The sequence below is a fragment of the Macaca nemestrina genome, chromosome 12, assembly GCF_043159975.1.
Source record: "Macaca nemestrina isolate mMacNem1 chromosome 12, mMacNem.hap1, whole genome shotgun sequence".
NCBI classification, from domain to species: domain Eukaryota; kingdom Metazoa; phylum Chordata; class Mammalia; order Primates; family Cercopithecidae; genus Macaca; species Macaca nemestrina.
Window position 1 is genome coordinate 129157221 of NC_092136.1, and position 63453 is coordinate 129220673.

The 63453-nt window shown below is 45.9% G+C and overlaps 1 long non-coding RNA gene across 2 annotated transcripts; it reads right to left on the minus strand.

Moving 5' to 3' along the window:
* Positions 1–24698: 24698 nt before the first annotated feature.
* Positions 24699–43752, minus strand: LOC105476203 (uncharacterized). Of its 2 annotated transcripts, XR_983949.2 has the most exons (4): positions 36203–43752; positions 34423–34608; positions 34116–34209; positions 24699–30830 (listed from the first exon to the last, which is right to left on the minus strand). It is a non-coding gene; the product is annotated as an uncharacterized lncRNA (long non-coding RNA). The 2 variants fall into 2 exon arrangements; XR_011611180.1 differs by having other exon boundaries at positions 24699–34209.
* Between the last annotated feature and the right edge of the window lie 19701 nt (positions 43753–63453).

The following is a 63453-nucleotide window of genomic DNA, read 5'->3' on the forward strand; positions in this document are numbered from 1 at the left end:
AAACCATACGTAGAAAAACAGAATGCTGGAAAGGTAACCACATGAGTAATTATAAAAGCCAGTACTATCGTACTTTTGTAACTCCCTTTTATTTCTATATGATTTAAAAGTTAGGGTCACAAGACAGTAATTATAAATCTATGGTAATGGGCACACATGTACAAAGATATAACCTGTGACAATAACAATACAGAGGAGGAGGAATCGAGATGCATAAGAGCAGAATGTTTTCATACCGTTGGTATCATTCACTAGGGTCTGATAAGTGTAAGAAGTTAATTACAATCCCTATGATAATCACTAAGAAAATAACTAAAACCTATACCAAAAAAAGAGACTTAAAATGATACACTACCAAAAAAATCAACTAAATACAAAAATGGCAATAATGTAGGAATTGAGGAACAAAAAGCAAACAAGATATATGGCAAACAAATAGCTAAATGTCTGAAGTAAGTTCTTCCTTATCAGTAATTACTTTAAATGTCAAAGAATTAAAGATACAGATTAGCAGAATGAATTTTTTAAAAATAGTCCAACTATTTGCTGTCTATGAGAGACTCATTTTAGATCTAAGGATAGAAATAGGTTGAAAATGAGAGGATGAAAAAACATGTCTCGTGCAAATAGTAACCAAAAGAGATCTGAGATGGCTACACTAAACCCAGACAAAATGAACTTTACATCAAAAACTGTGACAAGAGACAAAGACAATATATACTGATAAAGGAGTTAATTTACCAAGAAAATTTAACAATTATAAACATGTATTCACTGAACAAACACTGAGAGAATTGAAAGGGGAAACATACAGCTCTACAAAAATAGTTGGAAATTTTAATGCCCCATGCCCCACTTTCAATAATGAATAGGACAACCAGACAGATCAATACAGAAAGTGAGGACTTAAAGCAAAACCACAAACTAATTAGATCTAACAGACTTAGACAACACACTCCATCCAACAACAGAAAGATACAGATTTTTCTCAAGTACACATGGAACATTCTCCAAGATAGATCACATTTAGCCACAAAAGAAGTACTGATGAATTTTAAAAGATTGAAATTATTCAAAATATTTTTTCTAATCACAGTGGAAGAAATTAGAAACCAATATTAGAAGGAACAAAGGTTCAAAGAAGAAATTGCAGGGTATAAAATAGCTTAAGACAAATGAAAACAAAAACACAACATACCAACACCTAGTGACTTCACTGGTGAATTCTACCAAACATTAACGAAGAGCTAGTACCAATTCTTCTCAGACTATTCCAAAAAGTTGAAGAGAAGGAAATACTTCCTATCTCGTTTTATGAGGCCAGTGTGTTGCCCTGATACCTAAGCCAAAGACACTAAAAGAAAACTACAGACCAATATCCTTTATAAATATTGATGTGGAAAACCTCAACAAAATACTAGCAAACAAAATTCAGCAGCGTATTAAAATGATTACACACCATGACCAAGGGGAATCTATTCCCAGAACTAAAGGATGGTTCAACATATGAAATTCAATTAATATGATACACTACAGTAACTGAATGAAGGAAAGAATCACATGATTTTCTTGAGTGATGCAAAAAAAGTATTTGACAAAACCCAACATCGTGTCATAATGAAAAACACTCAACAAACTAGGAATAGAAGAAAACTATCTCAATATAACAAAGGCCATATATGAAAACCCCATAGTTAACATAATACTCAATAGAGAAACACTGAAAACTTTTTTTCTAATAGCTGGAACAAGACAAGGATGCCTGCTGTCACCATTTCTATTCACCATAGTACTGGAAGTTCTAGGCAGAACAATCAGTCAAGAAAAAGAAATAAAAGACATCTAAGTTTGAAATGAAGAAGTCAAAATATCCCTTCTCACAAAAGACATGATCACATATGTACAAAATTCTAACTATTTTTTAAAAAGGACAAAACTGTTACAGCTAATAAGTGAATTTAGCAAAGTTGCCATATAAAAAATCAGCTTATAAAAATGTTTTATTTTTATATACTATAAACAATCTATAAATGAGATTAGGAAAACAATTCCAGTTACAATAGCATAAAAAAGAATAAAATACTCAGGAATAAACTTAACCAAGGAGATGAAAGACTTGTACACAAAACTACAAAAGATTACTGAACGATTAAAGGAGACATAAATAAATGGAAGACATCCCATGTTCATGGATTAGAAGACTTAATATTGTTACAATGTCAATAGTACCCAAACCAATCTATAGATTCAATCCAATCTCTGTCAAAATTCCAGTGATTTTTTTTGCAGAAATAGAAAACTCCATCTAAAATTAACATGTAATCTCAAGAGGCCTCAAGTAGCCAAAACAAATCTTGAGAAGTAAAAACAAATTTGGAGATCTCACACTTCCTGATTTCAAAGCTCAATACAAAGCTACAGCAATCAGAAGAGTATAAGACAGACACACAGACCAATGGAATAGAATAGAGAGCTCAGAAATAATCTTCACCTATATAGTCAAAGGATTTTTAACAAGAGCAGCAAGACCATTCAATGGGGAAAAGACCGTCTTTTCAAAAACTAGTGCTAGGAACTTTGGGAGACAGAAGCAGGCAGATCACTTGAAGTCAGGAGTTCAAGGCCAGTCTGGTCAACATGGTGAAACTCCGTCACTACTTAAAATACAAAAAATTAGCCGGGCGCAGTGGCACAAGTCTGTGATCCCAGTTACTGGGGAAGCTGAGGCAGGAGAATACCTTGAACCTGGGAGGCGGAGGTTGCAGTGAGCCAAGATTGTACCACTGCACTCCAGCCTGGGCAGCAGAGGGAGAATCTGTCTCAAAAACAATAGAGGGAACCTGTGGTGACCATTCCAGGTATTTTGCCTGGGACCAAACTGTCACTTCTTACCTAACTTCTCCTGACCACCCAGCCCTTATAAAGAGTAGCCCTAGGGAATATGTGACCTCATCTCCCTGTCCATAGCTGATTAGATCAGAGGTTGATGCCAGACACATAGCCTGGTCCTTAAGTAACTAAGCTGGACCAGGGAGAGCTCCGAAAAAATCTCTCATCAAAAATGCAGAAATTTTGGACAAATGATGGGTGGCATTTGGATGAGGGTCACCGAGAGTTTGGTCAGGACCACAACAAGTAAAACTGTAGGCAAATTCAAACGATGTGTGCTCAGCAACCACGAGGGTATGTGGATATTCAGAGAGGAAAATGCGGTGGGTGTGCAGAACGAGCGTGCTGGTTGCTTTGTTTTCTGTTGTGCTGTATCTCCTGGCCAGCTTATCTCAGCTTTACCTTGGACATGAATATAACAATGTGACAAGGCCATTAGGCTACAAGAAGGAGTACTGAAATTTTCAATGGGAAAGTCTCCATTGAGAGATCTGCCCCGCCTCTCCCCTTAATGGTGCTGGCTCCAGATTTACGAGACCTTTTGGTACTAGCACCTCTGAGTTATTGATTAAGTATCTTAATGCCATATCCCAAACTTTCAAAAGAACTTCATTGGTTCATTTCATCTTTCAAACCAAGCTACGTTACAGAGTTGCTGGATGGCAATGCTCCTATCAGCTATGCCCGTAGGTGACCCTATCAGCCATGACCGTAGGTGAGGTATGGTCCCTCCTCCCAGTGCTGGTACTGAATGGTGAATGGCAGGCATGTCTGGTATACAAAGTCCTGCATGAATGTATACTTATTTATGTATTCACTGGAACATTCATTTATGCAATAAACATTTATTGAGCACCTCCCCCATCCAAAACAAACAAACAAACAAACTAGTGCTGGGAAAACTGAGTATCCATGATGAAAAGAATCAAGTTGGATCTTTGTCTAACACCATATACAAAAATATTAACTCAAAATAGATCAAATATCTGAAATATAAGAGCTAAAACTATAAAACTCTTAGAAGAAAACATAGAAAAAAAAACTGTGACATATAATTTTGCAATAATTTCTTGGTTATAACACCAAAAGCACAGACAACAGAAGAAAAAATAGCAAAAGAGACTTCATCAAAATCAAAAACTCTTGTGCATCAAAGGACACTATTAAGAGAGTGAAAGGACAACCCACAGAAAACATTTGCAAATCATATCTGTGATAAGGGCTTAATATCCAGAATACATAAAAAACTTCTATAACTCAATAACAAAAAACCCACAAAATAGCTTTCAAAACTGGGCAAAGAACTGAAATAGACAATTCTCTAAAGAAAGTATATAAATGGCCAAAAAAAAAAAAAAAAAAGCACATGAGAACAAAAGATGTTCAACATCATTAGTCAATAGGATGGTTTAGGATGCAATTAAAACCATGAGTTACCACTGCACACCTACTAGGAGTGCTATAATTATTTTAAAAAGGAAAGTAACAAGCGTTACTACCCAAGGATGGGTAGGAATTGAAATTCTTGTGCACTGCTGTTAGGAATAATGATGCCACTGCTATGGAAAACACTATGGCAGTTCCCTAAAAAGTTAAACATAGGATTACCATATGACCTGGCCATTCCATTTTTAGAAGCATACTCAAAATAATTAAAAAACGGGGGCTCAAACAGATATTTGTATGCAATGTTCACAGCAGCATTATTCACAATAGCCAAAAGTTGAAAACAATGTAACTGTCTACCAACAGATGACTAGATAAACAAAAAATGTTGTATACGAACTACAGAGTATCATTCAGACACAAAAAAGAAGGGAGCTCTGGTACATGCTACAACCTGGATGAACACTGGACACATTACGCTAAGTGAAAGAAGCCAGACACAGCAGGACGAATATTGCAGATTTCACTGACATGAAGTATCTAGAATAGGGAAATTCATAGAGACAGAAAGCAGATTCGAGGAGACCAGGGAGTGCGGGAAGATTATTCCCTTGGGCTTGGTGCGCCCTGTGAGAAGGTGGGGAGCTTAATGCTTATGAGTACAGAGTTTCTGTTTGGGGTGATGAAAAATTGTGGAAGTAGGTAGTGGTGATGGTTGTACAACATTGTGATTGTAATTAGTGTCACTGAATTGTACACTTAAAAATTGTTAAAAGGGGCTGGGTGCGGTGGCTCAAGCCTGTAATCCCAGCACTTTGGGAGGCCGAGATGGGCGGATCACGAGGTCAGGAGATCGAGACCATCCTGGCTAACATGGTGAAACCCCATCTCTACTAAAAAAATACAAAAAAAAAAAACTAGCCAGGCTGTAGTCCCAGCTATGCAGGAGGCTGAGGCAGGAGAATGGCGTAAACCCGGGAGGCAGAGCTTGCAAATGAGCTGAGATCCGGCCACTGCACTCCAGCCTGGGTGGCAGAGCGAGACTCTGTCTCAAAAAAAAAAAAAAAAAAAAAAATTGTTAAAAGGACAAATTTAATGTTTTATGTATACTCCCTCTATAGCCATGGGGAATTGGTTCCAGGACCTCCAGTGGATACCAAAATCCACTGTGCTCACGGCCCTTCTATAAAATGCGGTAGTACTTGCATATAACCTATGCACATCCTCCCATATACTTTAAATCATCTCTAGATTACTCATAATACCTAACGCAATATAAATGCTATGTAAATAGTTGTTGTACTGTATTGTTTAGGGAATAATGACAAGGGAAAAGAGTCTGTACATGTTCAGTACAGACAGAATGTTTTCTAGAGATTTTTGATTCGTGGTTGGTTGAATCAATGCATACAGAATCCATCAATATGTAGGACTGGCTATATTTTGCCACAATAAAATATTTAAAATAAAATAAGTAAAGTGATGGACATCCACAGCAATGAAAAGGGAATTACTGATACACATAATGATTCAGGTGAATCTCGAAAACATAATATTAACTGAAAGAAGACAGATAGAGGACATTTAGAGAAAAGGGGGAAAATGATGCAGGAAAAGGACTCTTACCAGGCCCCGGGGGCTGAGAGAGAATTAAATGCCAAGGAGCACAAGGAAACCATTGGGGTGCAGCTTGCAATGTTCTTTTTTTTTTTTTTTTTTTTTTTGAGACGGAGTCTTGCTCTGTCACCCAGGCTGGAGTGGTGCAATCTCAGCTCACTGCAACCTCTGCCTCCCCTATGCAAGTGATTCTCCTGCCTCAGCCTCCTGAGGAGCTGGGATTACAGGTGCATGCCACCACACCCAGCTCATTTTGTCTTTTTAGTAGAGACAGGGTTTCACCATGTTGGTCAGGCTGATCTCAAACTCCTGACCTTGTTATCCGCCCACCTCAGCCTCCCAAAGTGCTGGGATTACAGGCATGAACCACCGTGCCCAGCTGGTGCTAGTGATGTTCTAAATTTTGTCTGTGCAATGGCTACATGACCATTTACATTTGTCAAAACTCATTGAGCTGAACACCTACAAAAGATGAATTTTACTCCATGTAAGTTATACATAAATGAACCTCATGTTTATAAAATGCTCCTTGCAGAAATGTTGGTGTATGTTGCTGGAAATGCACAAACCCAGAGCACAGTTCAGTCTCAGCGGTTAACCTGTTTCTGCAACTTGATGCTCTCCTCTGCAGCCTCAGCAGCCATGACCGGGGAGAGCTGTGAGTTGGAAAGCCGTGACTGGCTGCCGTTGGTTACATTTCCAACAATCTCTAGCGCTGGGTCATTTCCAGCTCTGGAAACCTGGCTAGTAGGGACCTGCAAGCCGGCAGGAGGAGATGGAGGAGGAGTGGTGGGATGGTTCCTTGGAGGGTAGAGGTGCACAAACCCAAGGCACAGATGGCCCGCCTGAGCTGTGAGGCAGAGCTGGGCAGGGGGCCGGGTGGGAAATGGAGAGCACCCCCCATTCTCCCTTTCATACTCCTCTACCCCTGCCAAGAAAAAGGAAGTCCTCCTGTCTCCTTTTTTCATTTTTGAAGTTAATTTATTTTTCAATGACAATAATTATGTATATATGGGGTACAATGTGATGTTTTGATTTAAGATATTGTAGAAAGAGCCCATCAAGCTAATTAACATATTCATCACCTCATCAACGTATCATTTGTTTGCGGTGAGGACGTTAAAGATCTATTCTTCTAGCAATTTTGAAATATATAGTACATTATTATCCACTATGGTCTCCGTGCAGTGCACTAGATCCTCCTTTCTGACAAGGCTGCATTGAGAGAGAATTTGGCAGCTGCTGCAGCATCAGGCATGGGAATCGCTGGCCCTCCGGCTGCAAGCTTGTCTCCCATGACCCTGGAGTAAAGCGGGTGCAGCTGTGGTAACAGGCAGGCCCTCCCCCAGCCTCTGCTCAGGGCTGCCACGGACACTGCACCCGAATCCTGCCTGCTGCCCAGCAAAGGACACGCCTGCCACATCCAGCTCTCCTCCCAGAGGCACCTGTCGCTTGCTCCCCTCTCCTTACCCCAGTCCCACCAGCCCAGCAGGGGAGAGGCCAGGACTCGCCTTGCCATGGGAAAGTGCTCCACTGCCGATCCCAGCCAGGAAAAAATTGCCTTGGGAAGAGTGTGCTCAGCTCCCTGTGGGAGTGGCAGGGAATGCCACCATCTCCCCCACAGCCACTTCCAGATGCACCTGGAGACCTGGGTTTGCCTCTGGGGCGAACTGGAAAATTGACAGCAAAGGAAATGAAAAATATCCAGGGAGCCAGAGACTTTCGGGGGTAAATGGAGAAACTGATGAGTTTGCGTGCCTTGCACTGCATGTGATGCCCAGGGTTGAGAACGGGCCTTTGAACTAGCCAAGCCAGCCAGCTGGTCTAACCTCCAAGGCAAGCGCAGCCCTAAGAGGCTACCTGATTGTCCCAAATGTCAACGCCAGTCTGAGCAGAACCAGCACTGGAACAGGTTCTCCTGAGACCCAGTGCTCTCAAAACCCACTGGTCATTCCCCTTCCCCACCCCGAGACCCAAAGCTGAAGAGTACTTATGGTGACCTCCAAGGCCCCACGTGATCTGCCTCCCCACCCCCAGAACCTATCCGATCTCCCCTTTTTCTCCCCTCACTGTCTGCACCCCAGCACACAGCTGGTCCGAGCCCCCCAGCCATGCTACGCGTTGGCCCTGACATCGGCATCACTAGTCCCCTCACCTGCTTCAGGTCTTGGCCAAGCCTCACCTCTCCAAGGTGGAGTCTCTGACCATCCTATTACTACCTCTGCAGCCTGCCCTGCCTCTTCGGCAGGCCGATCTCCGCTCCAGCTCCACTTTTCTTCTCTCTCGGGACTCCCACCTCCTAACACGCCCTTTATCTCTGTATTTATTATGCCTCCTGCTGATGGTCTGCCTCTACCACAAGAATGTCAGCTACACAAAGGGCAGAGACCCCATCTGTTTTGTTCACTGCTGTAACCCCCGTATTAAGAGGTGGCCCTAACTCAACCAATATTCACCCAATGAATGATGAGATGAGCTTCATTAAAGAGCACCTGTGCTATGTGTTTACTTGCCTTTCCAGATCGCCCCCAGAGGCTTAATATCAAATATACCAAATGATATACCTGCTTTTTAAATGTACCCCCACAAAAAAGGGAAGCCTAACATCTAAGCCCCTCCTCATGCCTTGAAGTCCCCATCCAGGACCTCGGGTGAATGACGAAGCACTGCATTCATTAAAGGGCCAAGACTTCACAGCGTTGGCACTGTGGGAATGGGAGTAATGCCTTTTTAGAGAATTAAGGTATCCTGGTGCCATGTGCTGGTGAGGCCCAGTGGCCCTGCCACAGAACATGTAGTACCTCCTCACTCACTCCTTTTGGAGATGGCATGGGTGGCTCAGTTGCATATTCAAGCAACCATTGTCAGGCCAGGATTTGTGATGTATCCCAGGATCCAGTTAAAAATTACTGTTGTTGCTGTTGTTGTTTTGGTCTTTGTATGGACAATATAGCAAGTCTGATAAGTTTCTCTGATTGGCAGCAAGCTGGCTGGGGGAGAGAGCTACAATTATTGAGCACTGCACCTTGGTTTTTATGTACATTACCCCTCACCATCCTCCCAACAGTCCTGCAGTGAAGATGTCACACCCATTTTAAATTTTAGAAAACTGACACACAGATAATGCAAGGGACTTGCCAGAGTCACACGGCTGGAGGGGATAAGGCCAAAGATTCAAGTCCATGCTCTTTCCAATACACCAGGCTCTTAATAAGCATTTATTACAAGAATGAATGATTCAACACAAGGACTGAAGCAGAGAATGGGTACCTTTTAAGGGAGAAGAGGGATAAAAGAGAGTTTATTGGCGGGGCGGGGGGCAGGCGGTGCGGTGGCTCACACCTGTAATCCCAGCACTTTGGGAGGCCAAGGCGGGTAGATCATGAGGTCAGGAGATTGAGACCATGCTGGCCAACACGGTGAAACCCCGTCTACTAAAAATACAAAAAAAAAAAATTAGGTGGGCATGGGGGTGCATGCCTGTAGTCCCAGCTACTCAGGAGGCTGAGGCAGGAGAATTGCTTGAACCCAGGAGGTGAAGGTTGCAGTGAGCCGAAATCACGCCACTGCACTACAGCCTGGCAACAGAGCGAGACTGTTGAAAGAAAGAGAAAAAGAAAGAGGAAGGAAGGATGGAAGGATGGAAGGATGGAAGGAAGGAAGGAAGGAAGGGAGGGAGGGAGGGAGGGAGGGGAGGGGAGGGGAGGGGAGGGGAGGGGAGGGGAGGGAAGGTTAAGTTCACAGTGTGAGTCTGGGTGCAGTGGTTCACGCCTGTAATCCCAGCACTTTGGGAGGCCAAGGCAGGTAGATCATGAGATCAGGAGATCAAGACCATCCTGGCTAACACGGTGACAGCTCGTCTCTACTAAAAATATAAAAAATTAGCCGGGTGTGGTGGCGGGTGCCTGTAGTCCCAGCTACTCAGGAGGCTGAGGCAGGAGAATTGGCGTGAACCCGGGAGGCAGAGCTGGCAGTGAGCTGAGATCGCACCACTGCACTCCAGCCTGGGCAATAGAGTGAGACTCTGTCTCCAAAAATAAAAAGTTCACAGCGTGGAGAGCAGGCCCACTTGGGACACAGAATGGGCACATGTCGAGAGCCCTGGGAGGGGGTGCTGGAAAGGGGCAGTGGAGAAAAGGAGAGGAAAGACACGGGGACAGCTGATCGGTCCCCTGGGCCATTCTGCTTGCCTCCTCACTAAGAATGGTAGCATCTCTCCTTGCTCCCACCTTTTTGTGGCTCTCAAAATGCTTTCACGTGCATTTTCTCACTACAGCCTCAGAACAATCTTTAGGAGTAGTGTTATCTTCCCCATTTCACAGATGAGAAAGCTGAGACTCAGGCCACGTAACTTGCCCAAGAACACATAGCCAATCAGTGGCAGGTCTGGGGCTCCATTTAAGTCTATGACCCCCTACTCTGGCTCAGTATTCTTACCCCCACCCCGAATAAAGAGAATCACGCAACCTTATTGTGATAACAAATAGCAACTGTAGTCAGAGGGAGAGAGGCCCAGGGAGGAACAATAATCTAATTAAAACGCTTGACATTGGAAACTCCTGGAGGGCAGGGCAGGGATCACGAGGGAGATTTTACAGCACCCAGCACAGCTGCCCACGCAGTGGAGCATCTCTGCTGAGCTACCACAGCAAGGCTGCAGTGCCTGGCCCGGAGCCTGGTCACGCTGACCTCCACGGCAGGAACTGAGAGCAGCATCTACTCCCAATCCTGCATAAGACGTCGTAGAAACACCCTACAACCCAGCCGGGGAGCCAGTCCCTGCCAGAAGCTGGCGTCACAGCTCAGAGAGGTGCCAAGCGAGCAGAAAACAGCCCCTGCTCTCCGTAGCTGAGAGAGACAGAGTCGGGCACCCTGGCCCGGTGGAGCACTGGCCGTCGCTCCCACAACAGCAACAGCACGAAGCGCCGAACACACACCCCACCGTTCACCATCCATGGCCAGGAGGCCGTTCAGACTGTGATTGCTGGTTGTCAACTCCAAGAACTAACAGAAGGGAAAACTCACACACACACCCAAGAATGCAGGCTCTGCCTGGCGTGCGGGAACTCTGCCCTCGTGCCTGGGGTTCCTTCCTCTGTGGGCTTCCCATCTTCAGAGCCTTGGTTCTCCCTTCCCGAGGGATTACTCGCCACTTCCCTAACACGGCTGGGCTGCCTGCCTTGCTGCCGTGGAGTCCAGTCATCAGGCAGATTCATTCACATCTAGGTGCCTGAGTGGTACTGGCCACCAGGTAATGGAGTGGCCATCAAACAGAGAAGTGGGCAACCTGGAATTGGGTGCCAGTCCTCGAGTCCCTCATCAGCCAAACGAAAATTATCTCGCGAGTGCCTACCCTCCAGAAGTGCCACGGGGAGATCACGAGGTGCGTAGCAGAAGCACGTCCTATACTGCAAAGCAGCAAAGAAACGCAGCCTCCATAGCTCTAGCGGTTTGTAAAGAGCGCCTTGCAGAGAGGACACAGCCTGCAGAGAGGACACAGCCTGGCTCATGAGTTTCCAGCAGCGGAGCTTTAGGTGTGACTGAATCTTGGAGAGGAAGAGACTTTGGTTCTGTGGAACCTGCTCCATGTTTCTCAAAGCACACGCCACCCACTCTGCCAACAGGTAAAGCTTCGGATGGAAGCTGCTGTGTTGTCCTCTCCCAGCTGAGCCAGGCCCTGGGAGCGCCCTCCAGGAGCTCCGCGCAAGCAGCCCCTCGTGGCCCATGGTGGACCTGCACCCTCGGCACTAGACAGGGTGGTTTCAGGAGCCTGCGAGGAAGGTGTGGTCTCACTGCTATTGCACAGGGTGAGTGGAACGGGAAATGCAGCCCCCAATAGTTTCAGTTATTCCAGGTATGGCTTTTCTCTCTCACCTTGTGCCTTCAGACCCTCATTTCCTGTGAGCAATGTGCTGGGGAAACTGGCAGCGGCCCTCCGGCAACCCTGGGGGAAAGCAGCAAAGTGGGGTAGAAGCAGAAGCCAGGGGCAGGGGCTGGGTCGGTCCAGTCAGCCCACTAGGGCTCCCATGTAGCAGAGGCTCCACCGAGAGGAAGCCGGGGCTGGCCTGGCCGGGAGACTCCCTCCTCGCCCCGTGTGTGGAGTGCCCGGGCACCCCATACCCTCAAAGTGGCCTTGACCTCTGGAGACAGGTGTTGGCTGCTTGAGTCACCAACAGCAGAACCAGACTGCGAGGTGTTTCTGGGCGGGAAGGGCGGGCCAGGCCAGGCTCCAGCAGGCCCCCTTGTGGTCAGAGGGGTTGCCTGCAGGATGATAGGCTTGGGAACCAAGGCAGCCACTCCCCACGTGGGAGTTGGACCCAGGCTTAAAGGACACATCGTCACATCGATGTCACTCTCTTGGGAGGCCTTCCTGTCACACAAAATATCCTGGCCCCAGTGTTTTTCTTCACCATATTTCTCCCAACTGTAATTGTGTAGTCCCTGGGGTGCTTATCTCTCAATGTCCATCTCCGTGAAAAGAGCCGTGACCCTCCAGGATAAGGTTGGTGCGTGAGACCCACTTTGTGGAAAGAACGAGTGGAAGTCTCAGGACTCTACCTAAGAGCCAGGAGCCAGCTCAGGTCCCCGCTCCATTGCACCAATGCCCCTCGGCCCCAGGAGAGACTGAGATCTCTGTAAACAGCAGAGATCAGCAATACAGGCCTTGCCCTAATGGAACTTCCCTCTGAAAGGAAGCATAATGCTTTCAGCCAAGTGCCTGCCCAGAGCTCTGCAGGTGTGTGGCACGGAGGGCCTGGTGCCCCAGGAGGAGCTCAGCCTCCTGCCGCACCAGAATGGCCCAGGTCTCCCCAGGCTCCCTGCGATCCTAGTTGTCGTCACGTCACTCTCAAATCCCCCATTTGGTCCTCTGTCACGTCCATGAGGTTGTGGGTGCACCCTGTCACTGCATCCCCTGGCGATTAGCACAGTCCAGGCAGAGAATCAAGTCAACAAGAATGAAGGAGAGAGTGGATGAATGAATGTCGGGCCCTATTTAGGGGCTGAGGACACAGAAATGAATAACAATTCTATCTCTGCCCATGTAGGGTTCAAAGTCAAATTGGGGGACACAAAGTAATAATCCCAATACAGTGAAATTCATGTGTACAGTGAAAGTCATGTTTAAGGAAGCTTTATTAGGGCACAGACAAAATATCCATGACTATATTTTAACTGGTCAGGGAAGGCTCCTTGGAAGAGGTGACTTGGAACAGTCTTAGAGGAAAGTAAAATTTCCAGGCAGGGATGAACAGGGGTGCCAGGCAGGGGCACCTCATATGAAGAGGTACAAAAAGCCAGAGTGGAAACGTGCAGAGCTTACTGTGGGGACCTAAGGGTGGAATCCACACAGTTGGAGCCAGTGCAGGAGCTGGCCTGGGGTGCCAGAAGGGATAGAGGAAAGGTTCCCAAGGGGGTTGGAATATCAAGCAAGGGATACGTTGTGGGGTGGTGAAAGGATTGTAAGCAGAACGTGTGACTCCCCAGGGGTTTTTTTCCAACAGGATTCTCTGACGGCATTATAGGGAGAGGACAGGAGGGGAAGAGCCTCAGTTAGGAGGCTCTGTGGGATGCTGCTGCCTTGGTCCAAGCAAGACACAAGGCAGGCCCCGAGCAGGATGTGGTGGGGGGCCGGAGTGGGAAGATGGATTTCAGAGGTATTTAGGAGAAATAACTTGGGGTACAAAGGAGAAGTGGGGAGAAAAGGGGGTGAAGGAGAAATGAGGTAAAGGGGAACAGAAGTGAAGCATCAGCTTCTCCTGCCTCTTCCTCTTCTGCAGTCCTCACTCCCCCAGCATGGACCAGCCAAGGACAAAGACCCAGCTCACTGTCAGCCTACACATGTCTCAGCTATTCTTCTCATGGAAGAGCATGTTTTAGAAACCCTGACCTGAGCTGGGTAGTCTTATTTGTAACAATATTGTAGATGGCACATAGAGGCACTTGGATAAATACTGAATGAGACCAGGTGCAATGGTTCATGCCTGTAATCCCAGCACACTGGGAGGCTGAGGTGAGCAGATCACTTGAAGCCAGGAGATTGAGACTGGCCTGGCCAACATGGTGAAACCTCGACCTTACTAAAAATACAAAAAAATTAGCCAGGCATGGTGGCACATGCTTGTAATCCCGGCTACTTGGGAGGCTGAGGCAGGAGAATCACTTGAACCTGGGAGGCGGAGGTTGCAGTGAGCCCAGATTGTGCCACTGTACTCCAGCCTGGAAGACAAGAGCGAAACTCCATCTCAAAAAAAAAAAAAAAATACTGAATGAATGATTTAGCAGTGAATGATGAGTGAGTGCATGAATGAGTGAGTGCATGAATGAACAAATGAATTCTTCACAACTTACCCTAGGACAGACTGACTAGCAGGTTTATCCTTGCTCAAAAGAGGAACCCCCAGGTTCCTCCCTGCTGCTGCTTTGAGTCCACGTGCCCAGGGCTTGCTGGCTGCCCAGGCTCAGCTGAGACTCGCGGTTGTCTAAGTCTCCCTCTTTTGGAGGTCAGAACTGCAGACCTGGGAAGGAGGTTGAACTGCAGAGCCTGCTTTTTCTGTGCAAAGGCTAGAAAGAATGAAAGATGCAAAGATGGAAACCTCTGGATTTCTCACCAGTTGGTTGATTACCCTGAAAGAGACTGTCAAAGTTATGCCTCCTTCCTAAATGATCTCACCCACTGCCTGGAGATGATTTGCATGACCTCCAAGCAAAGGCAGATAGCAAACAAGAGCTGAAATTAGTGGAAAGATTAATTTCCCCATACAGGGCACTTCCCCACCCCCGCCCCCAACCCTGCTTTTTTTTGTTTTTTTTTGTTTTTTGTTTTTTGTTTTTCCCACAGGCAGCAATTCAATAAATAATTAATGCTTGCTAATCTTTTAGCTATTTCTCCTGTTGTAAAAAATTAATTGGTCTTCAATCATCTATTGCATTGTAACATGGAGGTATTTGGCCTGAGTCCACCACCCTGCTGAAACACGCCCCTCCTGCTGCTCACTGGCATATGTCAGTGACACCCGGCAGTCATGCCCAGCCTCCAGGTTCAGCACATGAACGGGAGTGCACAGCCGTGTGGCAGACACCTCCAGGGAGCTTCACACAAGCACTGCCTCTTTCTTCCAGCACGCTTGAGGAGTTTGCAAATGCTCATTCTCACAACACCTCCTCCCTATTTGCTGAGACTCCTATTTTGCAAAAGAGGTTGAACAAGATTAATGATGGGGCGGAGAAGCAGCACCATCTCTCTCCAGGCCTCTGACTAGGGACATCAAATACCCTGGGATCTCTTTCTGGCTTTTGCCACCGAACTTGTGCCTCAGTTTGCCTAAGCAGGACTATCAGATCCACAGGAAGCAAAACAGGGAGGGTTGGCGGGGGAGGGAAGATTTCCAGCTGTCATGGTTCCTGCAGCCTCAACTATGACATGCTCCCTCTTTGAAATCACAACTCAATCATACCACCTCCTCCAGGAAGCTCTCCTAGATTAAACTAGCCTGGTTATCCCCGCCCCAGTGTCTGACTTGCCCTCCCTATTCAGTGCTCTTTAGAGATTATTCTAATGACAAAGTTCAGTGGATGACTAGTTTGCTTACTATTGTTTTCTCATATTAAAATTTAAGCCGTGGTAGGGTGGTAATCATGTTTGCACTTTAGTAAATATTCCAAGAACTTGTGTGGCTGCAAAAAGTCTTACAGAAGGGAGGAGAGGGGGTTGTCAGCAGAAGCAACCCAGGAGACGCTTAGTGAGAATATGCAAGGGTCTGCACCAGTTCACACTTGGAATTGTCCCTCCTGGGAGAGCTGTGCAGCTAGCCGGTAGGTTCAGAGGACAAGCACCATCAGGGGTTCATGTCAGCAGTCCCACCCTGCTCCTTCTGCCACTTCTGAGTGTATCACTTAATCTCTTCCAGCCTCAGGATCTCATCTGAAAAAATGTCTCCCTCATAAGGTTGTTGTAGGGATTACATGAGATGGTGAATGTAGACAAAGATTGCAAACTGGGGAGCACGAGGTAGATATGAGGACTGATTGTCTCCCCGCTGCATGGTCCTCTTGCTCTGCAACCATCTTCAGAGGTACCATCCTGTGCCTACCTTGGAAACAGCCTGAATTCCAATTCCCTGACTCGCACCTCTCCCTCTGGCCTCTTAAGGTAGTCTGAGGATAGCATTCTACAATGTCAGAGCTAGGACAGATCCTTAATGGTCATTTTGCAGGTAGAAAAACAGGTCCAAAGACCAATGCAACTGACGTAGGCTTGCACAACTGCATTGGGCAGCTCCGTCCCAACCCCACGACGCCTGACTGCCCACAAGGGCGCTCCTTAGTAATAGCGTTTTGATTGAGTACTTCCTTGAGCCAGGTTCTCTGCTGAGCACCTTACATGGGTTACCTAATTTAATCCTCACACAACTCTGTGGGATCAATACAGTGGTCATCCTCATTGTTTAGACAACATAACTGAAGCACTGAGAAGGCCACACAACTAAAATTGTCAAAGCCAGATTCTAAGTCATTCCAGAGCCTGTGTGCTTAACATACTACACTCACTGTGTGTGAGTGCATGAATGAGTGGGTGCATGAATGAGTGCATGAATGAGTGCATGAATGAGTGAATGAATGATGAATGAGTGCATGAATGAGTGAGTGCATGAATGAATAAACGAATTCTTCACAACTTGTCCTAGGACAGACTGACTAGCAGGTTTATCCTTGCTCAAAAGAGGAACCCCCAGGTTCCTCCCTGCTGCTGCTTTGAGTCCACGTGCCCAGGGCTTGCTGGCTGCCCAGGCTCAGCTGAGACTCGCGGTTGTTTGTCTAAATCTCCCTCTTTTGGAGGTCAGAACTGCAGACCTGGGAAGGAAGTTGAACTGCAGAGCCTGCTTTTTCTGTGCAAGGGCTAGAACCTTGCTGCACTGTTCCTCTCATAGACTGACTCTCCAGGAAAAGAATTAAGTGCAAAATACCCTCCTAGTCACGAGATTCACTGAAGAGTAAAGTGGAATCCTTGCTTTCAACATTTTATGGTGCGTCTCCTCCTCTCCTTCCTTTCCCTTCTTTTCCTTTCTTCTTCCTGAACAAGTCAGTCCTAAATCCATGAGTGGGACTGAGCAAGCTGGGCTTACGTGCAGGAGGGCACAGGTGCAATGGCCCAGAATGGGCTGTCAGAGCTCCAGCAAGGTGTGAGCACCTGTGCAGGGGGCTGTCTGGATGGAGGGCAACCCCAGGGAACAGCCCAGATGAGACGTCAGAGCCCAAGCTGACTAGAGAGAGCATCACCCAGGGGCAGGCCAGCAGAGGATCTTGAACCCCAGACAGAGAGAGAAGGGATCTGGCATGGAGGAACAAACCAGAACAGGATATCAGAGACTGAGCAGGGTGCAGTGGGATGTGGAGGGCATATGTATGTGGGAGGGGGTGGCAATGCTAGGAGATAGGTTAATGCGGAAGACTGATCAAATCGGCAAATATAGTAAAGAGCATGGGAGTCTTTCTCTCTCAGTAAAAGAAGTTAAAAATTTGAAAATCAACCAGTGATTGCAAACTGGGGGGTATGAGGTAAATATGAGGATTGATAAATCCTCAGATCAAATAATTAATTGTACTTAACATTGATAGATCCTCATATCTAAAAGGTAAATATGAGGCTGGACGCAGTGGCTCTCACCTGTAATCCCAACACTTTAGGAGGCCAAGGCGGGTGTATCAATTGAGGTCAGGAGTTTGAGACCAGACTGGCCAACATAGCGAAACTCCATCTCTACTAAAAATACAAAAATTAGCTGGGCTTGATAGCACATGTCCCAACTACTTGGGAGGCTGAGGCAGGAGAATCACTTGAATCTGGGAGGTGGAGGTTGCAGTGAGCCCAGATTGCACCACTGTACTCCAGCCTGGCGATAGAGCAAGACTGTCGCAAAAAAAAAAAAAAAAAAAAGTGAAAAGGGAGAAAAATACAGTAAACCTTGGGGTATTGGGCTGGAATTGGAGATGCCAGTATGCAGTCTCGCTTAGCAGACTGTGGCTGTGTGGGATACTGCTTCCTTTGGGGAATCTCTTTTGTTGCAGGGGTATCAGAAGTCTAGGTGCAGGGAAAATTTGACCTAAGTATCCTAAAAGATGCTAGATGAATGGGTCCCGTGGCTCCTTCCTGCTCATCAGAGAAGGTGCAGAGCAGACAGAGGGAGCAACGCTAACACCTTCTCTCAGCTCAGCACTGTCCTCCAAAGGTCACCAGCACCCCTTCATGAGTGCGGCTGTGTGCTAGTTCCTGAGAGCTGCCTGCCGTCTAAGCCATAGGCCTGTGGTTCCCGAGCCTGGGTGAGCATTTGAATCACCTGTCCTGGGTGCCTCCCCAGAGCCACCAAATCAGAATCTCCAGGGTGGGGCTTGGGAATCTGGATGCATAACAACCCCCCAGCTAATTCTTGTCCAGTCAGCCCATCAGTTGTGGATCAGGACTGGGAGTCACTCATTTAGATAATGGTGTAGATACTTCACAGCAATTGCGATGCTAAAGAAAAAGGCTTCATTCTCAAGAGAAAAGGAAGAGGAAAAGGAGGAGAAGAAAACAGCAACTTGACATAATTATGGCATCTCCCTTTAAACACCACTGATAATATGCTGTCTGAATTCCCTGTCAACCTCTGGATGCCAACCTATGGGTTGGGCATCCCCTAAATGGCAGGATGGCTCCCGGCTACGGCACAGAGTCCTGTGTTTCAGATGTAGGGAAAGTAACGTGAACAACAGAAAATCCCACGTGGCCTTTGCAAGCCTCACACCGCCATTCCACACCATCGGCAGAAGCCAGCTCTGCCACCTAAAACCTGTGCCCATCCCTAACAAAGTCCCCAGCATCCTAAGGCTACAATCAAAGTGGACAGAACCTTTTCCAACAAACCCCACCCAAACCTGCACCCACAGCTACCTGCTGGCCGTCCACCATTTGTAGAGAAGTGCATTAAGAGTTTCAGGATATTACGGGATTTTTAGATGTCCCCTTCTGGCTTGCAGATCACTGTCATTACGCTCAAGATGAAGAGGAGGGGGACTGCAGGAAGGCAAAGTGCAGTGCTCAAACAGAAGCATGGAGTTGGAACGAGAAGCTGAGTCCGTGAGACAGCAAATAAGCAGTCGACGTTGGCCAAAGAACAGGGCAACACACAGGACTTTGCTAGGCATCTCTGAGAGAGAATAGAGTGGGGGGAATGAAGACACTGAGGGCTAGAGACACAACCGTACCCCTGGGAGAGGCTGCCGCCCAGCATGGCATGAGTGTCATGGAGACATTCTTCAAGGCTGCCACGGGCCAAAGACTCATGAAATTCATGATCTCTCTTCCACTTCCACGTTGCTTTAATTGGAGCTTTGCTGAGGACATGCCTTAACCTAAAAGATCGAGGCCATGGTGGGAGTACTGGGCTCCACGTCAGGGCAGTGAAGGCACGAGGCAGTAGACTAACACCCCTCCACCTGCGCTGGCACATCCTCCATGCATTTGGCAATCTCACCGAACACAGGGTCAAGGCAGCTGTGTTCCAGCCCTGGCTCTGCCACTTGTTTGCTGTGTAGCTTTAGACAGACCACTCACCTCCTGCGAACCTTGAGTTCCTCATGTGTGAATCAAGATCATAGCATCTCCCCCGCTTACCTCACAGGGCTCCTGTGGATGAGGCAATGTACAAAGTGCTTTGTCAGCTATAAAAGCATTGATGAAACATCAGGAACTGTTGTTATTGTTCCAGGTAGGTGTAGATGTCCTCTATTTCTGCCTCCTGCCCTTTGCAGCTGACCACATGCCCTTCTTTCCATGGGACACTCTGAGGGTCTCTCCTCTGCAGTGTCTGCTCACTACCCTGTCTGTCCGAGTCCACCACAGTGAGGCATCTAAGACTTACCTGAGGCCCCGTCCCAGAATACTGGACTCCCACAGCCCTTGGATCAGCGCACATGACAGGGGAAACACCTTGGTCATATTTTTACATATTTTCCTCTTGCTTAAAACCACAGAGCCAAGCAAACTGCAATAGGAATAAAGTCCTGCTCAGGGAATTTCATTTCTTGCCACTCGTTTATGAGTGGTAGGTGCCGTGGCCACTGCCGAACTATTGTTTATCCAGCCTCTCAAGGTTCTGTTTTCCAAAAGACAGTTTTCTTGTACTCCAGCCAGAACTGACTTGCCCAGAGCTCAGGACTGCTAAGAACAGCTGGGCTAAGCCAAAGACGAGGAGATTAAAGGAGAATCAATACCTTGTTGCTGAGTGAGAACAGAAAGTCGGTTCTCATCCATCTCCCATCTCAAGCCCCATGACCGAGTTTCTCTCTTTCTCCCAAAGCGGAGATCATGGATTGTGAAATACCTTAATGGAAAAAACAGCCACAGGGCACTGGCTTAGCGGGATTGTATCCAAAATCATTATGTCATAAAAAGTTTCTTCCCCAAGTACACAGGCTATTTTCCAGCAATTATCCCAAATAACTTTTTACGGCGATACGGGGCTGCGGAGGAGGCGAGAAAAGGGTTTAGAGCCAGGGAGATGCACAATCCCCCGATTCATCTCTTCTGGCCACCGCTGCCGCTCACCTCACATGAATGAGGGGTGATTCCCCAGCCCGAGGCTCTGTGCTCTCCTCTCATCTGCCCCTTGCCATCTTCCCATTTTATTTATTAGGAGGGATTTTTGACATGCTACTTGCTAAGTTGGCATTTCTCATATTTCACAAAGCCCTACCTGGAGTCTGCCCTCTAAAGCTGGGAACGAAAATAATTTTATCTGTGTTTAGGATAAACAATAGGTAAGAGGTCCCCAAGATGCTGGGAATGAAAATAATCTTATCTGTGTTTAAGATAAACAATAGGTAAGAGGGCCCCAAGATGCTGGGAATGAAAATAATTTTATCTGTGTTTAGGATTAAAAAAAAAAAAAGGTCAGAGTTCCCCATGATGGGGTAATTCCACTGGGGAGGAAGACTGTGTCGTAGTGGGATGAACGCGGCTCTGCGAGTTCTAGTCCCAGCTCCATCATGAAATAACAGGCCACTTACAGGATCTACTTGAAGCACCAAAATGATCTCCCAAGTCTCATCCCATAAAAAAAAAAAAAAAAATCCAGTGAGTCTCTGGAAGGACGGCGCTGTGCTGCTGCCAGTCTAACCAAGCCGAACAGAGTGCACTTTAGGCATGGTGGAACATGCAACATCATTGAGGAGCTAGAATTTCATTACTCTTCATAGAGGAGTGGGAAGGAATGTGACTGGAGGGCAGCATGGGGGAGGGGCAGGTGTGGGTGCAGGGACAAGCAGGTGCAGAGGATGGGAGGTGGCCATTTTCTGCAGATGATTTGGGAGACAGCCAGCCCAGGGACTGGCCATCCAGTTTAGGGGCCAATTTAAATGGTCTGGAGCTAACTAATCAGAAACTCAGGAAAGGGGCAGAATCTGAAGAATGAGGCCACCCCCTACTCACCTGTGGCAGGGAGGCTCAGTGGCGGGGATGAGCTCTGAGAGGTCTGTGGGGGTCAAGGCCAGCCTAGGTACAAACCAACATTCCTGAAAAAACTATCTTTGAAAAGCTGGCAGAGAAGCCTCCTTTGACTGCCTCACTAAAGTGAAGATCGTCAGGTTTCAGCAAATGCCAGTGTATTGTATCTGATGCTCGGTTCGTTTTTCAATATTGTGAAGGATTTTATAAATACGAAATAGATATCGCTTGATGGTGCACACCTTTGAGAGGCAAGGATCTGGCTGATGAGTACTTGCCTGTGCAGACCACAGCCTTAATAATCTTCTAACCCATGGCGAAATCCTTCTGGCATGTCTGTGGCTGTGGGGAATTCCCACGATTAACTCAATCCAGCCTCCTCATAAGATAGTGATATTAATGCCTATGTTGATATGATACAGATATCGTTAACAAGTTTCCTGATTTCAACATTCCAGTGAGGATAGGGAAAGTCCCAGGCACAAAGCGAAGTTCAACTGCTTCCTCCCACTCTCACATTGTTCTTCCAATATTCCTTGGCATCGCCACCTGGAGAACCCAGGCTTCCTCCCAGGGGCCCTCAGAGGCCTTTCCACACAGAAAGGAAGGACTGGGCCTCCTGAAGGGAGCCAGAGATCCTGCAGGACCCGAACCAGGAGGGAACTGAGTCAAATGTTAAAATAGCGCTAATCTTTTAAAGTAAAATTTCTACAAACAAGGACATTCTCGGACATAATAATGACACAATATAAAAATCTGCGAATTAACCCATATATATTACTAGCATCTAATCCCTACGCCATTCCAGTTCACTAATTGTCTTGATAACACCTATTGCATTTAGCTGTCATGTCTCATTTGTCTCCTTTAATCTGGAACATTTCCTCCATCTGTCCTTGACCTTGATGGTGAGTGTGGCACCTTTGAAGGTTTGTGAGAGTTCTTTTGCAGGCTGTTCCTCCATTTGGGTTTGCCGGGTGTTTCCCTGCAATTGGATTCAGATGGTAAGTTTTTGGCAGGAACGCCACAGAACTAGTGTAGTGCTCTTGTGGTGTTCTGTTTGATAGTACGTGATTCCTGTTTGCCTAATGTCACCTGATGTGAACTTGGATCACTTGACTAAGGTGGTATCTGCCAAGTCTCCCCACTCGAAAGTCGCTCCTTTTCTCTTTGCAGGTATGAGACTGTTTGAGACTAAGAAAACACACCAGTCCTCCTCGAACTTCCCCCACTAGACTTAACAGTCCTTGATGTTTCTTGGTATCATGACGGCTGCTGAATGGTGATTTTTCTAATTTCATCGTTCCTCTTCTGTATATTAGTTGGCATTCTGCTGTAAGGAAACGCTTTCTTTTCTTTCATTTATTCACTTATACATTTATATCAGTACAGACTCATGGATTCTAATGTATTCAGTGGGATAGAATTCATTACCAACCTTATTCATTTTTATGTCTACATTGTATCAGATTTGACAACCGGGAGCCCCTTCAAGCCAGTTCCTGTGTCTTGCTGACATGTCTTCATCACTCTTGGAGCACTTCCTGACTTTCCATACGACAAAATGTTCCCGGCTCTTCTTGTACCTTCCCTGCCACACCCATGGAATCAGCTGTTCCTCCAAAGAGTCCTGGCTATAAGTACTAAGTCTGCACATTGCTATTGAGTGTCCCTGCTCCCAGGTCCTCTCCATGGAGAGGACACACAAATGCGTGTATGCATGCACACACACACACATACACTTAATCTACAGTGACAGAAAGCAGATCAGTGGTTGCCTGGGGATAGGGGTGATAAGCAGGGGTGGGAGACAGGAATTACAAAGGCAAGGGCTACAACGAAACTTTTGGGGAGATGAAGATATGCATATATCAAGATTTATCAAAATACACTTTTTTTTTTTTTTTTTTTTGAGACAGAGTCTCACTCTGTTGCCCACACTGCAGTGCAGTGGCAGGATCTCAGTTCACTGAAACTTCCGCCTCCCAGGTTCAAGTGATTCTCCTGCCTCAGCCTCCCGAGTAGCTGGTATTATAGGCATGCACCACCATGCAAGCTAATTTTTGTATTTTTAGTACAAATACAAAATGGCTGGATGGCTGAGCCACTGCATCCAGTCAAAATATACATTTTAAATATACGCAGTTCATCTTATGTAAATTATACCTCAACAAAACTGTTAAAATTTTTGACATCCCTGGAATCATCATTATGCAAGGAAAGCAATATTCTATGACTGTCTAACACCCTGGCTTCTGAAATATTGGTTAAAGAAACGTAATAGTAGAATTTTAAGATCAAGAAATTCCTCTTAGGTTCAATAAATTTAAGGAGGAAAGATTTTTAAAACTCTCTAAACATTTTTATTAAATTAAGATACAGAGTATAGGTTCTGGGTTTCTTTCAAACATTACAAGCTTGTCCAATCCACCTTATTCTGTTGTTGTTTTCTGTTCTGTTTTATTCTGTTCTGTTTTGTTTTAGGCTTTTAGTAGCCTGAAATCGTGGTTTTTAGTTTCTGTCTCTAGCGATAAGCGGAAAAGAGGGATGAGGAAGGGGCTTTACTGGCCTACCCGGAAACAGAAACTAAGAACCCATGACTGAATTCTCTCCCCTGGGCACCCATTTATAAGGTATGCTCAATAGATGCAAACGTGGCCGGGCGCGGTGGCTCACGCCTGTAATCCCAGCACTTTGGGAGGCGAAGGCGGGTGGATCACGAGGTCAGGAGTTCAAGACTAGCCTGGCCAATGTGGTGAAACCCTGTCTCTACTAAAAATACAAAAATTAGCCTGCCATGGTGACATGCCCCTGTAGTCTCAGCTACTGGGGATGCTGAAGCAGAATGATCACTTGAACCCAGGAGGCAGAGGTTGCAGTGAACTGAGATTGCACCACTGCACTCTAGCCTGGCCAACAGAGTGAGACTCTGTCTCAAAAAAAAAAAAAATAGATGTGACCGTGTTCTGAATACAGATGTTTATTCTAAATAAACGGTTATGAGTGAAATCAATAACAAGCACTCATTTTCATGTATAAAAATCATTTACCAACTTTTTTGTAAACTTTTTGATGAAAACGTATTTTTTAAGTTTCTTTTGTAAACTTTTTGAAAACCTTTCTTAAAAATCTTTTATACCCCTTGACCCAGTAATTCTACATCTAGTAATTTATCCTAGGAAAAAAATTAGGACACACCAAAAGTTATATGGATAACTATGCTCATTACGTTGTTATTTATAATATGAAAAATTGTAATCAACCTAAATGTTTGATAAATTAAGGAATAACAATACAATAAAACTCAAAACAGACATTAGGCTATAGTAGAATATTTAATGACATAGATAAATGTTCACTTTATATATTTAAGTGAAAATGTGAATTCTGTTTCTCTGGAGGGGGAATAAGTAAAAATATATACATGTGTGTGTATATTTTACATATATAAATATGTAAAAGATCTTTGATATATGTAAAAGATGCAAACAAAATGGTACATATACCAAAATGTTTGTGGTTACTTCTGAATGGTAGGATTACGAATATTTTTCTTGGTGGTTTTCTGTATTTTCCAACTTTCATCCAATTTTATGTATGTATATGTATCTGTACAGGCCTATATTCCTTATCTATAATTCAGAAATCCAAAAAAAGCTTTCAAAATGGACATTTTCCATGAAGTTAGTAAAAACTCATTTTGCAACAAAAACTTGATCTGAACCGGCATGAGCCTTTATATAGGGTATAATTATGAATCTTTCTATCGTCTATATTTGTCCCATGTCTTGTGGACACACTTCTATTCCACTGCGGATGGGCTCTGCCCCAGAATTCCTGCAGGTTATACAATATTCAGTCTGTGTGCCATTCTAGTATCAAAAATCTTCTGGATTCCAAAGCATCCATCTTCTATGGTTTCAAGTAAGGAATTGTGGATAATATTTTAGGTTGTTTTGTTGAGACAGAGTCTCACTCTGTCAAGCAGGCTGAAGGACAGTGGGGCGATCAGAGCTCACTGCAGCCTCAACCTCCCAGACTCAAGCGATCCTTCTGCCATAGCTCCTGAGTAGCTGGGACCCCAGGTGCCCGCCACCTTGCCCAGCTAATTTTATTTATTTATTCATTTATTATTTATTATTTAGAGATAGAGGTCTCACTATGTTGCCCAGGCTGGTCTCAAACTCCTGGCCTCAAGCAATCCTCCCAACTTGGCCTCCCAAAGTGCTGGATTACAGGTGTGAGCCACCACACCTGGCCAAATAATATTCTGTGATCAGGGGGAAATGAGAAGGAAGGGAGGGGAAGAAGGAAGGAAGGAAAGAAGGAAATAGTTATTATCTTGGCAGAATAAAAATGGTGCAGAGAGGGGAAACTACATGTAATAAGCGGTTAGAATGTATCTTTTGCTTTTGTTTCTGTCAGTGTTCTCCAGCCAAAGCCCACCAGGAACACACAAGCGGGGCTTCTTACTTGCTGCAGGACCATGAAGGAACCATGTGTCTCACTAAGGAGGTGTTAGAAGCACTTATGTCAAGAATTAGGCTTTTATTTGTGACACGGGGAGTCTAAGGAAGTGGGGCTTCCCTCTAGATTGGGTGCTATCAGAAAGTAGAGGCAATTCCGTGTTGGCATCTCACTAAGTCCTAACTGCAGGGAGGAGACACCAGAGCCAGGACACAGCCCTAATTGGTAAAGAAGTCAGAGAGTCATTTCTCAGCCAAGTCAGCTGTGCGGCAGAGCGACCTTGTTTTTGTCTGTGTCGAGACAATTACGAAGTGGTTTCGCTTGGTCTTGTTTTCATGCTCTCGGAGTATTCTGAGGCTGATATTCTGCCTGGCTGTTCAAACCCCTATGAGAATGGCAAGACCCAGCTGTGGGTGCCAGGCCAGCTTCTGAATGTTGGGGCTGCCTTTTTCTGACCTCCTCTCTGTCAGCTGTGGCCCAGAGCTACGGGGGAAAGGGTGTCAGCAGCCCTGTGCTCTAATGAGGAGTGACAGCACATCCATGCAGAACTTGGTGAGCAGGACCCAACTGCCAACCCGGTGACCCTGAGCCCATCATCCACTGGAGGATCTGGAAGGACAGGCTTGAAGAGCGATGCACAGACCGGCAAGTGGATTTCTTCAGAGCGCAAGTTGTCACAGCATTGTGCTCTACTGTTCATGGACCCAGGAGGTGCCTTCACATTAGCCACAGACCGTGAACACATCCAGGCAAGAGGCTGGCCAGCTCCCTGGCTGCAGCTAAGGGAGGGAAGGAGAGGCTGGACTTGCCCTAAGTGCACCCTGAGCAAGGGAGTTCCAACTTCAAGACATCCTGTGCTGTGCTCGGACCACAGGGAGCCCTGGGCCGTGGTGGTCAAAGTGGTTAAACATAGAGAGGCCAACCTGGACCCAGGAACCCAGAAAAGCTCTGCCTTCCAGAGAGCCAGAAATGGGACAGCTGCGCTCCCAGAGGCCACCAAAGCCAGGCTGCACCTGTACCTTGCCTCTCCCACTTCCCCTCCTCCAATTCCAAAGGAGCCAAAAGCAGAATCCTGAGTAGGGAAGGAAGAGGGGAAGGGCAGGAAGTGACATAGAGGGGAATCCTCCCCTTTCCCTCCTTCCTTATTGCTGGCCTCCCTACCAGAGGCAGGCCGAGGCTGAGGGAGGGGGAAAGCACTGAATCAGGTCAGAGATGGAGGCTTAAATCATTAAATGAACTTGATTGACTTTTAACACCTCCAGGCAAGATTTCTTTAATGCCTGAGAGGGACGAGGAAAGTTACAGGATCTACCAAGGGTATCAATAAGGAGAAGAGAGACCCTGACAAGACACAGAATGAAAGGATAAAATTGCTTTCTGCTTCCACCCAAGAGGCACCACTGGTTCAATAAGGCATGACATGTACAGAGACGTGCTGCTACACTTTTAAAATTTATAAGCTTTAATTTTGGACCAATTTAAAGTTTACAGAAAAAACTGAGCAGAAAATACAGACAATTCCCATATACTCCCTTCTCTTCCCAGCCCCACAGTTTTCCCTATTATTAACATCTTGCATTGTGATACTAATGAGCCTATATTGATACATTATTATTGACTAAAATCCATAGTTGACTTAGGGTTCACTCTTTCTGTTGTACAGCTCTTTGGGTTTTGAAAATGCATAGTGTCATGCATCCACCATTACAGTATCTTACAGAATTATTTCACCACCCTAAAAATCCCTGTGCTTTACCTATCCATACAATTCACTATTACCCACCAGGCCCTGGAAACCACTGATACGTTCTCAGGACTTAGGGTTTTTTCAGAGTGTCTTATATTCGGTATCATACAATATGTAGCTTTTTCAGGCTGGCTCCTTTCACTTAGCAATGTGTCTTTCAGGTTCCTCCACGTCTTTTTGTGGCCTGATGGCCCATTTCTTCCTGTCACTGAATAATATTCCGCTGTATGGCTATACCACCAGTTGTTTATCCATTCACCTATTGAAAGACATTTTAGTTGCTTCCAATTTTTGGCAATTACGAATAAAGCTTCCATAAACATTCGCATGCAGGTTTTTGTATGGACATGTTTTCAATCCTTTGAGTAAATACCAAAGAGCACAATTGCTGGAGCATATGGTAAGAGTGTGTTTAGTCGTGTAAGAAACCTCCAAACTGCCTTCCAAAGTGGCTGTACCATTTTGCATTTCCACCAGCAATAAGTGAGAGTTTCTGTTACTCCACATCCTTGCCAACATTTGGTGTTGCCTGTGTTGAATTTTAGCCATTCTCATGAATGTGCAGTGGTATCTCATTGTTGTTTTGCTGATATATGCTTTAATCCGACTCTCCAGCAAAGGAAAAGCCCTGATTTGTCTGCCAATTTTCATGGTGTAAATACCTCCACCATGTGAATGTAAATTGATACAGCAATTATGCAAAACAGTGTGGAGGTTCCTCAAAATGTTAAAAATAGAACTACCATATGATCCAGCGATTTCACTTCACAGTATATATCCAAAGGAAATCAAATCACTGTCTCAAAGAGATATCTGCATTCCCACGTTCATTGCAGCACATTTTACAATAGCCAAGGTGTGAAAACAGCCTAAGTGTCCTCTGATGGATGAACGGATAAAGAAAATGTCGTATCTATACACAATGGAATATTGTTCAGTCTTTAAAAAGAAGGAAATCCTCCCACTGGGGAAAAAACAAAAAAAACAAAAAACAAAAAACATGAATGACCCTGGAGGACGTTATGCTAAGTGAAATAAACCAGACACACACACAAAAAAAAGACACATAGTGAATGAACTCACTTACAAGTGGAATCTTTAAAAAGCCAAACTCATAGAAACAGACAATAGAATAGTGGTTACCAAGGGCTGGGGCTTGGGGAAACTGGGAAGATGTTGGTCAAAGTGTACAAACTTACAGTTATAAGATGAATAAGTTCTGGAGTCACCATCCTGACAGCATGGTGACTATCCTATAGTCAATAATAATGTATTGTATACTTGAAATTCACTAAGAGAGTAGATCTTAAGTATTGTATTTCCATTACAAAGAAAAATAGCTGCTATATATGGTGATGGATGGGTTAATTAGCTTGATTGTGATAATCATTTTACAATGTATACTTACATCAAATCATTATACACCTTAAATATATACAATTTTTATTTGTATATATTTGTCAATTAGATATATAGCTGGAAAAATATACATAAATTTTTAAAACTCCCACCATGGCCAATTTCAAGCAACCACAGTGATGCCACTGATGCAGAGTTGGGAAGAGATGCTCCCAGCTGGCTCTCATGAGTGGGTGTGAGCCGCCCCAGCTCACCACTGCCTACGCAAACGCTCAACACAGACAGCGGGCTGTCATCCTCCACAAACCCTCCTGGCATCTTCTTAATGTTGTGAATTGAAGAACTTTTCTAGGTATCTTTAGACAGGATGACCAGTACTTGATGAAGGGTGGATGTCCCGGGACCCAGAGTAGGGAAACCATGTAAGCAGCTTCCCACACAGAACCCAGGTTGAACTGGGCTAATTTCTATCTTAATGACAAGCATGCCAACGGTGGCAGGTGGGTATTTGGCAATCACTGAGTCATTACCATTGATGCACTGGTGCTACAATAGATCTCCAATGGTACGTCAGCAAAACCCTGCCAACCTATCCTTTCCCCCTCTGTTGTTCGCCTCCTTTTAAAGAGAGCTGTTTGGGGGAATCTCCTAGTTCCCTTTTCTTCCTCACCTTTCCTCATTTCTCCTGCCTTAGGTGAAGAATTGAGCTGGCGACCATTTGACAGTGTAACTGAGATAGAGAAATACTGATCTACAAGGTATGGAAAGATCCCAGCCCTGCTGTCCTACAACCGTCCTGGGGCCAGTCTCTTTGTCTGCATAGCCAACAGGGTTTCCACGGCTTCCAAGAGGACATCTGACACAGGTGTTAAGCTTTCTGAAATTAAAAAATAAGATGTACACACACAGGATTGGCTTTTAAACCCTCCATGAGCATTCAATGATGTAACCGATCACTCTCTTCCTAGACCTTCCTTCCTAGTCATCAATAATCAGAGTTGGTAATGATCCTTCGAAGATTTCATGTTCAGTAGTTGTTTGATTAAAGCTAAATTTGGCCTTTTCATGTGAGATTATGCTTTGAAGTGTGACCAAATGAAACCAGGCTCCACAAGAATGAAGCAGGTGCAGCCAGGGCATCAAAGCAGAGGGTGTAGGCACACTCCCGGGTCCTGTGCCCAGTCCTGTCACCACAGCCCTCAATCCCCTGGCAAAGAGGGGAAGCTTTAGTACAATTAGCAGGCAGGATTAGGAGGGGTGGTCATCCCCATAAGTGAAGCAATTTGTCCAAAAGGAAAACAGCTCCTCTCAGCCCTGCAGGCCCAGCCAGTGGCCTCCTCCTGCAGGTATCCCCTGCCTGTGCTCAGCACCCTGCATTAAGCCCAGGTCTAGCCTTGGGCAGATTGTGCAATTCCTAAGAGATTAGTTTCCTCACCTGTTACCTGAGACCACATGTCCTTCATGATAGACAGGTGGTCTGGCTCAGAGAGAACGGTCATAGCCTGGAGACAGGCAATGGGGAATTTAAAACTAGTCTTGTCACCATTGGTGCCATGTGACCTTGACTGAGCAAAGCACTGCACTCGAACCTGTTTCTCTCTCCCTACTAAACAGGGATGAGGAAGATGATGATGGTGATGACAATGGCGATGATAGCCTAGGAGGTTACAAGATGTCCATTGTAACTTCCTAGTCCACAAACGCCCCAGTTAAACCTGATCTGAGCCCCAATTTCTTGCCCCATGAGCATGCAAAGACCTCCTCACAATGTCTGTGAATCTGCTGCTTACCCGCTTATGACTCTCCCACCTCCAGGCAGTTCATCTGTTCATCTACCTCCGTGCTGCCCCACGTCGATCCAAATGTCACCCCAAACCCCAATCGCTGTGAAAAAGTCACATGCAAGCACCTTGTAAATTCAGAGAAACTGAATATGGGCAGGTGGCCATGGGCTGGGGTCGCTTCACGCACCTCACAGCCTTTCCCTCTCATTTTTCCTCTCCCTGAAACCCACAGAATCAAGCACAAGCCCTCCCCTTGCCATGCCAGGCATTCCGCCCACAACCAGGTCCTCCTGAACTTTCAGCTTCTGTTCCAAAGCACAGATCAAGGTATTTCCCCAACAAATCAGCTTTCTCTAAGGGAAATGCTGGTACATAAACTTTTCTCCACTTTGTCACAGTTGGAATGACTAATATGAACACACTTTGTTTATAGGGTACTTCAGAAGCCATCTCATCCGATCCTCACAGCAACCCTGAGAGCTGAGATTCTACCGAGGGAGATGCTGAAGCTCAGAGACCAACAGTGAACACCCAGGAAAGGGTGGAGTCAGAGTTCAGAGCCGATCTGACTCCAAAGCTCACGCCTTTCCTTCTCCCACCTGCCCCTTTGTTTCCACTGCTGAGGAACCCCTGGGGACTGCCTGGACGAACACCTGCTCCCTGGAAGACATCAGAAAGCCACCCTCTCCCCATCACGAGGGGAGAAAACTCTTCTGCACCACCCTCCCCCGCTGCTCAGATTCTTCAGCTGTGGAGGGAAAGCCTTGTTCTCCGACCACAAGAAGGAGCACAGTCTTCCAGAGGCCTTTCTCAAGATCGGAGGGAGACAGGCAGCTGAGCGTGGAGTTCCAGACAGGAGGGTGAGAGGGAGAGACGTGCTGTCTGGCTTTTCTCCCTCCCCACACTACCCCGCTGGTCCCTGAGCACAAGCATCATATCTAAGTCCTGGCCTATGTGTGCGACAGAAAGAGAGCGAGAGACAGAAAAGGGACAGCAGAGAGAAAGGCGTGGAGTGAAGTCCGAGTGAGGACGTAGAGATGCAGTGCAGGGCCAGATCAAAGGGGACATTCATAACAGGATGGAAGTAGAGAACCTGTAAGTGCATATTCGATGTAAAACTGCTGTCGATCGGGCACGGTGGTTCATGCCTGTAACCCCAGTACTTTGGGAGGCCGAGGCGGGTGGATCACCTGAGGTCAGGAGTTTGAGACCAGCCTGGCCAACATGGTGAAACCCTGTCTTTACTAAAAATACAAAAAATTAGGTGGCCGTGGTGGTGCACCCCTGTAACCCCAGCTACTCAGGAGGCTGAGAGAGGACAATCGCTTGAACCCGGGAGGTGGAGGTTGCAGTGAGCTAAGATTGCACCACTGCACTCCAGCCTGTGCAACAAGAGTGAAACTCTGTCTCAAAAAATAAAAAAAAAATTAATTTAAAAAAAAAAAAAAAAAGATGTCCAGAGTTTCCACCTGATTCTCAGGCACCAAGGCTAAGGAGGGGAGGAGCGGGAGTCTCAGGCACCAAGGCTAAGGAGGGGAGGAGCGGGAGTCCACCTCAGCAGCAGATAGCGGCACACTCTGACGAGGAATTCGGCGTGTCTCTTACAGGACCTCCACTCTGCAACAGTTTGGCTTGAGCTGGTCACAAAAAGTTGTGCTAACCTCAGGAGCACTCTCCACCAGCAGACAGGAGAGAGATGGCAGTGAACGTGCAGGGTGGCCCAGGAAAATCAGCCTTGGATTACAGATTGGCTATGGATAATATAAAATCTGAGGACCAGCAAAAAGCTGAGAATTGTCCGTGCTAACTAAAACCAGGCAAGTGTGAAGGCTGAGGGCGGACGCTGCAAGACACTGCACAAACAGGAATTTTATGTTCAGATCATCAGGCAAGGGAAGGTGCAATTCTTATAACAGCTTATGGGCATACAGCGCTTTACAGCCTAGCAGCACTTTCATGGATCCCATTTTGTTTAGCACACTGAATAGTGCAGACTTTAGCGTTACAGCTAGTTTCAATGCCAGGACCACTGCATGCTCCTCTGTGAATTCATAACCATGATCCTACATCCCACGCTCCCGTCTCTACTGTGGATCATCTCAGCAAGGACTCAGTGACACCCCCATTCATTCATTACTCCACCCGTGATTTTGAGCCTCTCCGACGTGCGAGGCACTGCTCTAAACGTGGCGAACAAATGATGCCAAAAGCTTTCTCTTCATGAAACTTTCTTTCTAGAGCGGGAGATGGATAATGGAGATAATAAATAAGCATGCTGGGTTGTATGTTACATAGTGATGAAAACCATGAACAAAACCGAACAGGTATGTGGGGCGCCAGTGCTTGGCACCTCAGAGGCACTCAATCCAATCCCCGGCGCCGCTCCCATCTCACTGCGGCCCTGCAAGGCAGAGACAGGCTGATAGCCAGCATCTTACAAGTGTGCAGTGTGAGGCTTAGAGAGGTTCATGACCTGCCCAGGGCCACACGGGTGGCAAAGGCCAGGCCAGGACGCAGCTCCCTCACCAGCGCCCTCTCCCAGCTTCTTCTGCGGTGCTGTGGTGGGAAAGGAGACCAGCTGTCGCAGAGAGGTGAAGCGTGGAGGGGACTCACCCAGAGAAGCTACTGTCCCCACAGACCCAACACCTCCCTCCCCACCCAGGGAGCTGCTAGCACTTGCCAGGCAGGACACCGTAGAGCAGCTGCCATCCTGGGCTGGCCTGGTCGGGGAGCACCCGTGAGGAGGCCTACTCCAAAGAGAGTCTCTGGAGCTCGCCCCTGTCTCATCTCCACCCTGTCCCATGACAAGAGTTCCCACAGTGCAGAGGCTGTCAGGATGCCAGGAGGAGAACACCAGATTGTTATATTGACTTTCCACTCAGTTGCCTCCTGCAGGCTTGTGCTTAGGCGCCATGAACAGAGGGCAGCAGAGCAGCAGCCTTGGCAGCCCACGGAGGCCAGGCTGCCCCGCCACACGGACGCATGTGATGTCCACCTCCTGAAGCCGGCAGGCAACGCTTCAATGGCCAGGCTTTGCCCAGCAGCTTGTCTGCACACAGCAAGGGGCCAGACCTCACGCACACACAGCTCGCAAGGGGTCCATCCAGACTAGGGCTCTTGCAGGCTTAAAGAGGAAGGCGCCGGGAGCCAGTTTCCATTCCAGGCTGCAGCCTCCTGTCCCGAATCTCCAGCCTTGCTTCTCCGCAGCTGGGGCCATCTGGCTGTCCCTCCTAGGCACCTAGACACCCCTGGAGTGCACCCGTACACACTGGCCACAAACACCGTTACCCTCGATACCAATCACTGTCGAGATCAGCCTGCCGGGGTCCCACCACCCGCTGCGTGCTTGTGCTTCTGGTGACTGGCTCTGTATATTTCTCCATACCTCAACAAGCTGTGGATGCCTCCAGGGAATCCTGATTTCTCGTGCACTGGCATCTTGTCTTGCTCTTTCTTTCCGGATTCCTCTCTTGTTCCTTCTGTAAACATGTATAAACACCGGTACAGGTATCAACTTTGTCACTGTGACATCTTGACAAGCTTTCAGATGGCTCCACGACATCTGGACAAGCTTCCAGTTGCTGCCTGCCTGCTTTCCCAGGTCTTGGAATAACATGGACCCTGCTGATAGACTGATCCCCTGAATCCCACATTGGATCACCCCAGTGTGGCTGCCACAGACGTTTGCCCACCTGATATCAGGCTCTTTCTTGAGAGACAGGAGTTTCCCCCAGGACCTGCACAATATGTACTGTCTTCACACGATTTTTCCCCACTCCAGGGAGAAGAACCAGGTCCAGATGTCAGCCAGCATCACACCAACCTATCCGTGCCTGACCACGTTCTGAGATGTGTGTGAAAGTCTGCATTTGCCAGCTCTTAGAGAACAGGAGCAAGATAGAGTTAGTTACATATTCTGTTTGGTAAATACCTCTTTTAGGATTTTTTATTACAAAAATTCAAATAATAAGCCATGTACAAAGTAAAAATTAATAGCTTCCCTATGTCCTCCTCCTTAATCTCACTTCTGAGATGCATCCTATCTTAAGTTAGGTATGTATCCATCCACTCTTTTTTACACACACACTCCACAGAGAATCCTTTGGCACAATGGAAACATACAAATTGTTCTGCACCTTGTTTTTTAATTTCACAAGGACAATTTTTACCTTGGGAAGTTTAAAGCCTACCCATTGCTTTAATGCCTACTAGAGTATTCATTACATAGATGACCCATAATACATTGTCTTGAGACAGACACTGCTGTGTTGCCCAGGCTGGAATGCAGTGGCATGGCCACAGCTCTCCACCTCCTGGACTCAAGCACCCCTCCCACCTCAGCCTCCTGAGCAGCTGGGACTGCAGGTGTGCACCACCATGCCCGGCTTACTTTCACATTTTTTGTAGAGTCAGGGTTTTGCTATGCTGCCCAGGCTGGTCTCAAACTCCTGGCTTCAAACAATCTGCCTGCCTCGGCTTCCCAAAGTGCTGGGATTACAGGCATGAGCCACTGCTCCCGGCCCCATGATACACTTAATCATTCACTTATTCAGGTACATTTGTTGCCAGTTATTCCCTACTACAAACAACACTGCAATAAATGTCCTCACGTATACATCTTTTTGTTCTTTTTTGACACAGGTTAGTTTCCTGGGATTCTTGTTGTCTCATTTGAATTTGCATTTTTGTTATAAGTGAGGTTAGGTGTATTTTCATCTCTTGTTGGCCCTTTGTGTTTCCTCTATGAATTTCTTGGCTCAATACCCTGATGCCTGCATGTTGGAAGTGAGATTAAGGAGGAGGTAGGGAGCTTTTAAGGAGGTAAGGGGCTGAATTATCCAGCTTTCCACTTCTATAATCCCTTTATCTCACCCACCACTAACTTGAAACTTCCATTGAATTAGCCCATAGCAGAATCTACATTTCTCATGACTAGTTTGGCTCTAGTTGGCTATGGTGAAAGCACATCTCTCTTGTAAAACTACCAACCAGAGGTTGCAATACCCACCATCCTCCTGTCCACCCTTCACTCCCCTCCAAGCCTTACAGAGTGCTTAGGTAGAAGAGGACTCCACTGTCATCCAACTGACGATGGAGGTGACAGGCTCTAGAAGGCTCAAGGAGGCACCTTATCACATGGGGATTGGTGTCCCAAGTGAAAAATGATGGTCTTAGGAGGGGACTGTGGAGCCACATGACAAGGGACTGGAGAGATTTCAGGAATTAGAGCAGTGAAGAGATTTTTTCATGGGACACTTTGCAAAACCCTGAATGCTAAGGTCTTGTCCCATCCCTTCTTCCTCTACCCACCACTGGGTGGCAAAAGGTGATGCATGAGCTAAATAGCATCACCTGTCCTGGTTCTCTGATGATGTGTTGCTTTTCAACGCTCCCGGGACCCTTATTAAATGATGTGCTTGATCTGGGGAAGACAAGTATAGTGGTTTTGGGGACAAAGAGGTAATACCCCACCTGAGCAAGTATCAGCCCTTCCCCTGTGGCAGACATGATGACGACGACGATGATGATGACAATGATGATGATGGTGATGGTGATGATGATGGTGATGATGATGATGATGGTGATGGTGATGATGGTGATGATGATACTGATGATGGTGACGGTGATGACAATGGTGATGGTGATGGTGAGATGATGGTGATGACGATGGTGATGATGACGGTGATGATGATGATGGTGATGATGACGGTGATGATGATGATGGTGATGGTGATGATGATAGTGATGATGGTGATGGTGATGATGACAATGGTGATGATGATGATGGTGATGATGACGACAATGATGATGGTGATGATGGCAATGGTGATGATGGTGATGATGATGACGATTACAGCTCCTTTAGCTTGTGAGCTACAAGGCTCTTTCCACTTCCTCCTCACTGCTCCTCATCAGAAGCTGGTAAGCTGGTAAACAGTGAGCTCCTGCTATGTAGGTTATATTATTATGCTATCACTGAGTATACAGACAGAAGAAAAAAGAAACCCACGGTTCGACCATGCCAACCTCATCTGGCAGCATTTTGAAAACTTCCATCCAGCCCTGCATCATCTTCCTCCTCAAAACCTTTTCAGAGGCCATAAGATGGGCTCTTGCTTTGAATGGCCAACTCTCCTGGGGCCATGGCCAAGGCAGATGCTCGGATAGTGACCTTGGCATTATTTCTGGGTCCGTGTGAGCAACTTCAGGATTGTGTGTCCTCGTGACTTTCCATCACCTCTTCAGAGTAAACATGTGAACTTCATGCATTAAAACGTCCCTTTAGATCAAGAAAATATCTAAGGAAACACATTTGACATGCATAGCTTATGAGTTCCCATGCACCATCCTTAGAATAACCTCGTGTGTGAGGTATCATCACCATCCCCTGACCAATAAGAAAGACTGAACTTCAAAGACATTAGATCACATGGCTGGTAAGTGGTAAAGTGTGGACTCCAGCCCAGGTCCCCTACTTGCATGTCCAGAACGCTTGCTTTACACCAAGCTGATGACATAATCTATTGCGCATATTCCAGAGTTTAAGTAAGGACCAAAACTAACCAATTTTACTTTCCGCAGAGAGGTGGGGAAAGCATCCCAAGTGGGCAATGAAGAAGGAACTGGAGGAAGGATGGGAAGTGGCCTGCGCAGGAGGGTTTCCACTAGTGGAAGAGGGGAATGCCGGCTCACGCGGGGATGGAGAACAGAGGGAGGCACTTCCTCCCCAGAGTCCAGCACTTTTGTGTGTGTTCCCTTTGCCATCAGTAACACCCTAGAAAGCTGAGGGAGTAGGAAAAGAACCACCAACTCAAACTGAAGTTCAAAAGCAAAAAAGTTCAAAAGAGACAAGTTCAAAACCAGCCATGCTGAGACGGGGAGAAATTACAGGCCTTGGTTAGAAAGGAATTCGCCACTTCAGCGCTAAGGCTAAAATAGAAGTCCCTCACTATCCGGGCTTTAGGCTGCTAACCTGCTAACTCCACAAAGAAGTGGCAGGCAGTGGTGTGCTGGAAAAGGCTGAACAACCAGCTCTCCAGGAAAAATGAAAGCCTGAGTTACAACAGCAATTCCTTGACTTCCGTGGTATAAATAATATCCCTCAGCAGCTTTGGAAATCCTACAAAGTGGGGACCTCAGACTAGGAAAGGGGGTGGGACGGGACACCACACAGAGGGGGAACTAACACCGCCTATAACCCTTTTGGGGTTACATTCATCTTCTCTTTCTTCACTGTATGTCCAAGGCCACACATACCCCTAGGTGACAAGGCATGTAAGTAACACAAGTAAGGAGGGAGGGGCAAAGATTGCTCGTTGCAAATATTCTGTTGTTTGAAAGCGCTTTGCAGAGACTGGCCCGATTTCTTCTGTTGTCTTTCTTGTCCCCCACCCCAAGCCAAAATCTGAGCCCAGCTAAGCTCTAAGAGCTGACCTGACAGAGACCTCCTCTCCCAATGAGTGGCTCTATTCCCAAACCACCTTACACAGCGGCCACCAGTGTCCCTCTAGTAGATGGTAGACCACCTCTAGTGATGGTCTTAGCAATCTACTAGAATCTTTTCATAGAAAAATCAAATTATGTCACTCTCCTGATTCAAATCTTTCCACCCTTCTCATCTCAGCTCACTCAATGCTAGCTTTTCCCACCAAACCCTACTCCCCTTGAGGGCACAGGCCTGGTCTGTCTCGCTCATTGCTGTGTTCTACTACCTAGGATGGAGTTTGGCACACACTAGCCCTCCGAAAATGCTTGATGGATGAATCCCAAATTGCTCCTCAATAATTCATTCATCAAATATTTTTAAGCACATTAACATGCTCACAATGCAACAGGCCCTGGAGATTCAGGAATCAACAGTCATTGTGAACACTGCAGAATGTTGCCCATTTCTCCCTGTAAACCCACGGGGCCAGAGGGCGAATGCCCCACCATTCTCATGGAGAAGCAGCCAGGTGGGAAGGGAAAGCAAGACGAAAACCATAGATTCCAGCTATAAATTATACAAATGCATGGCATTAAAAAATTATTTTAACACATCAAATATTAAGTCATTCGTATGCTCTGCAATTACTTTATCTGTCATCAGCACACTCAAGCTATCCGACGTGGTGACAGATGGGAAGGAGTCCGTGCCAATTTTTCCTGCAGGTGTGCATCTGGGCTGGAGGGGAGGGGTCAGTACGTGCAGCAAGGGAGGAAAGGGGAAGGGTGACCGGGGTTATGAAACTGGAGCTGATGTGAGAGGCTTGGCAAAAAGTAAAAATTACCAATTTGCATCCTGGAGAGCTGCAGGGCATTGCACTCCCTGGGAACTCAATGATCATTAACTGGGCAGCTCAAGGGAGGTGAAACAGCAAGCTGCCCACATTGCAGAAGGAAGAAAGCAAGGCCCAGCCAAGCCAGCAGCCGGACCCAGGACTTCTGGCTCCTCCTCCTTTGTTCTGATCCCTAATCAGTCCTCCGAGGGCAGCAAGCTAGAGAAAGTCAAGCAAATGGAGAAGGTGAGAGAGGAGGGTAGAAGATCCTCTGGAGACCAGGACTCCTCGGAGGACACTGGTGGGGATGGAGGGAAGATCATGGTAGGGCCAGACATAAAATGTCTAACCTGGGCTACAGAATTTCCTAGAAAATGAAGAGCATGGTATTTAAGACACACTCTGGAAGAACCCGAATTATACCTCCAAACCCAGCCTAATGTGGAACTTCCCTGGCCGAATGAGGACCTCCTGCCAGGTGGGAAGACACATCCACTCATATCCACTGGTCCCTAGCTCCTCCCCCAATTCCCAGAACCTGGGGCTCTGCTTCAGACACAGCCTTCTGAGCTGCCTTCTGACAAGTGAGACTCTCTGTGGCCTCCTCTGGGAGGGTACAGCCCACCTCTGAGGAACTCATGAATCCCACACTCAGCTACACCACCTCCCATCTCCTTCTCCCAGTCTGTACTTCCTCCAACCATGTAAACTTCAAATCACATGTTCTTAACTCCCTTAATTAACTCTGACATCAGAGCTCTCCCTTCCTTCCTTCCAAACCCTCCCTCCTAAACCTGGACCACTTAAAATGACCCCCAGGCAGACCGAACCCCATCCTAGATCCCAGCCTGAACACACACACACACTTAGTTGTGATGTGGCCAACCATAAAAGCAAATTCAGTCTGCAGATTTCATTCACTGAAGAAACAACCTACTGGGCACCAGATGAGGCAGGTTTTCTTCCATCTTCTCAGGCAGAATAGGAGGGAAATGACTTAAAGCATGGCATGAAAGAATTGAGTTCATTACGAGAAATAACTTCCAGCTGGTAGAGCTGCACAGTCTAGGCTTACAGAAGTTTGAAGCCGCCTTTTCCGTGTGACTATGGGACAGGGTTTTCAGGTCTGGGAAAACAGAGCAGCACCTGACTTAGAAGATGGACTCGGTGCCTTCACCACACCAGGCACTCTCACTCTGTGATGGGGCCATGGGCGACCTTGCAGAAAGCCGATTGCCAAATGGCCAAAACCCATCTGACTTTTAGCAAATTGACTAAACACGGGCTCACACAGCAGGGGCCTATGATGCAGGATGGGAGACTGCAGTCCCTACCGAGTACAGCGTCTGTAGATTGAATCAGCATATTCAAACCTCATTGCATTGATTTGGTTTAACAACAATATTTTATTTATTTTGAAATTTCAGTTGCATTAAAGAAAAAGATTTTATGCTTCTTCTGAAAAAGATGTGGGCTTTTAAAAATTGAGAAACTTTGTTCTTGGATAACATACATCTCCATTGGAACAAAGGATTGATTGAGATTCTTACTTTATTCGTTCCTTCATTTGTTCATATTTTTCAGGAAGTATTCACTCGTTTCCTACTTCAAGCAGAGCTCTCTGAGAGGCCTGGAATTCTAAGGATAAATAAGGTCCAGACCTCAGCTCCAGGAAGGGCATAATCGAACAGTGGTGGCCAGCAGGACAGCAACTGACAGTTACCACGAGGGGCTGGCTCTGGGATGCAAGGTGCTGTGGGACGAGGATGCAGGAACTGGGCCTGGTGTGAGATAGAAAGGCTTCCCAGAGGCAGAAGGTTTTGAGCAAGTTCACGAGGACCTCAAGAAGAAGGTGAGTTTAGAAACTGATAATCCAGAGAGCTAACAAAATGTGCAAAAGTGTGGAGACTCAAACGTCTCCTGTATTCCAACCATTCCCCAAATAGCCCTGTTACTGAGTAACCACAGGAGAGTGGTGGGAGCTGACCTGGAGCAGAAGGGCACAGGAACAAGATAGGGGAGAACCTGTGTGCCAAGTCAAGGTTCCAGGTGTGTCATGTAAGGGTAATGTAATGTAAGACTGAAGAGCTTTAAGGAGGCAAGTGACACAGTCAGAATTGAGATTGGGAAAAACCACCCTGGAGGATGGACTGGAGAGGAGCCGAGCTGTCCAGCGGCTGGGGGATGGCAATGAGGGGGCGAGAGCAATAACGAGGGTGACAGGTCGGCAAGTCGGAATGAATCTCTTCTGCATGGAGACCCAGCAATGCCTCCCACAGTTCCACTGCCCGGCGCACTGGTCTGTGGGTCAGCCCTTCAGCTTCAGAGGATTTCCACTAGAAAGTGAGAATAAACTTGCAACCAGAGTGCAGAAGCTCCAGGAAAGAAACATGCAGTGACTACCAGAGAGAATGACTTGGAAGGATCAAATGCAGCTTTAGAAAAGCACTCAAGGAAAAAACGCCAAGAAAAAGTTGAGCAGAAATATCCCTCATGTCCCATGAAGAACTCCGCGCTGTATTCCCCAAGGACACTTCAGGACCCTCCAGGCACCTGAGTTCCAGAGGCTTGTGGCAGAAGGACCTCCAGTCTCAAGGTCGCTTAACACATTGCCTCGGAAGCCACTCTCCTGTGCGACCCCAAGCCCACCGGGGTTTTCTCTATTGGCTGACTCCGCTCGCTCTCCACACAGGTCATGAACAGAACTGACCTCCCTGACTCAGCAGCTCTGACAACATCTCTGCTCCAGGAGGTCAGGTTCCCTGGCAAGCACCAGCTCCCTGGCCACGCCTGATGTCAAGAGAGAATGATGCATCCTTCTGAATGGTTTGGGCTGAATTGGGAGACCAAGCCCATGTCAGTCAAATGCCAACAGGGCAGTTCTGAACCTGCCGGGCTGGGTGAGTCTTCACCTTCATAAAACAAAATATCCCAATAATTAATGCAGAACAAATTAATTAAAGGAAGTGAGACCATTGCAGCACCCACTGTGAACTGAATGATAATTATTTGCAAACACAGGGAGAGGCTCAGTAAGCGCCCCGACTCCTGCTTCATTGGCAATGAACTAAGCCCTGAAATCCCATGCATCTAAAGGTCAGGAGGAAATGCAGAGTAGAGCCCACCCAGCCAACTGCGAGAGAGAAGCAGGCAAGGCCACAGCCCAGGCTTAGCCCTTTGCCTGATCATTTCACCTGCATAAAAAATGGCCAGCACCTCTGTCCCTCAGTCATTTACAATTCCAATCCCCCAGAAGAATAACCACAAGCTTCTCCCTACATTTTTGACAGGAGAAGTGAACATAAAGGGGCATTAATCTTACACAAGCCACGCATCACTTCAGCTGAGGCCTCCCCACCTTTCCAAGCAGCGTGTCCTAGCCCTGAGCGACTGCCCTCGTTCTCAGATGTAGATCCACCAGTGTCTGGACCAGATTCTAACGGCCTTGAATGAAATGCCCTGTTGACAGATGATTGGAAACAGGAACTATGTCTAACGTGTACTTAATCTGCTGTTTTTCCCCTTTTACTGTATCTCTCACCTTCTCACATATTACATACATCACTGTATGTATTCATTGGCTCTGCTCTCTCTCTACCCAGGTCATAAGGAAAACAGAACCCCCTGCAACAGCAGGAAGTTAGGTTTCTTGACAAGCACTGGCTCCCTGGCCGCACCTGGCATCAAGAGAGAGGGATACATCCTCCCAAATGGATTGGGCTAAATTTGGGGGTGAAGTCCTCCAAATGAGTCAAAATATTACATTTATTGCTTGTCACCTCTCACTATAATAAAACCTCCCCAAGAGAAGAGCTCTTTATTTTATTAACAGATTTATTCCATGAACCTATTACAGTGCCTGGCACCTAGTAGACCCAGTACATATTTTGTCAAATAAGTCAATGAATAAGAAGGTTATGGCAATCATTTTTCCGGAGTACACCCTATAAGTTCTACAGAATTTTAAGGGTGAAGCACCAACATCAACAGCACTTCTATTTCCTGTCTGTATCACTGCCACACCCACTGCAGTGGGAACTGTTGGGAAGGGGAGGAGAGGGAGAAGCCTCCAGCAATAGTACTAGAGCAGCCAGTGTACAGTCTAAGTCTGGGAGATTGCTCGGTGTCCTCGTGAACTTGCCAGAGCCTGGGAGAAGATAAGAATAGACAGTCGGTCAGATCTGAGTGTATGACCGCACCAAGCTCTGGGCAGTTCTAGAGTTACAGGACATGAACTCGCACCTCCCCAGAGAGTCCTAAGACCACATCTCCAGCAAACTCAGGCCCCAGGCACTCTGAGCATAGACCAGCTAATCTTGCACTCCAGGAATGCAGTAAGCAGCATGTCCAGCACCTGGCGGAAAACCCTTTGTTAGAATCCTGGTCACTGGCCCTGACACAACACCCCTCCTGGTCTCCAGTTCTCTGAGTGCCTCCAGGTCACCTCTGAGGCCGGAAGCAACAAAACCAGTTCTCCTGCTGGGAGAGGAACACTGACCTCCTCCCCATTCAAGGCTCTGAGTGGCAAACTTGCTCTGCCACAATTTTGAGTGGAAACAGCTGGGCTGCAAAAAAGTCAACAGATCACAGAAGAAAGTGTATCTTAAAAGGAGTTAGAGACTTTCACCACCATTCCCTGGTAATAGACACCATCACGTTACTCCAGGTCCCTGGTTACAGCCAACTGAATTTCATCTTTCTTCAATGAGGCTGAAAGTGCCGGAGAATTTTAGTCGTGAAGCACACAGGACCTGAGGTGGAGCGGTTGGTCTGTAGGTTACCTGTCCACACAGGTACAGCAGTCGGATTTGGTGGAGGAGGAAGTTCCAGTGGAAACAGGTATCTCTCCACATTATCTGTATCGCTTGAGGGGAACACATTATTCATTTTGCTCATTTCTCAGTGAAGTCATAGGTTTGCAAACCCAGTCTGACTGCCTCCCAAGCATCTCTCAGTTCCCTCTGACTGTCTCCACACCATTTCAGTCCACTTCAGTCCACATCATCTTGCACCTGGAAGATCAGACCACCCCTAACAGCTGTCCCAGCCTACAGTCACGTTCCCTTGCAATCCGTTCACCACTCTAGCTGTTAAGAGCTCCTCCAGGTCCCTCCCCTAAAGCCTTTCAGGGATTTCCATGGAGACTGAACTTCCATGAGTTTCATCTCCTTAAGATGATCCAACCCTCCCCCCGTCCAACCACTTTAGCCTTGTTTCTTACCCAATCCTCCATCTCTCACTCAACGAAAGAGCCAGACTCGACTTCTCCCCATCTCCCAAGATGCCACGCCTCCATCCCCTCCAGGTCTCCCAGCACAGCGACACCCCACTCATGCCTCCTCCTGCTTCCCTCCCCACTGCCTTCAACTCTTTTCACTAACCTCTACACACCCTTCTAGGAAGCAGCCTTCAGAGGGCTTCTCTGGCCCCTAGACTACATATGCTCATCTGTCTGAAAATAGCTGGTCATGCCCCTCATCCTACCCTATGGCAACGTCCTTGGCCATGGCTGGCTTCCTGTGTGGCTGAGGACCCACTCCAGTCTGTCTTGCTTGTTTCACTAACACCCAATGCATTCCTAGATCAATAAATGTTTGCTGAACAAAAACATAAACTCATTTTGGGGGCAGCTATGAATCTCCACCTTTCCACCATCTCCCCAAAACTCTTCCTCAAGATTAGCCTTCGAACTAAAGACTACATGAGCCTAGAACTAAGGGCCATACCTGGCACCCTCTTTTTGTTCAATCTCACTAGACTAGTTCAGCTGTTCTACTCTTTCCCCTGTGGAATGTCTGCTGTGGCCACTTTTCCTAATCTCTGCATTAGCTCCACCTCAGATTGGTTCCCTAGACAGGAAATTCCTTTCTGCCTAGGAACTCAGATCCCCAGAAACACTGGAAATGCTGAAGAATTGACTAGGTAACTTTTCAGGACTGTGGGGAGGCCTGGCACACCCCCTAAAGGTGGCATTTAATACCTTCATAAAATCATCTGGGCCTCTTCCTGGTGCCAGCCCTCAATCACCAGACTTCCTGGAATTCAGTGCCAGTGCATCTGGAAGAAGTGTTAGGTGTCCCCAAGGCCAGTGGCCTGCATTTACAGATGAAAAGCTGAAACCCAAAGGTGTCATGTGACTTGACAATGGTTGCATGGAGCAAGTCTGAACTCAGTTCCACTCTAGTTCTGCTGGGAAACATGAATGGCCTTTCAAAATCCCATGGGCTTTCCATAAAATACCACCATCTCCCTCATGTTTTCTGATGGGGGACCCATAGTGAGAACAGGTCTAGGGCCCTCCAATGTCCATAAGATCTTGAAGAGAAGAGGTGGTGGGAATACTAGTCTGCTGTTGTGCCCTGTCCTTCCCAGCCACCCCTGATGCTCTAAATCACCTCCACCATAAATTCAAAGAGGGTTGGCCAGGTCACACCCCTGGTGGGTGGAACTGCATCTGCTGTCTTTCTTCTCTAACAGAGGTGAAGAATTGTGATTGTCATCAGTGAGTTTGCTTTACGGCCAAGGAAACAGAGGCTGAGGTGATCTATGTTTTATGGCAACATTCAGGAACTCTATTCCTGAATCTCGCAAAATTATGCAAGATGAAATAGTGTTGAAAAATTTGTTTTACCAGGCATCCATCACCTATATAATAAAATACCCAGTACATTCTGTTTGCATTTAGTAATCATATGAAATGCAGTTACTTATAGACATTTTTGTGGCATTGTACATAATAAAATGGGTGATATTTTGAGTATTTTTCCGAAATCAAATGCAGCTCTACCCCACTTCTGCTGAGTCTGAGATGAGATGAACCTATTTAATCATCAATAACCTGGAGAAATATTAGAGCTTGAAAACGATAAAGGGCAACTGTGAATTTAATATATATTAATGTGTAGCAAAATGGTTATTCATATCATGCAAAGTGTGGAGATGATTATTCATGGGCAAGAGACTTTCCCACATTCCAAATTTGTAAGATTGTTTTTTCTAAAACAATACAACTGTTTAGCCAAGACTTAATATTTATGGATTTTAAGCACTCAGTAATCTAAGTCAGTGTTTCTCAAAGTGTGATCCACAGACCACTAAGGAATCTCTAAAATTCTTTTAGGGATCTGCAAGGTCAACTCTATTTTCAAAATAACGCTAAAACATGATTTGTCTTTTTCACTGTGTTCATGTTTGCACTGATGAGGCAAAAGGAATGATGAGTAAAACTGCTGGTGCCTTAACACAAATCAAGGCTGTAGCACCAAACCTGATGATAGTTTGGATACTTGTCGCACTCAAATCTCATGTTGAATTATATTGCTGGAGGTGGGGACTGGTGGGAAGTGTTTTGATCATGGAAACAGATCTCTCATGGTTTGGTGCTGTCTTCATGATAGTGAGTTTTTGCAAGATCTGGTTGTTTAAAAGTATGTGGCACCTCCCCCCACACTCTCTCTCACTTGCTCCTGCTTCTGCCATGAGACACGCCTGCTCCCACTTCACGAGTATAAGCTTCCTGAGGCCTCCCCAGAAGCAGATGATGGCACTAAGTTTCCCATACGGCCTGCAGAACCAATTAAACCTCTTTTCCTACAAATTATCCAGTCTCAGATATTTCTTTATAGCAATGCAAGAACGGCCTAACACATTTTACTAGTAGTCACTGTATTTTTCCTTTACATGCACTCGTAACTAAAATACAAAAGTATCAGTTTCACTTAAGAATGTCCTCCATGAAACAGTAAAAAATATTAATTCTATTAAATCTCAGTCTTTGAGTGCATACTTTTTAAAGATGTTACACACTGCATGCAAAACACTTTGCTGCGTACTGAAGTACAACAGCTATCTAGGGGATAAAATGATTGTGTTATTATTTGGATTGCCAGCTAAACTAGTCACTTTTTCATGGAATGCTATTATTACTTGAGGGACTGACAAGCATTTATGATAACAGTTTTACTAAGTAAAACTATGTTTACTTAGATATGGATATTCAGAGACATTTTCACAAAAACAAATAAAATGAGCCTGCCACTTCAACGAAAACAATTGGCGATATTTGTCACCAATGATAAAATTTGATGTTTCAAGCAAAAATTATAATCTTGGAAAACTTGTTTCCACCACTGAAACCTTGACAGCTCCCCAACCCTTAAAGACTTTCCACTGAGATCAGGGCTGTTACTAACAAATGTGATTGTTTTTTCTTATATAATGATATTTGTCAGCATTTGGAGGATCTGCGTAATTTAGCAGTTCATTATTTTCCAAATGACCAATGCATGATGTCATAAGATCATACATGAGTAAAAGATCCATTCAAATACAAGATTGGTCAATGGATTTTAATGTAAGTACGGAGTGCATTGATGTGGTTTCAGAATCCATATTGAAATTCACCTTTAAGAAACTACTACTTGTCAATTTCTCATGTAGAAAAATATCCACATTTATGTACTAAGCACCTCTCCCCTTTACAACTACATCTCTGTATGAAGCCAAATTTTCTTCATATATTTTAGCTAAAAAAAAACACATCACATTTTATTCAGAAGCAAACATGAGAATTCAACTATCTTCTTTTAAGCCAAACATTAGCAAGAGTTGCCAAAAGGTAAAGTGATGCTACTTTTCTCACTAAAATTTATTTGCTTTGGAAAATATTTTTCATAAAAATCATGTTATTTATGTTAACATATAATGGGTTTATCAATGTTATTTTTAATTAACAATTTCTTAAATTTCTAATTTTTAATATATAAATGAACCATGCAGCCATGATAATATAAATATAATCAAACTATATTGCTCTCCTGCTTAAAAATTTTTCAGTGAATTCCCATTGTAATTAGAATAAAATCTCAATCATTTTCTGCCGCCACCAGGGCACTAACCATGGCCACTGCCCCTCTGCACCGTCCTGTGCTCCCAGCAAAGTCCAGGGCAGCCCATGGCTGTCTATGCCTGAGCACACCCAGCCTGCTCTTATTCCCAGCCTTTGCATTGCCTGCTATTCCCAGTGTGCAGAATGACTGAAGGCAAGTAATAGGATCTCAGTAAATACTTTTGAATGACTCTTTCCTGTGCTAGCAGAGACCGTGGAAAGGGAGGAAGAATGAAAAATTGAGTGAAAAGAGTTCAGACTGACACTTCAGGTAATGATCAAAAGTCAATTGGTAACGGTGATGGAAGCGCTTCAGAAATTCTTCTGCCTTCTGTAAACAAACGTCTTAAAGGGGAACTCAAGGGAAATCTCCCATGACATGAGCATGCAATCTCCCTTTACCATGCACAAACTCACATGCCCTCCATTCCACATCTATGCACATTCACACAGAAACACACATGCACACATGCACGTTCATGGTTTCCTTTTAAAAATTCTTCCCTCTTCCTTTTTTTTTGAAAACTGTCATCCCTTCTTCCTGCTCCTTCCAGATTTATGAGTTTAAAAAACATTTTTTAATTAAGCATTTTTAAAAATCCCTTAGCTATTCCAGGTGTCAGGTTCATGACCGAATGAACTCTCAGGCTCTCAGGCAATTTTTCACTCCTCTTCTGTCAGCACACCAGTGAAGCAACCTCGTGTCCACAAAAAGATGCCTTCCCTCCAAGAACCATAATAATTGACCTGATTCTATAAAGCATTTTACATACCAGTGCAACCCATCACTGAATACCTTTCGAACCTAATGAAAGTTGGAAAATTAAAGTAAAAATAACTGAAGTGCCAACCTGCATTTTCTGTTTCTGCCATCCTTGTATAGGAGAGGCCCCCACAATAAACGGCTGAAGTCTGTGATCATTAATTGATACTGAGGCTGGGATTTAGGAAGTCACCAAAAACTAAAGGCATCTGTCCAAAACAGATTGCAATTCTTTACCTAAAACCTTTACAGTAATTTGCTTCTGTTCTACGTATAGCTGTAGACGAAGAGTCAGGAAAGTCACATAAACAAGAAAATCTGCACAAGGATCAGGCCAGGGACATACCTTGTACGAGTCAGGGGTCTCTACTGAGTTGGAGACCCCTCAGAGATGGCTACCCCTCAGGATCAACTGATTGTTCTATGATAGAATGCCAGCTGTGTGGCTAGACCTATTTTTCAAGAGAAGCTAGATAACCAGATTTGTATGCAAAATTCCCAATTAGTTCATTCTTTAAAAGCACTGGCTTTAAAAATATGTCTGCAGGTCACACTCAACCTGACGGTCACCAGTTTGTGACTTTCGTTCTAGACATTTAGAGAACAAAGAAGAAGTACAAAAACTATGGGCAGTAGTGGAAGAACAACATGTTTTAAAAAGAAGAAATTAAGATTTCAGCAAAGGTTTGAAATTTCAGGAGTGCAGAGCTGCCCTGGGCTCAGGAGCCACACACTGTCCCTGACTTAATTCCAATCTGATCAAGCCCAACTAGGTCCTTTCCAGGCCGCATGGTGAAAAAGAGACATGAAGAACTTGAAGCTAGAAAATGAGGCTTATGTGGACTCATAGGAACTTGAATTGGTCAGTCCTAAAGGGCAGGGGAGAAAAAAGCTGAACAGTAATTTAATGATGAATTCCCAAAGGTGGAATATAGAAGGAAAAGCCATGGAATGTTGTAGAACATGGAAGGAGACACCTTGATTCCCAAGACTTTGTGGATGGTGAGGAGCAGGAGGGGGCCTTGTCCAGACCTTTAGAAAGCTGACTCTTCAGGGCAAGGGGAGGCCAGGCATCTTTTGGCAACAACACACGCACACTGGTACTGCTTAGAAGGCAGGGAGGCCCCTGGGATGGAATTCAGCCTCAGCAGGCTAGCCTCGCCGTTCCGTTGCACAAAGCTGGCTAAGAAGGTCGTCCCAGACCCATCACCCTATGGCAACTGGAGAATGACTAGGCAGCTGAAAATGACTAGGCTTTTGGCGGTGAGTATAGTCTCCACTATTATTTTTTCCTTCTTGTTTTTCTTCCCCAAAGTAGACTTTCCTTACTCAGTGATCTGACAACTTTTCCATCCTTCTTGGCTTTTTTTCTAGGAAAAATGAATAAGGAGTGGTGGGGAGGTGACAACTTCAAGAGCAAATACTTGAGAAGGTGAGAGCACCTGCTCCTTGCTTCTGTTAAGCAGTAAGCATAACGCCCAAAAGAATTGAAGACAGGTGTTCAAGGAGCGCCTGGGCACGAATGTTCACAGCGGCACTATCTTGTCGAAAGGTGGACAAAACCCAAGTGTGCAGCAGGATGAGTAGAGACACAAAATGTAGCAAATCCACATAATGGAATATAATCCAGCTATTAAAAAAAAAACTGAGGTATTGATTCATACTACAACATGGATGAACCTCAAAAACGTCGTGCGGGGTGAAAGAAGCCAGACCCGAAAGGTCACATCTTGTGTGATTCCATTTGTATGAAATTTCCAGAAGGCCAATCTATAGCATCAGTGAGTATAGTAGACATTGCCAGGGACAGGGACTGGGAGAAGGCAGAATGGGGAATGACTGCTAATGGGTATAGGATTTCCCTTGGTGATGATGAAAATGTTTTGGAACTTGATAGAAGTAATGGTTGCACAACATTTGAATGCACTAAATGCTACTGAATTGTACATTTTAAAACAAACAATTTCATGTTATGTGAATATTACCTCAATTTTTTAAAAAGCCAGCGTAGTGTTTTGGTGAAATATTGACTGCGTAGTTTTGAATCCTGACCTGCCATACGCCAGCTGTGTGACACTGGGCAAGTTGCTTAACCTCTCTGTGCCTCAGTTTCCCATTTTAAATTTATGATATCGAAATTAGTTTCCTCACACATTGTTAGGAGGAGTAGTAAATGAGTTGATATTTGCAAAGCACTAAACCAGTACTTCCATATTCTAAGTGCCATATAAATGTTTTCTAAATAGATCAATCAGCCCCATAGCCCACTCCAAGCAGGCTGCTCTGACCCTGGGCTATTTTTTTCAGGTTTAGGTTCTTGGTCTGAAAGAATGGCCTCCGTGGGAGCCAGGACAGAATGGGAGCTGAAAGCTCAGCCATGGTCACGCTCCTGTCTCTGGAGCTACCCGCAGATAAAGTCCTTTTACACATTCCCACGCAATAGAAATACACAACCACTTCCAACTGGGTCCCAAATTCTCAAATGTCCCAACTACAGGACTCTGGGGACACTGCTCCTCCTTAAGGATTTGTGAGATGCCTGTGAAGAAAAGGAAAATCCGTGAACCTGCTCAGAAGAAGCCACACAAGAATACTTAGAGGCAAAAAATTACTCAGGCTGACATCCGAAAGGCTCTGGTTCACTGGTTCAGGCCCCCTCCCAGGCGGACCGGGATGACAGGCCCTGGAAGGAAGGAGCCCACAGGAGCCGCGCTCTTCTGCTAATTCTGTGCAGCCATATTCCTCCACACCTGCGAAGCGGTGGGGAATGTTCTCTGCTTCACTCCACCCACACCTGGGCATTGGAACAATGACTTCCTCACTGGGTTTTGGTAGTTTTTCCATTATGTTTTGATTTTGCCCTTTATATGAACTGGCTTTATTTTGTTTTAGAATAGGCATTACATTGGCTCAAAAATCAATTCACACAGAAAAGTATACAGTGAAGTCTTACTTCCATCCCAATTACAATCTCCTCCACATATGTGCACAGCTAATTCATTTTACTAGTATCTAGGATACCCTTTCCCAGAGTTTCTTTAAGATACTGCTAACAAACATATTTTCTTATTTTTTCTCATCACAGGAAGGATAGCATATTGTATACACTCTACTGAACCTTGACTTTTTTTCATATAATATACCTTAGAAATCAGTTCCTAGAAACTTTCCTCATCCTTTTTTATAGTCATATAGTATTCCACCATAGGAAAGTACCATAATTTATGAAATCATTTCCCACCTGATGAATAAGTGAGTGGGATTCCAATCTTTTGCCATTAAAAAAGCAGTGGTAACTAATAAATTGTGCACATGTCATTATTCAGCTATGCAATATTCTATAAGGTAAATCTCCAAAGGTGTTATTGCTGAGTCAAAGGTCACATGCCTTTGTAATTTTGACAGATAATGCCAAATTGCTCTCCATTTTACCTGCCAAAAACATCAGAAAGTTCCATTTCCTCACAGATACACCAACACAGTGTGCTGTCAAACTAGGATTTTTTCCAATCTGACAGGTGAAAAACAGTATCTTGGAGTAGCTTTAATTTTCATTGCTCTTATTATAAGTGACGTTGAACGTCACTTTTACATATTTAGCGGACATTTCTTTTTTTTTTTTTTTTTTTTTTTTTTTTTTTTTTTTTTTGAGAGAAGTCTCGCTCTTATCCCCCAGGTTTGAGCGCAGTGGCTCCATCCCTGCTCACTGCAACATCTGCCTCCTGGGTTCAAACGATTCTCCTGCCTCTGCCTCCCAAGTAGCTAGGATTAAGTTATCTGCCACCATGCCCGGCTAATTTTTGTATATTTTAGTAGAGACCGGGTTTCACCATCTTGGCCAGGCTGGTTTCGAACTCCTGACCTCAAGTGATCTGCCTTAGTGGACATTTCTATTTTCTATTCTATGAGCTGTCTGTTTATATCCTTTATCCATTCTTATTGTAGGTTTTGGTCTTTCGTTGATTGGCATCTCTGAGTTCCTTATAAAGAATTTAGCCATTTTCTTTTTCTTTTCTTTTTTTCATATTTGATTTGAAGTGTTGCTCTGTCACCCAGAATGGAATGTAGTGGTGCAATCTCAGCTCACCGCAACCTCTGCCTCCCGGGTTCAAGTGATTCTTCTGCCTCAGCCTCTCAAATAGCTGGGACTACAGGCATGAGCCACTACGCCCAGCTTTTTTTTTCTTCTTTTTTTTTTTTTTTTATTTTTAGTAGAGTTGGGGTTTCACCATATTGACCAGGCTGGTCTCGAACTCCTGACCTCATGATCCACCCGCCTCGACCTCCCAAAGTGCTGGGATTACAGGTGTGAGCCACTGCACCCAGCTAGAATTTAGCCATTTTCTATAAGAGTTGCACTCTACCCAATTTATGATATTTGCAAATAGTGTTTTTGCCATGGAGAATATTGTTTAATTTACCAGTCTTCTCCAGCTTTTGTAATTTCTGAATTTTGAATCATAGTGAAAAACACATCACCCATCCTGAGGTTGTAAAGGTTTTAACGTGGAAATTCTCCTAAGTTTTCATCTAGAAGTCACACAGATTTTTTTTTTTAATATTTAATCCTTTCATTCACTTGGAGCTTTTTTCTTTTTTCAACTTTTTCTCACACAGGGAAGGGAATTCCTCGTGTCCTCTCTCTTTATCCAGCCACTCTCTCACCTCCCCTTTTATCCTAACCTGAACTTGGTCCTGGCCCTTCACTTAGACATTACAACAGCTGCCAGCAATGTAGACTTGAGGAAAAGACAGCAACCCTCAGGCACCTCCCAGGGTGATCAGAATCTCTGCATGAATCTGAGCCGTCTGGGATGAAGCAAGGTTTGGAGGAATTGAAGGAGGCAACTGAAAGGAACCCAATGGCAGGGACCCGAAAGACGGTTGCTTCAGCCACTTAAAATTCTTGCCAGCCCTGCACCGAGTCGCTTGGAAAGGGAGAGAAATGAACTTAAAAAGCAATTCCAGGGCTCCAACATGTGTTCTTCGTTGGTAGGATTCAGGATGAGGATTTGGAGGACCCTGTGGGAGTATTCTTTCACTACTCTCCCCTAATCCTCTCCAAATCGCCTGGGCTCTACAGCTGTTGGTTAGCCAGATAAACTATTTGTTCAATTATTCTTGGCCTGGATGGGGCGGCTGGCCTCAAAGGCTTCAGGCTTCGTAATTCGGGCTACTTCAATCAGCCAAGGCCCTCCCAGGGCTGCCTCCAGGAGACGGGGCCTGTTTGAAGACAGCAGCGCCCTAGCAAGTCTTGCCTTTCCACTCGCTTTTCATCTCCACCCAGACGGGGCTGCGGCGGCCGACACCTCCCCACGGACCCCGTGTCGGGGAGCAGAGTTAGCTGCGGGAACGATGCCAAGGCAGAGAACCAAGGCGATAAAATAATTACAAATGAAAGGGAGATTAGCAGGCACTGTCGGGACAAATGCTTCCAAAATGGTTCCTGAAATCTCGGGCGGCGCGGTCTCAAAGGAGACGTCTCTGCAGCTGCTGTCTCCATGGCAATGGGGCAACAGACGCCCAGCTGGGGGCACTCTCTGCAAATGTCAGCGCCAACAAAACACCAGCCACGGCGAGGAGATGACAGACTGGTCACCTTCGCTTCATGGAAATGGACTGGTCATTAACACAATTCTATCTTCCCCATTTGTCTGCTCTCCTTCCCCATTCCCTTGGCTTCAGTGGAGTCTTACTAATAAATGGTCGACAGCTGTTGAGAGATGGGTCCAGGCTACCAGTTGCTCTGAGAAATATGCTATTAGGGGTTGGATGCCCTGGGCTGCCGGGAAGCCCTGAGCAGCCTCGCGATGTTCTCCCTTCAGCTGTATTCTCATCCCGGCTCCTCTGCCCCAGCCACGTCCGCTGGTTGCCTTTTCCCCAAAATTTTACTTCAGTTTCTCATGAGATCCTGAGGCAACTCTAAGAAGTGGCTTGAGGCCAGGCGCAGTGGGTGGCTCATGCCTGTAATCCCAGCACTTTGGGAGGCCGGGGTGGGCAGATCACCTGAGGTCAAGACCAGCCTGGCCAACATGGTGAAACCCTGTCTCTACTAATAATACAAAAACTAGCCAACCGTTGTGGTGCACGCCTGTAATCCCAGCTACTCAGGAGGCTGAGGCAGGAGAATCGCTTGAACCCAGGAGGCGGAAGTTGCAGTGAGCCGAGATGGGGCCATTTCTCTCAGCCAGGGCAACAGAGGGAGACTCCACTAAAAAAAAAAAAAGAAACGGCTGGAGATAACTGTACCCCATCTCTACCCCATAGTCTTCATCATGTCCCAAAGACCACAGCAAATCAACAAAATCTAAGTAACTGCCGCAGGCTGCTGTGCAGGAGTGTATTCGACCTCGGTCTCAAGATTTTTCCTTCTAATGAGTGCCACTCCTGAGCAGCTTCTGTGTAAGAATTCCAGAAATACTGCTACCAGCCTGTCTACCTAAGGATGATAATAAGGTCAGAGACCCTGTCTTCACATTTCATACCAAGTGGGAGCATGTTCTATGGGGTGGTTTTCCCAGAGGCAGTGGCTTCCTGAACGTGCAATAAATGACCCATCTTGAAAGAATTAACTCATCATCTAGTTACCGACTTGGAGTCAAATAAGCCAGACTCAAATCTCAGCTCCTCCATTCCAAACCAAACACCTACTATGTGCAAAACTAAACTGTAAGTTCCCTGAGAGTAGAAGCTACATCATTTTTTTCTATCTCCAATACCTAGCAAAACGTTCAGCATGAGTATCAAAAAAAATTCTGTAACGCAGAGTACTCCAAGCTTTCTGAATCATGTTATCCTTATCGGTAAGTTTTTAACACGGCACCTTCAAAATAAGTATGTTTATTTAAATAATATGAACTATTCGGCCAGGTGCAGTGGCTCACGCCTGTAATCCCAGCACTTTGGGAGGCCAAGGCAAGCGGATCATGTGGTCATGAGATCGAGACCAACCTGGCCAACATGGTGAAACCCTGTCTCTACTAAAAATACAAAAATTAGCGGGGCGTGGTGGCACAGGCCTGTAATCCCAGCTACTCGGGAGGCTGAGGCATAAGAATCGCTTGAACCCGGGAGGCAGAGGTTGCAGTGAGCCGAGATGGTGCCACGGCACTCCAGCCTGGCAACAGAGTCAGACTCCATCTCAAAATAATAATAATAAGGAGGAGGAGGAGAAGGACTATTCTAATACAAGGAGCATTATAGAAACATAGAAAAATAGAAACTGAAAAGGGATAAGATTATAAAATAAGCAGAAGTTCTAAAACTTCCCTTCTTATGCTGCAACGGATCATCTTGTCCTTCCCATTTTAGACTGCCACTGTAGAGGACACAGTTTCTACACTCAAGAGACTTGCGGTTTAATTGAAAGACTTGAAGCAAAGAGTAACCGTGGTACTGCTATAAAATAAATAGATAACAATTTAGAGGAGGGTGTGATCACCAAGGGTACAGATGGGTTTCACAGAGCCCATAACCCCCACCAAAACTGAATGCCAATGTGTACAGGTGTGTGTCTAGGTGCATTTTCTTCAGGAAAGGTCCAAAGCTTTCATATGATTCTCAAATGGATCTAGATCACAGAATAATTAGAGGGGAACTGGCTAAAAGGGAGAAAAGAACAGAAGGAGTAAAAGGGCCTATGCACAAGCATTCTGTCCAAAGTCATCCTGCTCTTGCAGATAAGACGATCTAGACCTAATAGAACACCGCTCCACCAGTCACCCAAGGAGATTAAGGTATTTCCAACGACTGACACATTGTCTCGAGGTTAATGATTTCTTTTTAACTTCTTTTAGCAGTGGCCAGTTTTCAAATGACATCCTACATGGAACCCATGTATATAAAAAGAGATCAAAGTGAAGGTGTTCCGGGTGAAGCAGGGTTGGTCCCAGGTCATCACCCCTCATGGTCTCCAGCCTCAGTCTCCCTGTGTTGATGGCTCCAAGGCTGAGTTCTTCTTCGAATGGGGCTGTAAATCCCTGCTCCGGGCTTTCTTGAGTCTACGATGTAATGATTTGCCTTAATTTGTGTCCTCATCATTCGGTTCATAAACCATTCAAAATCACTCCCCCTGCTTCAGCTTCCACCTTTTTTCCTTCCTTTGCCTCCTTTGACCAAGTTGCCAATAGCTCCAGCTAACTGTTCTCTACCACATGTGGTCCAAGATCACCGTCGCCAGAATCCCCTGGCTTGCGTGTTAAAGACGCAGATCCCTGGGCATCATCCCAGACCGACAGACTCAGAACCACTGAGCATGGATCCCACCATCTGCAACTTCCACAGGCTCCTCGGATGATGCTCACGAGTCCTTAATGGTTAACTACACAAGGTTCTCCACAAAGCCCCGCTCAGCCAGCCAGCTTCTCATGCATGGGGTCTTAACCTACTGAGTGTCATCAAAATTGCCTCCACTTTCTTGAGCCCACCCAAAAGCTAAAGACAGAGCCAGGAGGGGATGAACATTCCAGGCCTGTGTGTCCATGGCTTCAAGGTGAACAATGACTCTGTGTCCTCGGAAGTGAAAATCCTCTTTCTCTGGTCTGGATGCTCAGAGGCAGGCATTTTTGTTTTAGGCTGGAGTTAAATATAGTGCTTAATGCTTTGCAGACTTCTGGAGGGGAAGAGGAGCAGCTCAGAGGAGTGGAATGTACTGGGCTGGAAGTCAGTCCTCTACAGCCACAGTGCAGGCAAAAACATCGAAGCCTGGGGAAAGCTCAACCCCGGAGTCGGGCCATTTGCTTTAGGGGTAGGGATTTATTCAGAGGAATGGGACAGCCCTTGAATGTTTTGCATTTTTCCTACAGTTTCAAAGGCAGCAGTGGCCTAAGCCTATGTATAACCTGCCGGGTAAATTGGCATCATGAGAATTTCCCCGAGCTGAGCGGTGACAATTGTTTTTGCCATCTTGATTTAGAAGCCAGAACAATTCAGAGAGTTGTAGATGAAAGTCATAAAATCTGTTCTCCATATTCTGCCCCCTTTCGGGCCCAAATCAAGTTTGACTTCTTTCATGAAGCCACTCACATCCCACTCTCTCCTTCTTTTTAACTCCTATGACACTTATATATTAGTGGCATATATTTTAACAAAGTTGCTCTTTCTTCATCTTTATTTTTTTTTTATATTTATTATTATTTTTGAGACAGAGTCTTGCTCTGTCACCCAGGCTGGAGTGCAATGGTGTGATCTTGGCTGACTGCGACCTGCCCCTCCCTGGTTCAAGTGATTCTTGTGCCTCAGCCTCCTGAGCTGCTGAGATTACAGGCGCCCGCCACCACACCTAAGTTTCGTATTTTTAGTAGAGACGGGGTTTCACCATGTTGGCCAGGCTGGTCTCAAACTACTGGCCTAAAGTGATCCACCAACCTCTGCCTCCCAAAGTGCTAGGATTAGAGGTGGGAGCCACTGCACCCAGTCTCTATTTTTATTTTAGGTTCAAGAGGTACATGTGTGGGTTTGTGCCATGAGTATATTCATGATACTGAGGTTTGGGCTTCCAAGGATCCTTTCGCCCAAGTAGGGAACATAGTATCCAATAAGAAGTTTTTCAGTCCTTTCCCCACTCACTCCTGTTTTTTTATTTTCATTACTTTGCTTTTGTCTTCATGTCCCCATATCATAAGCCTCTTGAGAATGGAAACCACATCTAAGCTTCCTTGTATCCCCCTCAGTGCCTGTAATGGTGTTGGGTACAGGGGCACCAATGAGTACCTGTTGAGATGAACAGCGACCACCTTGAAGGGAGAGGGCTGGGGAAAGGCGAAGGCAGGCACAGTAAGAGTTGATGTACTCTGCATACTGGTTATGTGCTGGTGCTGTTGTCAGCATTTAACACGTGCTAATCTGCTTAATTTTCACAGTTGCCTTATGAGATGAACCCACCTTACAGAACAGATTATTTAGGTACAGAGATGTTACCTGAATGGCCCAAAGTCACACAGCTACTAAGAGGCAAAGCCAGGATCTGAGTCCAGGGAGTCCAGCTCCAGAGTCCACGCTCTTCCATGTCTCCCACTACAGCAGAAGAACAGCTATCCCCTGTGGACATGTGGGCAGTAATCAGGCCAGAGAAACGGAGGAAGTATATACTTTCCAGAAAAAAACAAACCAGACCTAGAATCCTTACCCCAGCTCAACTTGCAATGACCGTTAAAGAAGGGTCTCTTCAGCATAAGGACAAGGTGTCTGTCCCCAGCACCTCAGCTCTGCTTCTAGTTACCGACATGTCCAGAGGACATTGACTGTGGCCTCTGCTCTCTCCCACCTCCCAGAGTTCCTTCCTGCCTCTCCATGAAGGAGGGGAGAGGTGATGGGAGACAAGAGGGTGGCATTTGCCAATGGAGAGTAGCCCCAGGCCAGAGACCCTGGGCTGGCACTTAGGAGCTGCCTGCTGGGAACAACCCTCAGCCGCGCTGCACGAACCAAACTCCACCCAGCAAGAGAATTCTCACTGCCCTAGAAAAGCAACCCCACAAATTTAAACAATCCTGCACCCCACCTTCTGCCCCCTGCACACACTTTCTTTTTTTTTTTTTTTTTTTTTGAGACGGAGTCTCGCTCTGTCGCCCAAGCTGGAGTGCAGTGGCCGGATCTCAGCTCACTGCAAGCTCCGCCGCCCAAGTTTACGCCATTCTCCTGCCTCAGCCTCCCGAGTAGCTGGGACTACAGGCGCCCGCCACCGCGCCCGGCTAGTTTTTTGTATTTTTTTAGTAGAGACGGGGTTTCACCGTGTTAGCCAGGATGGTCTTGATCTCCTGACCTCGTGATCCGCCCGTCTCGGCCTCCCAAAGTGCTGGGATTACAGGCTTGAGCCACCGCGCCCGGCCAGCACACACTTTCTTTGAAATTTTCCAATGCTGAGAAACAGAAAGATTATTTGATGTCTCTGAGTCTCACCTCTACAACCCCAATCCTGGATGGCCACGCCCAAAGCTACCCGAGTTCTGCTGCCGGGGAGGGGATAAGACAGCATCGACTGCCTTACAAGGAAGGACCTTGCAACCCGCAGCCCGAGAAGAACCTTTCAAGGACAGGGGAAGTCCTTATTTTAAAAGTAGGGACTGTTTGAAGGATTTACCTTATGAAGTAAAAGTGAACTTCTTCCTCCAGTTAAGTAATTTTAAAAGACAAACACGTTCACAGACATACATAGCAACAATGAAGAAACCATCACACCAGTTGTCCAAGGCATCAACTTTGAGTGTGGTTCCAAGAGACATTGGCTTGGTTTGGTTCTGATGGAAATCTCTGTATTGTCTGATTTTTAACTAAATGCAAAGTGAAGAGTGTTTTTATTCCTTCCTTCATTCACTCAATGAACACCTACGAAGTGCAAGCTCCAGTCCTCAGGCTGCGTGCTGGAGATTCAAAGGTGAATATGAACTCAATGAGATGACAGCTCACAAGACAGAGATGGATAATAATCAAGTGCAGTGAAAATTTTGGATTTCTGGAATAGGCGCTATTGATTCTATAAAGGGGATAAACCATGAAGGAGTCAAGGAGGGAAGAGTTAGACCAACCCAAAGGCCATCACAGAGGAGGCAGTGCTTTGGCAAATCTTGAAGGGTATGCAGATATTAACTAAGCATAAATTGCAAGGAACTGCAGGTAGTATAAAAAAGTAAAAGCAGGTGATGGGGCAGATAGTGAGAATGAATACTGGAGATGTAAGCTGGATGTGGCGGCACATCTGTGGTCCCAGCCACTCAGGAGGCTGAGGTGGGAGGATTGCTTGAGCACAGGAGGTCAAGGCTGCAGTGAGCAGTGATTGTGCCACTGCACTCCAGCCTGGGCGACAGAGAGAGACTCTGACTCTAAAAAAAAAATTAAAATAAAATAAAATATTGAGGACGTAGACAGGAGTCAGATCATGGAATTAAAGAATGATTCCATTAATTCAGCTCTTGTAAGCACTTCTATCTGACATAGCCAAGGACTTGATTCAAAATCCTTTCTTTGACCTGAATTGCCTAGAATTCTCCAGAAGAGAAAACAGGCTTTGCAGACTCTCAAAGGGGATGTCTGGCCATGGTGGAACGCGGGCCCTTGGAGGACTGGAAGGGGCTATGACTCAGGAAGCAGCAAGGGAGACAAGCGCCCAAGCCTCACGGAGGAGGGAAGACCAGGCTGCTCTCATCTCTTGGCCCAGCGGCTTCACACATCGGAGTGTGAAAGTTGTTCAAGGAGCTTCTTTCTCCATTTCTCCCCAACGTGCTTAATGTCTCAGGCCACGGGCTGCCAGCACTCACCTTCTGCGGAGGCCGCCCTGCAGCCTCCCTGTTCTGAGGCCCCTGCCTCTCCCTGATGAAACTCCCTGGGTGCTAACTTGGCAAAAACAGGCAAACGCTACTGTGCTTCCCACTGCCCTTGAAAAGAACGAGGTTTAGGGGAGGCTCTGCACAGTCCCGTGCTGTCTGGGATAGCTGAGCAGCAGCTGCCGAAGCTGGCCTCCTGGACTGAGCTTGGTCTAGCAGCTTATCCACGTGAGCGCTCTGGCTGTTTGGAGGCACCGGGAGCGGCTGGGCCTGCAGCGTCCCACCTGGAGGGAAAGCACGCACCGCGACGGAGGCGTGGGTCCGGCAGCCGCGCTCCCCGTTGCCAAGCTTCTCCGGCGGAACGCGGCGCCCTCTGGCGGCAGAACGCTTGTGGCCGCCGTTACACTCCTGTGGAAACAGCGCCATCTGCCGAACGCTCTGTCACATTGCTGATTGGCCAACGCAGACTTCTGTGAGGATTTTTCCTTCTGCTTGCTTAAATCAGGCCATCCTGAGCCTATTCAAAATGTACTTCTTAAATGAAAAAAGAAAGCGACAGTACAAGATGTTTTGCTCGCTGGAAAAACGAGGATGAAAGGAAAATGGGTAGCGATTATCCGAATAATATGTGCTTCCTGCCTGTAGTGAGGAGCGAACATGGTGGGGCCGCACATTGCAGAGGAAAACGCATGCATTTTGGAGTCAGGCAACTGCGATTAAATTCTCACTAGCTTTGTGAACTAGGAAGGTTACTTAGCATTTCTGAGTCTCATCTGTCCTCATCTGTAAAGCAGAGGTATATTTACCTTGCAGCATTGTAGCAAAAGTTAAATAAAATAATGTGCATAAAATGAAAATTAAATGTGTATAACACAAATCAGATAATATGTATAATAGGTAGGCTTTAAAGTATAACATAAAAATATCAAATAGACATTTTTTTCTAATTGTTAGAATTGTGAAACATTCCTGAAATGGATTTATCAAATGAGAAGATGGAATCTCTCTGAGGTATTTTTAAATTTTCTCTAGAATGGTTTTTTTTTTTTGTTTTTTTTTTTTTTGTTTTTTTTTTTTTTGAGACGGAGTCTCGCTCTGTCACCCAGGCTGGAGTGCAGTGGCCGGATCTCAGCTCACTGCAAGCTCCGCCTGCCGGGTTCACGCCTTTCTCCTGCCTCAGCCTCCCGAGTAGCTGGGACTACAGGCGCCTGCCACCTCGCCCGGCTAAGTTTTTTTTGTATTTTTAGTAGAGACGGGGTTTCACTGTGTTAGCCAGGATGGTCTCGATCTCCTGACCTTGTGATCCGCCCATCTCGGCCTCCCAAAGTGCTGGGATTACAGGCTTGAGCCACCGCGCCCGGCCTAGAATGGTTGATTCTGACCTTTCTGTAAAAGACGATCTATTTCTGGGCACAGATCCTAGAAACAGAATTCTGCCAAAGTGAGACTCCACTAACATTTATTGAATGTCTGCCACATGCTAGACACTTTCAAAGATGCTCTTTCATTATCGCCAGTAAAATCTGAAGCTTCAGGATCTAGTCCCTCTTCCCAGCAGAAAGTTTTGCCAGGAATATTAGAACCTCTTTTGTACAGCCTCTCAAGTACTTTCAAGATTACTCAGAAAAGCCCAAAACTTTGAACAACCCAAATGCCAATTAACAGGAGAATCAAAGACAGTACATCCATACAATGAAATATTACTGGGCAATGAAAAAGACAACCAACCAGATAAACACCATAGGAGGGACTCTCAAATGTGAGGCAAAAATAAAAAGTCAGGCCAAATATATACTGTATTTGCATGAAGTTCTAGAATGTGAAAATCTAATTCATGGTGGTCGAAATCAGAATCACTATCCGCACAGGATAGGGGTGGGGACTGACTGCAGAGGGGCACTAGGGAACTTGTGGGGTGATGGGCATGTACTGAATGTTGATCTGGGTGCTGAAGTCTGCTGGCACCATCAAGAGAGTGGACTGTTCATTTTTCAGGATGTTTGCAAGCCAGTCAACATCACATTGATAGCTTGGAATCCACCATGGTGGAAATATTTATACTCCAGAAATTGGCAAACACTACAAAGCAGGGCTTTTTTATCCCACCAGAGAGCCAGTTGTAAAACATGTATGAACACACCACTGTATACATTTGCCAAAGCTCATTGAACTATGTATTTCAGATCCATGCATTATACTGTACGGAAATTACATTTCAAAAACGGGGGGTGAATAAAGCTCTCTGCTATCACAATGTGCAGAGCACAGCTGGAGGCCCATGCTGAGCAGCTGGGGAGAAAGGTTGGAATCAGTCATTTGTGGGATGGAAAAGCAAAATTTAAGAAGTATTTTTCAGTCAGAATGGATCTAAAGCAAAAAAGCAGATCAAAATACGTAAGCCTCAGAACAGAAGCGCAAGGCTGGGTCAGCATTTGGTAATGGCTGCACAGATTACAGATCATCAGCCTCGCCTTAGCAAGGAGGAACTGGAGGCCCATATCAGAATCCAGTGTTCATCCTCTATAATTTTATTAATTTTATTATTTAAATCACCATAC